The following is a 71,463-nucleotide window of genomic DNA, read 5'->3' on the forward strand; positions in this document are numbered from 1 at the left end:
CTGCGCTCAAGACAGCTCTGAGTGGCTAGGGAAATAAGGGCACATTTAGGCAAAACTTACTGAGAGAGAGAGAGAGAGAGAGAGAGGGAGAGAGAGAGAGAGAGAGAGAGAGAGAGAGAGAGAGAGAGTGATGCAAACTGAATGCGAGCTGTGTGAGAATTTCCAACAGCAGTCTGTTACGCATTTTGAAACCTCGCTCATTTAAGGCCTTCCACACAATGCCTCCTTTCTCTCGGCGACAGTGGTGATTTAATACCAATGCATTTATTGTAGTGTTATGGAATTAAGGGAGGGGCCGATAGACTCACAACAAAAGGATTGTATCCATTATTTGACGTGGCCAACAGAAGCCAGGCTCGCTGACAATCGCTGCTTTGGTATGGGCCTACCATGATGACAAAATAACACAGATTAGCCCGACAGGGCTCGACAAGAGTTAAGTGTTGAGCGGCGAAGTGATGTAAAGCCCGTTTGATCCAGGAGGATTCCGGGGTGTAAAGCGTTTGAGGATGGCAATCCCTTTGTGATGAGAACACATGTTTTTCTTTTTTCCCCGCTCGGCGCTTTATCCCTATCCACTTCTGAGCCTATTGTATTTATCCTCTCCAGCGGCAGCTGTTCGCATTGTAATAGCCCCGGTAATCTGCAACAATATCTTTATCTGGCGGGTTTATGACCAGCTGTTCATATTGTCGCAGCGATTTTATTTTAATCTGATTCAGGATCTCTCAGACCGTCAATTGTGACTTTGATCCTAGTCCATTATGCAGCATATTGTGTAGAATCTGTCTTTGCCAGGATGCAATAAGGCCTCAAATGGAAGAGAGAATTTGGCAAAGCGGGTGGGGGGAAATGTAACATCTGGCTGCTGACAGATGTTTTTTTTCTTCTATCTCATCTTTGATTCAAAAGAATCCCCGCCATTCGCAGGCGGCAAAGCAAGCCAGCAGACATCCCAGGAGAAACAAAAAAAATAGGCAAGTGGTTTTCATCATACACTCTTCATTTGTGTGCTTTGATGCATCTCGACCAAAGGCCTGACCATATTCCCACCGTCCAAGTATTGACACTTACAGATTAATTCAGGGCTGGTGCAATGGGTAGAGAGTTGCGCTAAGGCCTACACCAAACACCAACAACTCTACAAAATCTTATTGTTCACCCATGTTGTTGCAATAGCCCACGCGTTATATTGTCATTAAGCCAAGGCTATTTAATTTGGCACATCCTGTGTCTGTCTGGTTAAAACACTGTATAAAATGCGTCCTCTCAGCAATTATGCTGGCAGGAACGTTCAGGTCATAATGTTAGTCATCAGCTCCAACGCATGTTTTAAAAGATGTTCTTTGACGGCGGCGATAGACAATTAGCACTAACAAGTCTTTCGACAAAACAATGGAGAAGCATAATGAGGTTACCGCGAGACGGAAAGTGGAGCGCTTGCAAGCTGTGTACAATTACCCAAAAATATAAATATCCCACCACGCTTTAAACAGCCATTAATCAGATAAAAATAGAGTGAAGGAGCCTTTTTGTGATTAACGAGGTGAAACTTGTGCTAATTACTGTTTCCTCCGCTAGTAATTAGGTTGGCACATTTAATCAAGATAAATGAACGCTCTGACCCGCTTCCTCTCTCTCTCTGCTAACGGCATTGTTATCTGCTTTCAGGCTTATTTTGCTCGCCTTTAAGATGGCACTACTATCGTCAATGTAATCCAGCGGCACTGTGTCAGTATGTATAACGGTGATACGCTCCATTGCCCTAAGAGCTAATCCATTTGTCACAGTCAGCTTCGTCCCACGAGTCTCACAGGTTTTGGAAAAAATCGTTGTAATAATAGTGCGTGCGCGCCCCCTTACGGTATCATATTTGGTGGAAATGTCAACATTAACATAAGCAAACAGTTATGGACCATGGAATCAGACAGATAATATGGTTCAACTACGTTAGTGTATGCTCAGTCTTTCCAGACAAATTTCCCAGGTACCTTACCTTAGCTAGGTAGGGGATATCCCACAGCAGCCAATCAACAACTAAGCCTATTTACCATCAAAAACAAAATCACAAAGCAACCTTTGTGGGCAAAAAAGCCATCAACAACAGAAAAAAACACAACTTCTATCTTGTTTAATAGGAACACCCAATTACTAATGAACAAATGGCATGACACAATACACTGTAGGACACAATATTGTCTGTGTGCATACTTCAAAACAGGTGTGATGTTTACTGAATAAACTGGTGTAATACTTAACCACTAATGAACAACCTAGTACCCTGAAAGCCATATAGTAGCCTGTTTTTGTGTATGTGAGGTCAGTTTCGCACAGCATTGCGCAGTGAGCGTTTCAGCTGAGAATTCAATTGTGACCCTAAGTCAGTGGTTCTCAAACTTTTTCTTTCATTCCCCACTTTGATCAAGGGGGCATTCTCGAGCCCCACCTGTCCCTCATCGCTCTAAGAAAGTAGGTCAAGCTTAAAATTGTCAAATTTATTGAAATAATGACAAGTTCTAAATATATCCTCTTCAACAGAGTTAAAATCAGCTGGTGCTGCAGATATAATAATAAATAAATACATAACACACATATTTCTGTTTTCCAGCAACATATTAGGAAGCATAGGCCATTTTACAGCATTGTACAATATATTCAATGAAATACCAACATGCTGCATTAAATGGATCCATAATCCAGTCATACTGAGCACTGCTGGTTGGGAAATATCTTTGAAATAAACTTTGCAGGGATGTGATGTAGGCCTACTGTTTAATACATGGGATCACAAGAGTGCCTCCCAATCAGACGTTTCAGCGATTTCGCTCAGAATAATACTGGCATAATACTGTCGCGATCAAGGCGCCTGTCCCATACTCAAGTTTTTTTGGTGAATGCAGTAATCTTATTTGCTAGGTGAGGTAGGTGCTTGTCTTTGCCTTGTAACTGGACATTTAACTCAAATGTATCGCTAAGATATATCAAATATATCGCTAAGATAGGCCAGCTTCGTCAAGAAATGTGCATTACGTGCTTGCAGATTCAAACATGCGCTCTTCCTCCAAGAAGAGGCGACTCGGAGCTCAAACACGCGCGACAGCACTTTACCTCGGGAAAGCCACCTCGCTGTGAAACAGTACAGCCTTTTGGTCAGCTACCATCTCTTCGCAAAGTGCGGAGAATAGAAGCGCTTTTAAGGGCCAGGTTTTGATGAAATTCACCACTCTCACAACAACGTTCAAAATCTCATGTAGGTCGGGACTAACTAAGCTGCCTTGACACGCCTTCCCTGTGAATAACACAGTGCGTCCATTGCGCATCGGGTGCTAACCGGGCCCAGGCTACAGATAAAAAAATAAATTAAAAAAACTCCTGTTTTTCACGTCAGTTCGCGCCCCACCTGGCATGTCTCCGCGACCCAGTAGTGGTTTGAGAAACGCTGCCCTAAGTGAAATGAAAATTAGCTATCGCGTCGACAGACAATATTGAATCTCATAATTAAGACAGAAACCCTTGGGGGTGAGGGTGTGTGTGTGAGTAAGAGAGAGGGGGATGGGGGTGGGGTGGTGTAATTCAATTACTGACTGAGAGAACTGCAAGGCTGTTGTAATTATTACATTCCACCAAATAAATAAAGAAAAACTTCACACACATTATAAGACAAACGAGATACAGAATTATCTGCTAATTCAGTTTGGATGTATTGTTATACTTTGCCTCTCGCATGGATGAAATGCAGAAAAGTGTGTGTGTGTTTGTAAGAGAGAGGGGAGGAAGAGAGAAAAGTTTTGATTAGAGAAACTCTCTTTTACTGTATTTCTGTATTGTGTACTTTCACGCCATACCTCTTTAATAAGAATTGCTGACAGCTAGTTCAATTTCTGCTGCATCTTTTTTCATTTATGACAAATTAAACAGAAAATAGAACAATGCAAAGATTGGGTAGTTATTTTTTATTTTCATTCCAAGCACTTGTATACAGAAAAATCAAATGATACATACTTCACAGTCTCCGTTACTTTTCATCACTAGTTTAAAATTCCCGATTATTTCACTTGATAGCATAGGCTACTTAAAAAAAAAGCATGAAACTTTTCTATATACACTTCTTACAGTTTTTCACATTCATCACAAGTCAAGCCAAATAAGATATTCATTCTGTACATATCCACATAAGCTATACATGCCATAGAGTAATTTCTTAGGGCCTTTTTTGACAAAGAGAAAAGCTCAACAGAGATGCTTTTGAACAAGTTTGGCTGAACAAGTTTGCCTTTACAATGGATGAGGGTCAGATATTATGGTCCAAACATATAATGAAGAAGGTATTTGGATTCTTAATGACAGAAAGCGTGTATTCCTCTGTGTGTGTGTGTGTGTGTATGTGTACTGTCTGTGTGTGTGTGTACGTGTGTCAAAGAGTGTGAGAGATAAGGGGGACAAGCCCTTTCAACATTCCAGGTGGAATGTTTGCTACAGAGAAGAGGTTTGAACAGGGCTAGCAGTCAGGTGCTTGGAATGATTTCAAAGCACCACTCAAATGGAAGTCATACACTCATTTTGGTAGAAAAACAAGATGTTGTCATAAAGAGAGAAAGGAAGGCGTTAGAATAAGCGCAATGTGGAAATCTGAGTCATGAATCTCATTCTAGGTCCATAACAGAAACAAGGAAAAAACATGAACACAAAGAAATACAAAGATTCTCCAGTACAAACATGAGAAGCGAGAGAGGTGAATCGTTAGATACTCATTAGAGCACTCACTACCTCATCACACACACACACACACATGTGTGTACTTGTGTGTGTGTGTGTGTGTGTGTGTGTGTGTGTGTATGTGATCAGTCATCAGCTTCAAAGTGCATTCTCTAAAAATAACTACCTGGTCGTCATGGCATCATGTCACATATGACGTCGTACAGGAGTCATGGGGTGGCACTTGTGCTTTTGACACTGTGATGTTATTGTGTCCAGTAAGGGTCGAGGTGAGGGTCAAAAAACACACTCTGACGTGTTCATAATATCACTCACCACAAGACCTCACAGTGAGATGTGCCACCCTTCCTCCAGTCACCATAACGACCGTCATCTACCGAACTGCAAATGTTGTTGGGCATTAAAATTAACAATGGTCTTTTCAATAAGGCAACCAAACTGTACACAACATCCAGTACAGACACACGCCTACACACCTGCAAAAGTCCTCTCAAAACACAGTTTCATTTAAATAGGTATAAAAAAACTGCCTCTTCCACTTTGTCACTTTAAAAAGTCAATATACATTGTTAATTCTAGGTGGAAAAATACAATGTGCAGTATGTACAAGCAAAATCAGTTCAGCACTTTGGTGTAGGTTTCCTGGTCCTCATGGCAGTAACCACTGGAACAAATCTAGCCCAGATCAGAACCAGAACTGAGCCAGACTCAGACGGCCATGAGGGCTCAGACTAAGTCTAACTAACTTCTAAGAGGGAGCTTTTCTCTCTGTAAAAGTACAGTGCAAGATGGCAAGGATACACAGGGCAACATTTTGGCAGGGTTTCTGGGTCACATTTGTTTTTCAATCTGAGGATCCTTAATTGTCAGTGGGGCAACTTGTCTCTGCCATCCAATCGGAACACTAGGAACCGGTCATGTGACTGTCCAGTAACATTGTTCAAAATGTCTCCCCAGGTACCATCACCTTAACTCTTTACCCCAGCACAGTGAAAACAAGGAAGCAAGTGAAAAGAAAGGAGGTGGGTGGGGAAGATGAAAAAGGTGACAAAAAAACTATAAAACCCAAAACCGTTTAGTTTCTGAGGATCACAGTGATTCGTCAACATGAAATGACAAAAATACCTTTCTCAAAGAAAGAGAAATAAAAACAGAAATATTATCTTCTGCAAGCCATTGGTCCCTGATTAATGCATGACACCTTGACTCCATTTAAACATACAGCACAGTAAGACAAAACAAAACACACAACCTCAACCGAAACAAATAACACATATCCCATCACCGCAGTAACAGATAACTATAGCGTTTCACAATCTCCATGTCTTTCTGTGAACGCAGATGCGTAAGCCACTGCAGCTGTATCTGCCCTTTCCACTTACAGTAACACACATTATCATCGCTAACACTCACACCGCTAACAGATAGCCGCTTGCTGGACGCCAAATCCCTTCTCACAGACGCGTGTAAACATACTAAGGTGGATTTCGTTCACAAAACTCACAAAACTAGTGGTCATTGGCCCAAACCCCAAGTCTTGTTATTTATCAACTCATCAGTGTAGAAGTACATAGGATTAGAAAAGGCCTTATGTGGACCGGTCAAACAAAGTGAGAAACAGGTGTAGCTGTTTCATAGAGGGGAGGGGGAGGGAGTCCAGTTGGTCCAGTTGGCTTGGCTAAGTATCGTGGTCCGGTGAGAGCGTATTCGAGGTTGGTCCGGTGCCAGGCGTTGGGGCGTGACAGAACCGGAAGCAAAGGTGTGAGGGAGGTCTGTAGGGGCCGGTCCTCTCTGTTCCCTTTATAACGGGAGGTGTGCTGGTCAATCCTTTAAACTGTGTGTGTGTGTGTGTGTGTGTGTGCGTGTGTGTGTGTGTGTGTGTGTGTGTGTGCATGTGCGTGTGTGTGTGTGCGTGTGTGCGTGTGTGTGCGTGTGTGTGTGCGTGTGCGTGTGCGTGTGTGTGTGCGTGTGTGCGTGTGTGTGCGTGTGCGTGTGTGCGTGTGCGTGTGCGTGTGCGTGTGTGTGTGTGCGTGTGTGTGCGTGTGTGCGTGTGTGTGTGCGTGTGTGCGTGTGCGTGTGCGTGTGCGTGTGTGTGTGTGCGTGTGTGTGTGTGTGCGTGTGTGTGTGTGTGCGTTTGTGTTAGTTCAGTTTAGTGGTTCTGTACAGTGTGTTTATAATCTGAGAAATGTCTGGAGTGTGTGTCTGTGAGAGGGAGAACAAAAGAGCTTTATAATGGTGTAAACATTTACACTAACTTCCTCCACTCGCCTCACGGGTTTCCATTTCTCTTTTTTGTGGTGATGTTATGGGTGTGTGTTGAGACCAGTAGTAGGGTAATGATGCAGTTGGCCATGGTGTCCACTAGGGGAAGCTGTTCTTCAGAGGGCACAGCACTCTGGGGAGAGGCCACGGTGGCCTTCTGGGTTTATTCAGGAAAGTTCAGGGCCATCACTTCGGGCTTCATCTTAAAGTACTGGCTGAAGCGAAGAATGGCATATCTGAGGTGGATGAGAGGGTGAGAAAGAGACAGACGAGAGAGAGAGAGACAGAGAGAGAGAGAGAGAGAGAGAGAGATCAGCCCTATTACCAGAAAACCGTTACTGAACCACAACATAAAACCGAAGATTACGTAGATACAGTGAATGATGGTAAAGGCCTTTGTTAGGAACTCACCCCAGGAAGTCAAAGTCAATGGTGGAGTACTGGGCTTGAATGAGGGCCCAGAGGCCCCAGAAGAAATGTGACGCCTACAGGAGAGGAGACACAAGAGGGAAAACAATGAACTGGGGCTCCGCCATACTTGTCCATGGCATGCTAGTCACCATACAGCCCATGGCAAATCAAAAACAGCACTGGAGACATTTCCTTAAACATCATATTGATGTCATGCTGCTACCATGCATGCTGGGAGAGCTTACAAAAGCACATCATAGTCATCTCTTCACTCAGTGCAATCACTTTCTCTCTCTCTCTCTCTCTCTCTCTCGCTCTCAATTCAATTCAAAGGAGCTTTATTAGCACGACTGTTTAGATACAGTGTTGCCAAAGCCAGTGTTACAGATAACACAGTAGAGTCACAAAAGAAAGAAAATAGACATACAGCAATGCAGGTAAACATGTGAAGACAGAATCAACAATAGCACATGAGTGAGTGTGTGTGTGTGTGTGTGTGTGTGTGTGTGTCCGCGTGCGTGTGTGGGTCCATGAGTACATATATATATGTATATATTTGTGCACAGGAACATGTATGTGTCTGTTAACACAGACAGGTCTTTTTTTTCTTTTCTATACCATGTCCCTCATGTTGTGACATTTTAAGACATGTTGTGCTGCCAGGGCAGCATAGGGCCCTTCTCCAAGAAGTATGGCCATCTCTCTCTCTGGTACTACTGCTACAATGATAATGATTACAATTCTGAAGTGGAGGCATACAGAAAAACATGGCATTTCTGAGAATATAAGCGCAGTACTTTTATATCTAATAGTAAAGTCTTCGGTTACATTTTACTTAAAAGGTATCTACATAAGAGTGACATGACACTGTCACGAACAGGTCATAAACATTATAAACAAGTCATAAATGTTTATGACATAACGCTTCTGTTTAAAGCGTCATTCGTTTTTTGTCATGACAAGTTAGGGGTAGGGTTAGTGTTAGGGTTATGACAGTGTAGATACCTTCAAGTAAAGTGTTACCAAGTCTTCTTTAGAATACTACAAAGAGTCATTATAGTATCTATCTGGAGTCACTCTAGATCAGGTCAAGGTAAAATTCCTACTTACTTAATACACAGTTATTTTACCAACTCAGGAAAGTCCAGATTCAATTAAAAAAAATCAAGCTCAAAGACCTAGACTCTGGCTCCTAACATCAACAAAACTGCATTCTTGATCTTTTTAGGATCAAGGACAAAATTAAATTGAGCACACACCATATTATCCCTACCTAATCCTTAGAATCAATTGTTTAGTCAGTTGAACATTCAGCATGGTAGTGAATGAACTAAGCGACAAGGCATGCAGCACTTTACTTGCCATATAAAATAATTGAATTTGGTTAAAAAATATTTCAGTGATAGAATCAATCACCCTTTATGGAAATTCAGCAAGTCAGTCTAAATCGATGGAAAAAGCGTGAGTACTGAGCTTTGTTTGTTTTTCCAGACAGACCTACCAGGTTTGCTACTTGCGTAGGTTGGGTGTCACAACCTTTTGAAAGCCCTGCTACATGTAGAATGTGGCACATGTTTCACAAAACCCCCAGAATCCTTTGCACTCACAGATATGGCAAATGTCAGGTCGGGATCATTAGAAGAGAGCAACACGCTCTCCACGTCTCGTTTCCCTTTTGGGGATTTCGTATTAAATAACGATGACCAGGCAGTTTCTCATATTATTTTTTCCTTCTTTTCTTCTCTCCTCTCGCACTCTCGGGCTTTTCCTCTGTTGTGGAACAAGCAAATTCTGCGCGCCAGAGAACTCAACTTCCTCAAACAGGCCTTAAAGGTCAGAGCACGTGTTTTATATCAACAAAACCCCACTACCTTTCCCAAAACAGCCGAGGCATTCGTGAGCTCTCAAGAAATTGTGTGCACTATCCAACCAGCCACGTCAGGGGGCACTCAGCTTGAGCCACCAACCTCACGGAAAAATTAAATAAACCTTTAAAATACCACAGAGTGAGTACTGACCTTTCACAAAGTAAAGACACATTTTTTTCCAATTATGAGCAAACAAAAAATGCTGTTATTCAATTCGTCATAACTCCACTTGTTGAAGGACTCACGCGTGCCTGCGTACTAACTGCACTTCCAATTACAGGATGAGGCCTTGGTGCTCTTCAAAGAAGAACAATACTGAGGGGATCTCGGCTAAGGAGTTAACCACCAAGTCATTTTGTCCTCCATGTCCTTTGTAGTCAAGGTCGAATAACTCAGCTGGAGGAGAGGAGGAGGAGTGGCGGAAGGAAGGGGGTTAGTTTGACTATTCTCTCAAACGCATTCTCTCATCACAGTAGTTGATGAGGCTGAGGCAATCTAGCTGGCACTGTCTTCATGGAATGTTAACAAAATAGGGGGAAAATTGAAAAATCTTTTCCAAACAATTGCTTGCCCTCTCAGTCCTGTTGATTGAACGGAAAGGCTGTTTGTCTATTGTCTATTTAATTTTGAACGTATGAAAGTTTGAGGGAGGAAAATTACATCTTTTAATGATGTTTTGCTCGTTTGAAGGGGCAATCTCGTTTCGTAGACTTGAAAGAGCATAGATGGAATTCTTGGAAGAATAAAAGAGACAGTCGACACGTGAGTGTGAACAAACACATACACACATACACCTAATTAAGAGTTTCCTGTAAAGCAGGAAGTGACCTTTGTGGTGACTTTGTAAAGATAGGCGTAATAAGTTCCACTGACTTCAGTAATCAGAGACATGCTTTTCGTTTTCTGACAAGTTATAGTGCAAGTTGTAACGACATGGTGTTTTAGAAGAATTTCCTGTTAGCTCAATAAATCTTCAGTAGATAACAACCAAAAACTGACTGTCAGTGGTGGAATGTAACGAATGTAATAAAGTACAAATACTTCGTTACTGTACTTAAGTACATTTTCCACGTATTTGTACTTTACTTAAGTAGAATCTATAGTGCATACTTTTGACTTTTACTTCGTTACATTTTGCAGCAATTATTTGTACTTTTACTCCGCTACATTTCTACAACACCATCGTTCCTTTTTACGTTAGGCTACATTTTATGATCAGTTTTTTTGTCTCTGACAAATACGTTTGTTTTACCAGGGGGCTGGGTTGAGATTCTAAAGCACTACGTGCCCCGCTTCTACAGCTTTGAAACATAGACTTCTAGTCTATACCAGGCAAAGCGTGAGCTTGTAGCCATCTGCATTCGGTAGGCTACAGTATATTCACCAGACCCATGGCTACACTGGACATGCAAATGTGTTCTGTGCCCCGAGCATAATGCTTGCCTTTCTCTCTATTATCTGCAGCGTTAAGGCCTCCTCCCCGATGAGATTGCTAGTCCGCGGAGCAGCGAAGTTACAGGCTATGGTCATGCGTCTGTCACATGTCTGATCATTTGAGGCACAAATGAATGGTAGACTATTATAGAACCGCTGGCCGAAAAAAACTAAACATTTTCCAGATTAGGAAATATTTCCTAATTGTGTGTAATCAAATAAAGAGGCTAAAATTGGGGGGTAGTAATGTGCGCACTCGTTCTATGTCTATGCGCGTCTGTGCAAGTGAAACTGAACCTCATCATGAAGACATCTTTCTCAACAACTTTTCTGTTCAATCGGGACCAGCAGAATTGGCATTAGGATCCATCGGACGTTTCCCTTGTCTACCCCGTTAAACTTAAGGCTCTCGTGTTTTGCTGAATGATATTAAATTAACTTAGCAGATCACCCTAGTAGATAACCAGAATTACATTCTCCAGAATTGTAAGTCAGAATGTAAACTGGGCCACAGATGGTAAGCACAGTTACTGTACATTAGCTTAAAACTATCTAGCCTAGTATAACCTAAAACTAGCTTAATTAAAATGTCACACAGCCCATAATATTTTTTTTATTAGAATATAGATATTAAAAGAATAAATCATTATGCAAATACTTTTACTTTTAATACTTAAAGTACATTTAAAAGCAGGTACTTTTTACTTTTACTTAAGTAGGGTTGTCATTGTGGTACTTTTACTTTTGCTAAAGTAAATATTTCTTTGCTTATTTGTACTTTTACTTAAGTACTGAGTTTCAGTACTTCCTCCACCACTGCTGACTGTGTTCCAACAGATTATACAGAGAAAATAAAAGACAACAGTCTAAATTTAGACTTTTGAAGTGTGTAGTGTAGTGGTTAAGGAGCTGGGCTAGCGTGCAGTAGCCTGAAAGTTGTCGGTTCAATCCACGGCTTCCACCGTTGTGCCCTTGAGCAAGGCACTTAACCCCAAATTGCTCTGGGGACAATGTGATCCCTTGTAATATAGCTGACATATGTAAGTCACTTTGGTCAAGAAGTGTCTGCTAAATGTAATGTAATGTTTTCTGGTCCTAACTGCTGTGGTCAACACTGCAGTGGTGTGTCTTCCACTGCTCACTCCCTGACTTAATCATCCGGTAGAAATACTTCCTCTTGTCATGAAGGTAATTGCATTATTTTGGTAAACTAGTGTCAGTAAAAACAGATTCAGTTTTTTTATGCAAAAAGAAGGTACTAGCAGTAGTTAGCTGAAGTGTGACCTCATACACCAACATTAGTACTCCACCTGTTTCCCTCGGTTAAGCCATCACTGTGGTAACCAGACTTCAAAGCTAATGTTTAATCCCAAAAAAATGGATAAGCAATTAGAAAGGTCAGGGTGATTTAAAATGACGGCCTTCCTTGGCTGATCAAACACTTAATCCCTCACTGGAACTGTGGGCTGTGTGTGTTGGGGGGTGGGTGGGGGGGGGGGGGTGGTGCTTCAACATTGCTGTGTGGACATTATAAACAGGGTAGCACTGGCCTTCACTAACAGATTTTCCCCTTGGAGAGAGACAGTTCTGTGACATTAAATGGTAGGCCTACCCTCTAATATGGAATTCGATGATTGTGGTATGTGCATTGTAGCGGTAAAGTCATAGTTGGTATGATACTATTGAGCGGTTGATGTAAAATATTAACTGTGTTAATAAGTTAGATAGAGGTCATAATTTAGTTACTAAGGAATTTATCCAGGCCACTGAGTCTTTTAAAAAAGCTGTTTTTTCACATACTTTGTTGCATTTAGCATGTTAACTCTAACAATAATTCATAAAGGCATCACCAATAAATTATTCATTGTATTCTGACGGTACATTAACTTATAACTGGTGTCGAGCAGAGTGAAAAGCCTTTCATCTGTGGGCTGTATGCATACACTGGAGAGAGAGTGTACGTGTGTGTGTGAGTGTGTGGTGGCTGGGTGGGGTCAAAGGTTGGGGTCATGGAGAGTGTCATATTGTGTGTACTCACCAGAGCGAAGCGGTTGACCTGCACATAGAGCACCTCCACCTCGGTATCGGTCACCAGGCCACCCTGCCCCTTGTGCTCCTTGTAAGCCTCCAGGTAGGCCCGGAGCCACTGCAGCTGCAGACATCGCCCAGGGTACAGGCTGTAGTCCACATCACTCAGACCTGTCAATCACACAGGAAACCCACCCATTTAGCCATACCACAAATGCTTTTTTTTTGTTTGTTTGTTTTATTTTTAAGACTGGTCTTGATTGTGTAGTCACAAATACAACTACAATAGACATCAATATTACATTATTTTAGTAGTAGTTTTCTTTTACCTCTTGTATTTCTATATAACAAGTTATTCATCAACAGGATTTCAAAGATTAGCAATATGAATGCAGTACCACCACAGTGTCAGCAGATGGCAGTAGCAAGGAGAGACCAGTAACATTCACACTGGGGAAGGGCCCTACTTTCAGCTATAATTTAAACAGTATATATGTGTATATAATATGCATTATATTTCTATTACAGATATCCAGTTATCATCATACATGTATGCACTTATATTTGTTGTGTCATGGTTAATATATTAATCTATTAGCTATCACTAATATCTTTACAAGGCGCACTACCTGCAAATTCGTTGAAGTGATTTCCGATGTCGTAGGCCTGGTAGTTGTAGCCTGCATACTCGTAGTCAATGAACTTGACATTTCCTGTGAAAAGAGGCAGAGTGTTTAGAAAGAGAGGCACTGGAGTCTCAGACACACATTGGCTCTGCCCTGGCATGTGGTACATGGGAGAGCTCTAGCAATCATGTCAGCTAAACTCAGGGAGTGGAGGCAAGGTGACCTCCATGTTGGTGAGTGAGAGAGGCCTTTTTGTCTGGTGAGGACGGAGTAAGGGTTTGCATGCTGGAAAGAGGAGGCAGGTGTCGTTAAGAGTGGCATTTGATATGCAAAATTCACACCCATGCACACGCACACACACAATCACACACACACACACACACACACACACACACACACACACACACACACACACACACACACGAACACACACACACACAGAGTGCATACATGCTGAATACAGGAGGCAGATGCAGTTAGAGAGGCATTTCAGACACACAGCTTTGCAAACACACACAGACAGATAGAAAGACAGACAAGCACAAACTTGTTGGCACAACTGCAGTCATGCGAAGTTAGGCCAGAAGGGGTCTTTCTGGAAAATGTTAAAGAACTGTGCAATAATACACAGAGATTGTTGGAAAGGGCATGTTTGCTGTATCTAAGCCACAAGGGGATGAATAACTTTTGTCATGAGTTGGTCATGGGAAAAGTAGAGAAAGACTGACTTAAAGGTTGAGGGAGATATTGTAAGTTGGCCAACTTTTCTAAAAGACCACTCTATGGCCACAGATAGCACACCACAGAGTCTCTTTCACTCTCTCTCTCTCTCTCTCTCTCTCTCTCTCTCTCTCTCTCTTACACACACACACACACACACACACACACACACACACACACACACACACACACACACACACACACACACACACACAGACACACACACACACACGTCAAGTCAATAACGGTGGTCACAGCAGATGAGGGAAGAAGAAGAAAAAAAAATGAAATCATCACTAAACAGCTAGAGAGTTGAAATGAGGTAGTCCTTCTACTGTTGACATGAGAGACACATCAGACACAAGACAGGAAAAGGCAACATAGCAAAAGCTGAGTGATGAGCAATTCTATTAATAAACAAAAATGCCATGCAGAATGAGAGAGAGAAAAAAAAAAGACTTGTGGGCAACAGTGCCCTCTACAGGTGAGAAGCTCACAGTGCAAAGCAGATCACGAGTTCATTCCTGAGATGTTGCCAGAGATGATGTCACAATACAAAGCCTTACTCTTGTCACCTGCATTAAATGTTCACTTATAGCCAGATTTCATACTGATGTCCTGATCATTATTACCCAGAAGCTAATCAACACTTGTGATTTAACTTATATATCGTACTTTCCCAGTGCAGTCTTTAGTGTGTTGGTGAATAAGTGAAGAGTTTTATGGCTTACAGTAAACATGTGTGTATGAGTGTGTATGAGTGTGTTTGGGTCAGCAGAGAGAGACACGTGAGGTTGTTACCGGGCGTAGAGTGGTCCTAGCGGAACGCCACTGAACACCTCCAGCCAGTGGCTATGCCCCTGTGCAGCAGACGGAGGAGACCGTTTTGGGGGCAACACACTTACATCTGTCACAGAACACACACAGCCTTCACTGTACAGACCCCCCTCCCACCCCCACTCCCCGTCAACCCAAGCCCAGCCCTGTCCACCCCCCCCCCCCTCTCCATCCTCCTCCACGTTCACGGCCACCAAACAATTCTCCGGTTTTTTTTCGTCTTTCTCTCCCCTCCCTTCTCCACCTCCTGTTCGCACACCTACTGAAACCAGGCTTCCCCATTGGTCAGTGTAGCACCCAATCAGAGGGCGTCACGGCGGCCACTATGCAAATAGAACTCTTGGTGGTTTCCTGTGCATTGCCAGTGGTGAGAGGATCTTAACTTTTGTTCTCACTCTCTCTCTCTCTCTCTCTCTGAAACTTTGTTGACATGATGCTTCACGGCGCACATTGCTTTTGGTTTGTTTTGACTGTGTGTAGGGGCCTGTAATTCGAGCTGATAGTGATGGGGAAGAGAACTGAGTCTCAGGAAGTGCTCAAGGCCCAGAATCAGCAAGGCTGCTGCTGCTGCCTAACATGTTAACATTCTTTAGCCAGGGGGAGGAAAGCTTTTAGATGTTTTTTTTATTTTTTTTATTCTTCCAGATAAAAAAGAAGAAGAAAAAAACAGACTGAAGCACCTCCCTCTTTTTCTCTCTGACTGAAGAAGCTTTGTGGGCTCAAACATTTTGCAGAGGAAGTAGCTCTCTCTCTCTCTCCCTCCCTTTCTCTCTCTCTCACTCACACTCTCTTTTTCTCTCTCTCTCTCTCTGGGTCTCTGGCTCTTGTGATTTCTAGGTTGCCGTTCTCATACAGTGAGAGTTCTCCTGAGGCCAGGACTGTGTTTGTCTTAGTTGTGATGTTCTATATGCTGCGGTGTCATAGTGTTCTACATTGTGTACTTCTACTGTGGATTTTGAGTGGCGGGGGGGGGGGGGGGGGGGGGGGGGGCGCAAAACGATGAACGGGGTCCCCGTGTGTGTGCTCCCCCAGGCCTGGGCTGCTGACACACCCCCCTAGGAAAGAGAATCAAGGATCTGTGAGATTGAACCCCCCCCCCCCACCAACCCCATTCCCACACTTATTGCCCCCCCCCTCCCTTCAAAAGTACCCTGGTCCCCCTCCTAGACTGGGGTCTCTGGTGCAGACCCTCTGCATCTTTTTTCCAACCTCACATACAAACATCATCCGGCGGCTTGTGTTAATGAGTACTAATGAAAGCATTCCCAACAAAAAACATCAAGTGTAAAAAGTAAAAATAAAAAATATATATGAAAGCATCACCATGAAAACAAACACACACACACACACACACACTTGTGTGCAAGCATACACACAAACCCCTTCTGCATTCTATTACATGTAGCAGTGACTGTTTTCAACATTCCCCACACAGTGCAGCCTTCCCCAAATACACTTGGAAATCCTCCCTCTTAAGGAGGCCCTGTGATTGGCTGGACAGGGAGGAGGCTGTTCAAACTCAAGCTGTGATTGGCTGGAAAACTCATAAGAAGCCAAGCCTACCTGAGAGGCCAGGTACACAGGCACGGGGAGAGCAGTGGAGGGGTTTTTGGGGTGGGGTCGAGGGAGTTTGGAAGTGTTGAGGGGGTATTGGAGTGAGGTGGGGTGGGACACTGGGCACGACGGAAGGGGGAAGGGGTGGGGTACTCACCTCCTGTCTGGCTGTAGATGATGTTCTTACAGAGCAGGTCGTTGTGGCAGAGGACCACAGGAGAGCCCAGCCCAGAGAGACTCTGCTTCAGCCACAGCATCTCCTCCTGCAGGCAGCGTGCACTCGGTACCTCACGGCTCAACCTGGAGCACACGTGCACAAACACACACACATACACACAGACACAGACACACACACACAGGTGCACATATTATTAACAAGTCAGGATTAGCGATTAAGATTTTAAAAATGAGATCCAAAGCAAGTTCCTTGGTAAGATCCAAATAATGTTGGAGACATTAAGCAACTCCAAATTCTCTCTCTCTCTCTCTCTCTCACACACACACACACACACACACACACGCATCACGTGAAATCATGACTTCCCACCTGGACTTTGAGCATCAAGGCCCATTTCGATGATTATCATGTGCTTCTTATTCATTTTCATAATTACATAACTACAGCAATAGCCACAGGCGATAACTCACATTCTACACAAAGCCCTTCCAACCGTCCAGCCATCAGTGGAAAGGCATGGCATCATTCAGCCTTCGCCTCCACCTCATTCTGACCATTTAAACAAGCTCAAGCACGGGCGTTACAAGCATTTATTCCACTGCTTGGTTGAATTTCCCATTGTCCTACGTAATTTAGAACGACCATTAACCGTATGTTATCTGCACACCTATGAAGTAGATCCATTTTTTTGGCCGTATCACACTTGTATATTAATTCGCCGAACTCGTTGTGAAGTTTAAAATGAACTGTCACGTTGCATCCGAGCTGTAAAATGCAGACGTTCAGAACATTGCAACATTGTAGCATATGACGGAGGTGGCTTTTAGCTAGATGGATGACAGCAGGCTAAGTAAAATTGATGTTTCAAAGCTAAAGTTCATCAGAATCTTGGGATACGCCCGCTTGACAACGGGAGAGATAGAACTAACGACTGGCCTTTGGCCGTAGCAACCATCCATTTACAACTAGTAACGGCAGTTTGTCCTGTGAGTTGAGAAATTAGTTGATATGTGTCGGAAGAAATTAGTTCTACAAACAAGACAGTTTTAGCGATTAAAACGTTTAAATTGTAACAGGAAATGAACACAACGCAAGTGGCAACAGTGGAATAAGCGGGATAATGGACTCCACGGTGGTCTGTTCACAGAAGTTAATGCACTTACGAGGTTTAAACGGCCCTCCGCTTCGCGTCGGGGCCGTTTTACAACCTCGACCGTGCATTAACTTCTGTGAACAGACCACCGTGTCGTCCATTATCCCTCACGCATTTCCTCTGTTTCACTATGTTGTGGTCAGTGCTGCTCCTACAGGACCTATGTTTGGCCAGATCCGTGTACTGGACACTGGTATATGGACCCGTGTGGCACATTCTGGAGAGTGACCTTGGGATGACCCTGCATTGGAATGTGTTAGTGTGGTGGCTGTGGTGGCCCACAACCGCCATCCTGGTATGTTTTTTCAGCAACTGGTAGTTTCATCTGGCAGCCCTTCTGTGAGACTCAGTTTAAACATATTTTGAGGGCCAGAGCAGGGTGTTTGAGGACAACGGCGCTGCTCGGGCCAAAATCATACGCACAAGGAAACTGCCTATGTGCTGAGTGTGCACGACTCTTACACAATCTTGTTCCAGGCCAGAGTCATTCATTTGATTTATCACACAGCTTCTCAGAATGCTGCAGAAAATTCCATTGAATTGAATAGGCCATTCTAATGCTCAGAGGTCTGATATTATTGAATAATGCTGCAAAAAAAAGGTTTGCAGTTACAGTTGCAGTCATTGGGTTTACACTTCTGATTTACATCTTTTAAATTACTCTGCAAGTAGTTCTTTCACTATAATCTGCTTGTGGAGCAGAGTCATTTAATCAATACAATGTAGTTATTTTACTCAAAATAAATGCTCCAAACTCATTTTGCTGATAGTCTGGTATGTAACCTTGTTGTGGCAGGTAGCATGACCCTTTTCAGGTACTCCCTTAGCATGCTTCAGCCTTTAAAGTGTAACTGTTGCCAAAATGCATCCTATGGTGTTTTTGTGAATGTACCCGAGTCAAACTTTCGTTTAAAAGCATAAGTACGTCTGAAGCACCACTTTTAAGCTTGTACACGTTGTCGTTTTCGGGTGAAATGGCCTTTTGAATGGGAATCCTAGGGGCACTACTATTTTGATACATGATAGCGTCAAAATCGCTATTTTTCAAACACTAAGAAGGCTTGACACAACATGAAACTTTGATCGAAGTATCATCAGTGTCTCTACACATGAACTCGAGCATTGAGAACATAGTTGGTGTACACAGTTTAATAAAAGAAAGGTTTTGAACAACAGGATGCATTTTATTGCTTTCATGTGGATGTTAAAATTTAGATCACTGTCATTTAATACACCAATATTTTTAACAGTATCATTTGATTTGAACCCTTTTGTGTCAAGGAGAAAGGTAACCCTAAGTGTTTCTTCCTTTTTACCAAATATAATTATTTCAGTATTTTCTTTGTTCAACTGAGGAATATTTTGAGACATCCAGTTGCTGACTTGGTCAATACACTGACAAAGAAAATCAAGGGGACCATAGTCATTTGGTGACAGAGCTAAATAAATGTAGGTGTCATCTGCATAGCTATGATATGAAATCAAATTATTTTTGATGATTTGTCCAAGTGGGAGCATATAGAGTTTGAATAATAGTGGCCCCAGGATTGACCCCTGAGGAACACCACAGGTCAAGGACATTTGTGTGAAGGTACAGTTGCCGATGGCAACAAAGAAGCTCCTTTCTTGTAGATAACTATACCTGTAAATCCAACCCAGTGTTCTAATCTGTGTAATAATATGTTGTGATCAATGTGTCAAATGCTGTACTAAGGTCCAGTAGCACTAGGACTGATGTTTTGCCTGCATCTGTTTTGAGGCATATGTCATTTAAAACTTTAATAACAGCTGTTTTAGTGCTGTGATTTGCCCGAAAACCAGATTGAAAGAAATCAAAATACCCATTTGATGTTAGGAAGGTGGTTAGGAAGGTGTCAATGTTTGTATACATAATGCAGGGGCACACCACGTAAGAAAGAAGGAAAACAAATAAAGAGAAGACTGGAAATAAACAAAAAGTAAGAGACAAAAACTTAGAAATGAAGAGTTATAAAGAAAAAAAAAGACTCAATTGAACAAATGTCCAAAAGAAAGAATATTGGCAAAAAGATGAGAAGGGCAAAAAAGCAGGCAAGCAAGACATGTAAAAGAGAAAAAATATTTTAAAAAGTGCCCTCGGCCCGTCTCCCTCCCGGTACATACCTAAGGTTCTGGGCTGGGTCCTGGAAGTGGGTGGGCACCAAGGAGAAGTATTTGCCCATCCTAAACCAGAGGTCAGACTGCGGCACCCAGCCATTGTGTGCATGGATGGCGTGGTACTTCGCTAGCTGCCGTGCTATTAGCCTGAAAAGGACACAGAGACATAAGACACATTTGACACTCTAGAGCAGTGGTCTCCAACACGGTGCCCGCGGGCACCAGGTAGCCCGCGGGACGGCTATGAGGCGCCCCCAGCGCACTTTCTAAAAATAGCCAACAGGTCGCCTGCAGATCACGCTCTAAAAACACGCTCCATTGTGAAGTTTTCAATAGATATTTAAGTCTAGACCAGAACCATTTTAAGAATGTATGTAGCCATACAGCTGTAACATTACATTTATATTGGTGATACCTTACAAATTGTAGCTGCGTTAAATTTTAGCCTTTGGCTCCAAATCCGTTTCCCATTCAATCTTTAAACAACAACGGAAGCGGAGCGCATACACGCTGCTCGCACGCATAGACGGTAAAGTAGAAAAACTTGCTTGTCTGGTGTAGCCAATGGAAGCATATCTTTGCAAAAGTTCTGTGGCCATTCAATGTTCGTCAAATACGGTTCTTGCATGATTGTTCAAGGACTGAAAAACAATTGCTTTAGCTCACAGGCCTTTTCTCCTCCGTAGGCAACTGCCGTATAATAGCGCTGAAAATGTTATAGCATGCATGACTGAGCAGGACTGTGCATTACCCTTTTTTGTCAGATCATGGATCATTTCAGGTGTGCAATAACTTTAAAAAGGAGTTTTCATATGTTAGGGTGGTGTGGGCGATTACTATTGAAATGTTAAAACCGAATTGTCCACTGAAATCAGAACTTAAACAACCCCTGAATTCATAATAGTGGGTGGGTATAAATTGGGTACAAATTGTAACCCAAATTATTAATTGCACAAAAAGATAGTTTTTTTTGTAAAAAAAAAAAAAAATAGATTAGATTCCCCATGCAAACTTTGAAATGAACAAACTGAACAAAAATGTTGGTAGTGTTGCATAGGTTATTGATATTAAATGTGAAAATACAGTTGCTTAATATATAAAGACGTATAGGCCTGCACAATATTGATAATTTAAAAGTAAAAATCACATAGGCCTATTATTTAGGAAGACTACCCTCGCAAAAAAGGGGTGAGGGTATGTTTGTTTTAAATGAGTAGCCCTCCATATGATTTCGGGTCTTCAGGTAGCCCTCATTCCCAAAAAGGTTGGAGACCCCTGCTCTAGAGCATTACAAACATTTATCAATTTAACCACTCATAAATCAATCTAAAAATATACCGGTATTTGGTACATTTTTTTCCACTGAGAGGCACTTGAAATTACATTCTGGCAGTGGTTGGGGAGAGGAAGTTTGGAAGTGATGCGTGACAACTTGTTGCCGCTATCATTAAGCATTATGGCTAATCATTACACTCATAGACTGTATATAACTATACTATATATAGAGTCTATGATTACACGTCATCACTCAAAAATAATAATATCAAGGCATGCCTAATCCAGGAAACATCATTCTTGTTCCTTCCTTCATTTATTCCTTCATTCAGGCTCTCAGCCAATCACATATTACTTGATTTGTTATTACCAGCATAACATACATTCTACCAGCTTCTCACACTGTTCGCCAGCAAGTTTCCCTGCCACAAGCCCAAAGCCTGTTGAATACTCAAGAGAATGTTCTAGTGTCTTAGGCCTAGGGAGATAAAAAGCCAAGATAATCCTCTCAAATTAGCTCAATTGACTAATGAACAGGGTTTCGCTAAGTAAATGTAAATATAGAAGCATTGTGTAAAACGGGCTCAGAACTGGACATGAGATAGCAGTGAGAGGCAGGGGGTTATGAATGACACCCTGTGCACTGGCAGCTATACACAAAGGAAATGGCATGGCAAGAATGTGTGTGTGTGTGTGTGTGTGTGTGTGTGTGTGTGTGTGTGTGTGGATGGGAAGCAACTGGTTAGTTGAAACTGTAATCTGAGGAGACAATGGTGTGGTGTGTCTGGTGGTGTCAATGAAGAGAAAATACAGTCTACTTGTGTGTTTGTGTGTGTATGTGTGTAGGTGAGTGTGTGTGTATGTGTTTGGGTGTTTGTGAAAGAGAGAGTGTGAGGGAGGGGGTGGTCTGTATTTGATAGTATCTATGTTTTGAATAACTAGAGATCTATGTGACTTGTATTAGTTGGTACTGGGGCTGTCACTTTACGTTCGAAAATCGATTGCACAATCGATTGGACCAAACAACACAAGTTTCGAAAACTAAAATAGGGAATCGATTTTAACCAAATATTTACACTATTAATTTTAAACGAAATAAACAAATAAAAAAGATAGATGTAACAAAATTCACAAACAAGAATATAAGAATATAAAAGAATTCCGAAGTGCAGTAAGCATTGCAAAAGCTAAAAAGAAAATTCCCACCAAGTTTACGCACCGGGAACAGTTGTTTCAATCAGCTGCTGTGCTGCTCGTGTTTTGCCAAAAAATGGAGGACAACGCGATCAACCTGTGCGACATGTAGAGAGACGAGTGATAGGCCCTAATAACTTGAGGAGTTCGATGTGGAAGTACTTTTTTGGATTTTTGGTATATTAAACTATGGCGGTAGCGGTAGGCTACGCAAACTGTGCAATCGAGTTCTACGTAGGCGAAATTTGTTTGACATTTATAATCGTAAACACAGACACAGCTACGTTAAAGCCTGCAGTCATGTCACTGATGTAATGGCAGTCCACTCGGTTCTCGGTTTTCGAGAATGTTTCACTTCTGTTTGTCATTGTGCACAAAACTTCACGCCAATAAATCATCAGAAATATAGTGTGTGTGTGTGTGTGTGTGTGCAACATTGATAAACATCGCTGAGAAAACTGACACAATTGACAAAATGATACACTGTTCTGAAAAGAAATATTCCTCCAGGGTTTTCTGATCATTCTCCTGTGGTCTAGTTGGTTAGTCACAATCACATCCCTGAGAAACTTCTGGAAGTTTTGTCTAGTAAATATCCTTCCCCTTTTAGTCATGAGACTTTTGAGAGCTAGGCTGCGTGTAATCCATGTTTGGTGAAAGGTCTTTTTTATCTCATGCAGGTTCAATTTTGAAATACAACTGCATACCTTCGATAGCATGGGCCCACCTCCAGTGTGCATATTTTAAAGCCAACTAAATAACACAGTTAACTTCAGCTCCTGCCATTCACATGTATGTTGGGGCTATTCTTTAACTGCCTAAATACCATTGAACAGGATTCAAGCATTTACCTTACCATAACATAACCTCCTCTATGACCGTGGGCTGTCCGTGTACTCATTTTTTGTGCGTTTGCTTAAGGCATTCATATAACTCTTGGCATATGTTCTGTGCATATTTTAACCATATGGAAAAAAAAAGTATCCCCCTAAAAAAAAGATCTCATAGCTTGCATGACAGGGTGTTGTATGGTTTAAAAGAAGATAATGATGCACTAAATGAGTTTAATGTTCTGACAAGCCTCCAGGTCTAGATTGTGCTATTTCCATATTCAAATCAGTGTTTCTGTGCACTTGAATAGGTGTTTGTCACTTGTAGCATGCCTGAGTGCATGCTCTTACAATGTTGGTGTATTGTTTACGGTCATTGTTTATTTTTATTATGATGCAAGTTGCTTTGGATACAAGGGTCTGCTAAGTATCCCTAAGTATAACCATAACTTACCGGAATAACCCTGGACTGCGTATGTGTTCGGGTTCTAGTGCGGTTCCTTCTAAGAACTCGTAGCAGAGGCCGTTGTTGAAGGTGCAGTAGAGCTGGGGAGCACACCGGTTCGCCTGCAGTACCCGGAAGCTCTTCACCTCGTTCTCGCGGTCCACAAACAGTTCGGTCTTGTTGCCATAGATGCGCACCAGCACTACATCCTTCATCGCCCCGCCCAAGTAGCAACCAATCAGCTTGTTGGTTATTCCATCGGTGAAAGACTGGAGAGAGAAAGAGAGAGAGAGGATGGAGAGAAATCAGGGAGTGCAAGAGTTGAGTGAGACAAGAGGGGAAAGAAAGAAAGAGGAAAGAGAGAAAAAGAAGGAAGAGAAACAGAAAGTGGGAAGAGAGAGGGAGCAGAGAGAGGGATAAGATGAGAGATGGAAGAAAAGACAAACAAAGGAAAAGAGAGGGAAAGAGATGTTGGAGAGAGACAGGCTATTAATTGTACTACTATTGAATGTACTACTGTTCTTTCTGTATTCACATTACAGCACACTCACATTGCTGTATTTTACCTTCTTTTATTTTTCTTCAAATGCCTTTGTTTCCTTACTTTGTGGTTGCTTTGGCAACACTGTACTCTAATGCTAATAAAGTACCTTTGAATTAAGAGAGAGAGAGAGAGAGAGAGAAAGAGAGAGAGAGAGAGACTCAGGTACTTTCACACGTGTGGACTGTGCAGCTCAGGCCTTTGGCTGGTCCTCAGCTTGGCTGCACCCCTGAGCTCACACTATAAGCCTGCCTCCGCCTCACGCCTCTGCTTCTCTGCCAACGCCTGAGTCCGATGCTGATCCAATTACCATGACGCCGACATTCACAGCCCACCATATCCCCACCTCGTCTGGGGAGAAGTTAGGCACACCCCCCTCCAGCCCCGCTGCCTCCCAAATCATGACCTAACTTCACACCAGTTGCTGCAGCACTAAACTGACCCATGTTCCAAATCACCTGATTTCAATGCACTCTCCAGCCCTGTCCTGCATAAGTCGTACCCTTGATACAAATAAGCAAAGCTTTACTTTTTTAATCCTTAAGTGGATAGCTAACCAACTGCCCCGAAATCAAATTGCAATTGCTAATAGCTATTGATACAAACAAAATTAACTACATCCTGGGACCCGTTGGTGTTATCCTCGGCCCTAGAGAACAATAACTACGTAGTGTGCCTTTAATTCGCAACGGTCAGGAAAAACAGTGTCTGGCTGGTGTTTGGGTCTGCACTGACCCGTTCCCTTTCCCGCCACGTGGATCACATGAGGAGGTATTAGACCCAGACACAAAGAGGGGGCAGACAGTGATTTCCCCCTCCCATGGACCATGATTCATTGTTTTCCTCTTGTAAACAGCACCCACATTTCTGAGAGGCCTGACATTCCGCCCCTAATTGTGTACACCATCAGGGATTCAGTGGAAAAGACGGGAATGTCCGGAATTTTATTTTTCGGCGGAAGTCTGTCTGCGATAGCTGGCATGTGCTGAGTACACAATTTTTTGAACATCACTGATGAACTGCACAACACACACACTTTGTTTTTCCATATCCCACCCCCCTACCACACCCACCAACTCAATCTTTTGGCCTCTAACTCATTATCCAACACACACACGCACGCGCACGCACACACGCACGCACGCACGCAGGCAGGCATGCATGCACACACACTCGCGTGCGCAAGTGCGCACATAATCCCAACACTCTTTTGGCCTCTCACTGTCCAAACTACTCTATTTGAAGTGTAACACACCCCTTCTGTGTTTACACAAGGTCACTCATCTGTGCATCTTGCAATAACACTGAAACAGACGTGTACAAATGTGTTATACACAAGGATTATAGTATTATAACCTTTTATCATACACTTTAGAATGACCATTCTCACTGCATTTCATAGCATCTTTATTGATCTATACGTAGCCTATCCTAAGTGTATTGAAAACTTTTCAGGAATTGGGTCACAACTCACATCTTGGATTTTGGTAGGATCAGTGAGACCTGCACAGTGTTTCCCACATAATTGAATTGTATTTGTGGTGCTAGGTGACGGAGGTGCGGGAGTGTTGATCAAACATTCTGTCGGAGTCAATAAAATGAATAGCCTATATACTTGCCTTGCACGAGAAGTCGATATTGACAAGTAGCTGTAACGTTATAGTGTGCTAACCTCGACAACCCAACAGTATTCTAACGTTAGCGTAGGGATACTGCTTCTTATATGCTTGCACATAACCTAATAAGAGAGAGTGAGAGATGAAATGAAAGGATTTCATCCCATATAAATTAGTACAACATAGAAAATCATTGTGTGGTGGTCAATGATGATACTGTGGTGGGCCACTACAGACTACAATGTATGGGAAACACTGCTGCACCTCTGTTGATAGGTATACAAACCTGCCCGTATGTGAATAAGGGAGATATGTGTGTATTCCCTTGGGAAAAACTATTGTGACTGTGGACCTGCGCTTAAGGTTAGGCCATAAATAAACAAACAGAAAAACTTACTGAAAGCTGAAGTATATGCAAATTTCTACTAATCTCCATTCAAATATCACGCCTTAGCATGGCATGACATTTCAGGGGACTAGGTAAACATATTTTGTGTACAAAAAAAAAAAGAGTTCTAAGGACTCAGTGCACATGAATTACTTGGGTACATTGGGTAAATGAAAAGAGAGTGAAACTGTCTTGCGGAAAACATGAGTAACTGGTCCTGCTTTCTGCTGCTATGAAACATTCATGGAGCCATCTCTTACGTAACAAAGTCGTTTTCAGGGACCATAACAAAGTGGGGTGCAGTGTAGCCCACGGAATAATTTTAACAACTGCATTGTTATGTAACTACACTCTCTGTGGCATCTGCCATACACCCCTTGTTATGATGTTAATTAAAGGTAGGCTATATTTCCTGAAACAATTATGTGCTGTTCCCTAGTTGGAACCCATTTTAAAACTTCATGTGGAAACTTACTGCACGCAAACATGTGGGATTTATTAAAAAATTAAAACTGGTCATCTATGTGAAAATAACAACTCAATGGAAAATCTGAATTCATCCATAATAATTAATTCTTCGAATAAGAAAAAGGCTAGGCTATGTGTGGTATGAGCTACCACAAGTTACAAAGTAGTCCATTCTAACTGCAGCTGCAACTTGTATGTGACACATTGTAATGTTCATACATTGGACTTAGCAAAGCAAACCTCACTGACAAGCCAGTTCACAAGACATTTCGTGGAAGGCCCTAGAAATTCTTGCGACAAACGCATTACTGGGGTTGAATTTAGTTATCTCCCTGACAGTGGGGAAAACTCTAAATTAAACTGAACTGCTAACACACAAGCCTATCCGTTAAACATGACTATCCAAGCGCAATGACTTCTCGAATAACGCGAGGTGGCTGTGAGGTTAGAAACATTGATTAGCTAGCAACGGTCTTGGAAACCAAGCGAGCAAACGAAACCTTGGCGGTAAGCTCGCTTGCCACTTTGTCAGCCGCTGGTGACGCAGCTTCGCTTCGCAGAAAAGGCGCAACCCCGGGAGTCTGGTTTCTGCCTTATATAACAACCAAATAGCAGGCAAATCGTCCCTCGACCCTCGTAGTTCATTGATAGTGAAATGGCGGCACGTCAGGGTTAAATCTATTGAAAATTGTTATTAATATTACCTTCATTTTGACCTCTGATGGTTTCCAGTTGGGTCTCAGCTCCTTTATGAGTTTCAGCGCCCCAGTTCTGAAATCGTGTTCGTCTACTGTGACATCTAATTTGTGTACAGCGGGAGCACCCTCTGGTACATGAATATAGTTAGCCATAATCGGTTCGGGTAGAATTTTCACGGGAAGATACTGTAAGCGTCGGCTATGCACTTTTCAATGAATGCAAGCTGGCTTGGGTGTGGATTTAAACCAGGTCAATCTTGATGCGGCGTGACGTGACCACGCCTCTCTTCGAACAGCTCTCAGGAATATGAGCGCAGTGCATGCTGGTTGAATATGACTCACCGCCTACAGCGCCAGTCGTCTCTTCTGCAGTGAGCGGTCTGTCCAATGGCTCCTTTTCAATGACCAACGTATGACAACGCATCACTTCTACTATGCTTGGATGAAAATAGCACCTCTTCATTAATCGCGTCAGTAGGCCTAGGATAAAAGTAGAATTGGTCATGCTACTAAACACTAAACGAATCTATGTTAAAACAGTATTTGTCTGACCAAAGACATTTCTTCAATTTGCCATAACCTGACATTGCTTGAAAATTGGATTTATTGTGTTTAATCCTTTCGAGAGTACCAAGGTCTAAAGAAATACATTTATTAAAAAAAAACGTATTCACCATAAATTATGTTTAGGTCTAGGCAATTGGCATATTGCACTGTAGAGAAAGAACACAGGTGAATCAAATTAAAATAAAGCATAGACAAATGCAGATATCAAATGCAGATATCATTATTGTTTATTATTGCTATTTTCCTGAATGGACCCCCCCCCCCCCCTCCACCACACACACACACAAACACAAACACACACACACACACAACAAAGATCTTTAAGTCTAGCCTACTTTATGTACTTATTAATAATGTATTTGACACTCTACTTAGTTACTAATTTATTTAATCAATGATTTATTTTGCCCAGACACTTTTGTGGTTAACTTTTTTCTCAGGACATTAATAAGAATACACGATTATTAACAACAGATTTATCTGAAAACTATGCGGATTTGTTTTTATCCCTGTGTCGACTTCGGAACAAAATCAATAAAGTAACGAGAACAACACGGACTTCTTTATCCTCGAGTGCATTTCCGACGGACCATAAAACCGTTTCCTGTCCCCGATGCCTGGAGAGCCTGCCCACCTCACAGTTGGTGTGAGAGCTGCACCCACACGAGTTATCTACACACTGTAGCTGGTGGCACAGCATTTTTGCCGGGTGTGCAGCTCTTTGTACTGTAGCAGATAGCATCGGCCTCAAATCCTACACATTTGGTTCAGCCGTAAGCTTTGTCTGCTTTGGTCTCTGACACTTGTTCGCGGAAGGTAGGTAGCTAGCTAGCAGTTCACGTTACCGTTATTGTTTGCTAGCCAATGCTAGTGACGTTATATGTAAAAGCCGTTAACTTTAGCTTTCCTGGTTTTCTGGGAAAAGATGACACCGACATGTTAATCACATAGATGATGGCTTGCTTTGTTCAAACAGTTTTTAAGTTAGACCATAAGCCTTACGTCGCTTTCTAGTATGATTCAATGTTTTAGATACATAACGTTAGCCCTGATGGCGTTGTCGGGCTAACCAGCTAACATTAATCAGCTAATTTTAGGTGACGCTCCAGTTTATGATGTTATCCATTTCCAGCTTCCAGTGATGGCTATGAGACAGACTCCACTCACTTGCTCCGGCCACACAAGACCTGTTGTTGATCTGGCCTTCAGTGGGATAACTCCTTATGGATATTTCCTCATAAGTGCCTGCAAAGGTAACAATGACATTTTCATAGGTCATTTCAACAGCGAAAGTTAACAATAACTCATATTGATGTTGCTGTGTCTGGCTGGTATTTGGGATGTTGTTAATGTAATGTTAAGGTTTATTGATTTACCTGTCTGAACGATCCAAGGTGAGTTGTGCTTTGACCATCTTATGCTTACTTTAGATGGCAAACCTATGTTGCGCCAGGGAGACACAGGGGACTGGATCGGTACGTTCCTGGGTCACAAAGGCGCTGTTTGGGGAGCCACTTTGAACAAAGAGGCCACCAAGGCGGCTACTGCAGCAGCAGATTTTTCAGCGTGAGTACTAGCCAACATATGCACTGGGTACGGGTATGTTCATAGAAATAGGCAGCCACAGTATTACACTTCAATTGACAGATGACATTGTACCTTGTAGACAGATGACAGATGTAGTGGTGATCTACATTCATGCAGTGTCATCTACCACCACGATCGATATATTCCTGTTGGGTTAAATTGTTCTCACTGTCAGACATAGGAAGTCTCACACTGTTACAGCTCAAATTAACTGATCTAAACCACCTGTTGTTTTCCAGGGTGCTGTGAATTAAATTGATATTGTTTTGTTTCCGTTTGTTTGTTTTGGATGTGGTATCCAGTAAAGTGTGGGATGCAGTGACTGGGGAAGAAGTTCTCACACTGGCACACAAGCACATTGTCAAGACTGTGGATTTCACTCAGGTAAACACACACACACACCCACACACCTCTGTACTTACAACATACTGTATGTTTGGTTTTCAGTGGTTGATTAGTTGTGGTGATGTGGATAAGATGTTAACATGTAGTCTCTCATTTATCCCCTTATCTGCAGGACAGTAACAGTCTGCTAACTGGAGGGAATGATAAACTGTTGCGTATATATGATCTCAACAAGCCTGAAGCAGGTAAGTCAATATGAGTCATGTTTTCCAGGGGCCTATTCCAGAAAGTGGATTTTGTTAGAAATCTGAGTTTGTTAACCATGAGATGAGGGTAACTCTGGGTTTCCTATTCCAGTAACTTAACTCAAACTTTGGGTTAGTTACCACAGTAACTGGCTCTGTGAACATAGCCTGCTCCCTAGCTGGTTTTCTTTAACAAACCCAGTGTTTCTCCATATCTCCACCCTCCTAATGAGCTGTTATTGGGCACATGGGTTGTCATTTTCTTCTCTATCGGTCCTACACAAGGGCGAATTAATTTGCATAGGCCCAGGGAGGATTTTGAGATCCCTAATAATAACCTTAGTCAAATAATAGCATTTTGAAAGCCTATTAGCCTATGGAGTCACTTTTTCCACCTAGGCTATACGGTAATAGCTCATTAAAAGTAATTTAAAATGAATATAGGCTACTGTATTAAAGTCATTGCCAGGTGCAGCAACATACAGTGCTGGCCAAAAGTATTGGCACCCATGCTAAAGTTGACTGAAAAGAGGAATATAAAATCATCTTTTGGAAATTGATCTTAATGCCTTAAGTGAAAAATGAGGAAATATCTAACCTTTAAGGACACCAATTTTCTTAGTGAATGAATAATGTATCATAAATAAATAAATGTTCTTCCTTAAAATACAGGGGTCATAAGTATTGGCACCCCTATGTTAAATTCCCATAGAGACAGGCAGATTTGTATTTTTAAAGGCCAGTTATTTCATGGATCCAGAATACTGTGCATCCTGATAAAGTTACCTTGGCCTTTGGAATTAAAATAGCCCCACATCATCACATACCCTTTACCATACCTAGAGATTGGCATGGGTGTTATTTCAGTTAGCCTATTAGCTGGTTTGATGCTCATTGAGCTCAATGCAGGTTAGATATTTCCTCATTTTTCACTTAAGGCATTAAGATCAATTTCCAAAAGATGATTTTATATTCCTCTTTTCAGTCAACTTTAGCATGGGTGCCAATACTTTTGGCCAGCACTGTAGTAGGTTAAAAATATAGGCTAATCTTAGTAGGCTAAAGTTTTTGATGGCTTGTGCCATAAAAAAAAAAGTAATTTTTAAGTCACTGGTCAGGAAATATAGCGCTCATAAAACAAACTATTGTGCTATATGTGCAACCACCAGTTTAACATAATCTATGACTGTGTTGCATTTTCCTTTGAAAATTTGCACACTGTGCTTGTAGGGATATCTTCATTAAGTGACATAGGGGTGAGGTAAGTTTTCTAACTAGTTGCCATGGTGACTCGTCATTTCTGAGCTCCGTTGATGATGGCTTTTCAAAGCCATTGGGTACGCACTGTACTCGGAGTGAACAAACAAACTCTGTGTAGATTTAACTAACCCATACCCGCTGTGATAGAACCAAAAAATCGGAGTTTCCCATCTCAAGGTTGATCAACCCAGAGATCAGGGTTAGACAAAGAGTTTGTTAAACCTCCTTTCTGGAATACCCCCCTGGATTTTTTTTAGACACAAAGGAAATGGTAAGCTTTCTAACAGAAAAGTCCCTATGACTTAACTAAATAATAATTGTAACTAAATAAAGCCAATTAGCTCTGCTTTTAGGAGGTTTACCATTTACTGTGAGTTAATTTACGCAGGTTTAAGCCCTATTCAGACAGGATTAGTTTTACGTGGAGACGTGGGGTAAAGTATTTTTATCACAGGACGTCTGTAATATAAATGGGCAATTTGCACAGGATTAAATATTACAGATGTGTTGTGGTACAATTACTTTACCCCACATCTCCATGTAAAACTAATCCTGTCCGAATAAGGCTTTAAGCGTCTCCATGCTCAAAAAAACGCAGAAACTATGTTTAAACAGGATATGATGGAATATCTACATACATTTTTACAGAGGGTATTCGCACATGATTAATATTACCTGAGGTTTTTTTTTAGGACCGTTTTTATTATCCGTAATAATCACTGACATGGCGCATTCGGTCAGGACTAAACCCCCTGGTAATAATTACTTTACCCCACGTCTCCATGTAAAAATAATCCTGTCCGAATAGGGCTTTAGTTGAAATAACCCCGGGTTATTTCCTAATGGGTGAATTTATGATATAATCTATACTTGGTTGGTACATTTCTCCTTTTGAGTGGTGACCATCTTAAACCTCTGCATCCTCACTTCCTTTTCTCAGAACCTCAGGAGATTTCAGGTCACACATCAGCCATTAAGAAAGCCCTCTGGTGCAACAACGACCAGCAGATCCTTTCTGGTGGCGATGACAAAACTATACGGTAAGATCTGTTTATGACCTGTTTACTCTGTGTGTTTCGTTTCGCTTTCTTTCTTCCCCCCAAAAAACTCTGTGTTTGTTTAAACAAAGAGTAATGACCAATGAAAACAGGACTGAGAGATAACTGTTTGGAACTTAATGGCAGTGTTCTAATTTAGAATTTTGTTGTTTCATGAATTTCACATAATAGGAGTGTCTATGTGACTTAGATATAAACTAATTAGCCCATCTAGCTTACATTGTTCTGGTTTATTTGCACAGCTTTTAAGAGGAAACCTCTATGATCTTGGTGTGTCTCTGAATATAAAAACATGCACACAAGTGACCCTGGTGTACCTCTCCCTGTCTAGCCTTTGGGATAAGACCTCCGGTGAGGCCGTGAAAACCCTGACATTCGACGTGGCTGTCAGTAGCATGGAGTACATTCCCGACGGAGAGATACTCGTCATCACCTACGGAAAGACGGTGGCTTTCTACAACGCCCACAGGTGCAACAATCTTTACCTTTTTTGAATGATCAGATGCTGTCAAAGAGTAAATAACTAGATGTACCGCAGAGCGGTACAAAATATGACCGCCGCCCAGTCCAGCACATTTTTTCCACAAAAAGAAATCACGCTGAAAGGCCTATATGATTCTAACTGTCTCACTAAATTGCATTATCCACACTCAATTCTCACTGGTATCTGCTAGACAACAAGTACCAAAACATGATTAGTTCATAGATTTCACATGTAAAATTAATTTTATACAACCCCACCTCCATCTTGCCTGTTCATAATTCTGAGAAATTCTTGATTGTTTGTGTTATGTTTATGTTATGTGTGTGAGTGTGTGGGGGTGTGTGTGTGTGCGTGCTTGTGTGTGTGCCTGCGTATGTGCCTGTGCATGCAAGCGTGCATATGTCTACTGTGTGAGTATGTGTCATACGTATGATTACTGTGAATGTATGTGTGTGTGTGTGTGTGTATCTGTTTGTGCACATGTGTGCACATGAAATGGGTTAACATGACCCCTGGAGGCAAACATACGGAAAAAAATGGTCATCCTAGGCCCTACAGTTCTCGAGATATTCACAGAAAACTGTGTCTGCCCTACCCTCCTTTCGGGGGGTCCAGTCCAGCGGGGGGGCTACAGATCAAAACGAAAAACGATGGTTCCATGCTATCCATGTAGGGTTACATGCCCACCAAGTTTCGTGCAACCCGGTCTTTCAGTGTCCCGGGACTCATTGACGGAAATTTGGGCATGCGACAAAAAAAAAAAAAAAAAAAATTCTGGCTAAACCTATATGACCGCCGCTTCGATGCGCGGCGGTCATAATAAGGTCACTTTGCAAATATAAACATACAAATATAATTAATAAGATATTAGAATAACAGAAATATAATATTTGCAACTAATGCAGTCATAAGTGATATTTTTGTTATTCAGTGATATTTAAGTTATTCAATGATAATTATTTTGTATAGGCATAGTGAATGTAATGGGAGATTTTCAATTTCAAATGTTACTATTGGATTTTCAAGTCTAATAGTAACACTCACAGATGTTAGAGTGACACTGTAGCTACCCCTGAATCTGCTGGTACTGTACGTCTACATAGTAGCATATGTCTTGACCACAAGTTCTCGCCATGATGGACTGCTTATAATGGCCATGCTGTCAAGAAGGAGTATGTTTTGTGAAGATACTGTTACATTCAGGGCAAGTCCTTAGTGAGATAGCAGACTATGTGTTGCATAGTTGCTGCATAGAAAGAGATGAAGGTGCAACAGGTGGTGCTTCATTCTGAACCCTTAATACTAACAGGCAGACACCACTACTATGGTTGGATAGATTCTCATCTTAATCAGCTCCTCCATACCCTACCATTTAATTCTAAAGTAGACCTCACACCAGTCTACACCTTTCCACATTTATGTGAGACATTGATTTGCACTTGTAATGTTCAAAGGACTTCCCATATTGACACATTGACTTGTGTGTATCCCAATAGGATTACAGTCCAGGTCATGGAAATGTGGATATCTTATTTTATGGATGTGTTTTTCTCTGATTGCTCTCGGTAGCCTGGAGCTTATTAAGACGGTAGATGCTCCGACCTCTATCCACTCCGCCTCCCTGCACCCTGACAAGGACTTCTTTGTGGCAGGTGGCGATGACTTTAAGCTCTACAAGTACGACTATACCACAAAGGAGGAGATGGGTGAGTACTGCAAAGACCTCAAGGGGACACGGGGTTTAAACCGAGTTCCCACGGGTCATGGAACTTCTGGAATATCATGGAATTTCAGAAAGTCTATAGTAAAATGGGCATCAAAAGTCAGGGAATTTTGTCATTTTTGGAGCAAAGTCCCATCAGGGAATTTTGTTGAAGCAGTTTAAAATGTACTTGCCAAAATACAGTAATACAAATACATTTCCACGCAGAATTGGTGTATGTCTGGTTATTAGCTTTACGGCTTGCTTAAATAGCCCAACTGTGTTTATTCAATGATTTTTGTATTCATCTCCCGCTCTAAAAAGGATTATTGACCGCTATGCGGGTGCTCTGAAATCATTGGTCAGTATATTGTACTATTCATTATATAGTAAGTTATGGATATTCAGGTTTTTTGTCAGGGAAAATCTGCAAAGTCATGGAATTTTACATTTGACTTGGAGTGGGAACCCTGTTTAAAGCAAGGAAAACACCTCTGCCTGAAGCTAGTAGAAACTTTCAAATAGGGATGAATGATTTTAGGAAAATAGTTGTTGTTTACTTACTTTTGTCTTATTGGGCAAGACCAGGACTATTTTTGCGAGCCTTCGTTTGCAGTACATTTGTACTGTTGCGTGTGGTGCTTGTTCAAATATTGAAAAATCTTTGTTGTGTTGCCTGGGGAGGTAGCAAACAATGCTTAACAATAGGTTTTGCATAGTACCTTTGCTTACAAGCAACATGACTTCTGATCAACCCAAAACACTTCCAAATAATCAGAGCTGTGAGCTACACGATTAGTTGCAGCTTGGCAACTCTTCCTCTGGGAGTTATAAGGCTCTATTTGCATTCTGAGTAGTTCTTAGATATTGAGCTTCAAAGTTTTAGAATCCCATAGAGTTTTATTGATAAGTGGAACAAGCATCTTGAATATAATGCCAAAAAATGCATACAACTTCAAAAAAAACACCTCACCTTCTGAAGTTGTCACAGAATAAGAATATGTCAATAACTCAATTTTGACAGAAATGTCAGATAGAACCTTACAATTCTAAGGGGACGAATGTGCCAATTCAAATTGTGATTTTGATTAGAAATCGATTCATCTTTCAGCCCTACTTTTCAAATCTTATACTGGCCTTCACCAAAATTCAAGCACAGTGTCTTAAAGGACTTTAAGCCCTTCAGCAGATCTAAGTGTTTCTACTCTGGTCCTGATCATAGGAATAAAGTCTGATGGCCATTTACAGACACTACTCATTGCAAACTGATCATTGATAAACAAAGTAAATTGTCATATCTTACTTATTGTCATATCGGTCTGTGGCACAGTATGACCTTGAATGTCCTTTCCTGTTGACCCTGTAAAGTACACTTTGGATCTGTTAAAGCTGAATTCTGTGTTTAGATGTAAGGAAATGTTTCACAGGATGGTATTGTGAATTATATCACTAAAAGATAACAGTTAGCATGCTAGCAAGGTTTTTCTAATATGTGCTGCTGTTTGTCTTTGCAAAGTTTTTGCATGTGTTTTAGGTAGTTAGTGCAACTTGAATTGAACTACATTTAGTTGTGTACCAAAACTCCACACTGCTACTGAACTGAACAAGCTGGTTGTAGAATGTAGATGGATACTTATTGCTGAGAACGTGTGTATATGTTGGTGAATGCTTTCCTCTTCTCCTCTTCCTCTACCATGCTACGTGTAGAGTCCTACAAGGGCCACTTTGGGCCGGTGCACTGTGTGCGGTTCAGCCCAGACGGGGAGCTCTACGCCAGCGGATCTGAGGACGGCACCCTCCGCCTGTGGCAGACTGCTGTGGGCAAGACATACGGCCTCTGGAAGTGTGTCCTGCCTGGTGAGTTTGGGCCCTAGCCTCCCTTCATAAGAGTGTTCAGCTCAAACATACTCATGTTGAAGGTGCTATGTAGTTTACAACATTTAGAATGACCTAGTAATGACAACAGAATGTGAAGCCATAATCTTTTTGACATGTGAAATACAATGTACATCCAGTTGGGTGAGCTGGGGGCTTCAGTCCTCCAAGGTCGAGGGAGGCTTACTCCCTGTTTAGAGGTGTTTTACCCCAAATACATTGAACGATTAGAATGGTCAATTTGTATTGGAATGCGGGTTGTTCAGCTTTGACCATAATCTTGAGCTTTGGAATTAAGCTAAGAGTTTCGGATCTTACAATGATATGCAGCACCTTCATCATTTTATGTGATATGAATTTATATATAGAGTAGCCTACAGCCGTGCCTCACAAAGTGACATTTTTGCCTTGAGTTTGGGTGCGGATTTTTATTTATTTTTTATTTACCCCAGTTTTTCCAGAGCCAAACAAAACCAGTGTGGGTTTCTGGTAACAGGAGCATTTTGAGAAAATGACCTGGTTTTTCCAGACAGGTGTGGGAGATTTGGAAGGGTTACAAATCTCTAAACACAGAGACACAGACACACAATCCTCCTCAATTACAAGGATGTATTTAGCTTAATGCTGATTATTGTCAGAGCCACAATACCAAAACGAACCGATGTTAAAGATGGACAGAAATTTACAAATAGACAGGCGTTTCACCAGAATGTGAGAACATGAAATGGCACTTAGTCAGATCGTTAAGCTATGTTCTCTGAGTGTTGCCAAAGCAACACATAATATCTTGCACCGTCCATTGATTTAGACACTGCCGTGCAAAATGGATAGTGTGACAGTTAGACTGAGCTTGGTCTGGTGATAGCGAGACTATGATACAGTGTTTGTGTTGAGTTAAAATCTGCTGTAAAAAGGGACACTTATTTGAATAAGTAACTTCAGCTTTAGGGTTTCAGCACAGCACATGGATTATAATCGCCAGTATAAGCATTGTACCCTGGAACGTGCTGTGCGTCTGCATGACTTAAGAGGTCAGGAGACTCACTAGAAAAAATGCAGACTGAAATTCAAGGCCTGTGGTTGTGTGTTTAGTTGACTTGATTTTAGTTTAATTGTTTTAGCATTTGAGTTTCTAAATCGCTCTGGGTAATCTTGCTAGATGGCTGCTTGTGTGCATATAATAGTATAACAGTTCAGTCGTAACAAATGTGTTTTTTTATATTTAGCTTTCTTGGTGTTGCAGAATTGTTTCTAATTGTTCAAATTATTTCCTAAAATGAATGAGAAATCAGATCATAAAGCATCCATATTGTATGTACCGGTATCCCATACATGGATTAAGCTGAGTCCTAGATGAAAAGGTCAATTAAAAAAATATATAAATAAATAAATAATGTGCGGGATAATGGCTGCATATAACCCATCTCTCTGCTCACTTTCAACCTTATTCTTTGTGTATAGATCGACTGTGCAGAAGTGAATTATTGTCGTTTTGTTTTTGGTGTGTTTTGCTTGTGCAACAGAGGAGCTGGTGTCGGAGAACTCCGACACTCTCTACTGCCCACCCGAAATCAAGGCCTGATGAAGACCACTTGCCGGCACAGATGGACGAATGAAGGAAGGAATAAAGCGAGGGAAGGATGGATGGATGGAGAGAGGGAGGGAAAGAGCAAGACTGAGAGGATGGGAACAAATGGGTGGATTGAGGAGGCCAGGGTTCCATTTTCAGGGCCAGATTGTGCCCACCACCCCTTTACAATCCCCTGCAAAGGTGCTGTGCCACCCGGCTACACCAGGGGCTGACCTAGGTGCAGTGGAGGCTATGTGGGAATGTGTCTACTGATTACACACACACACTAACACACACACACACACACACACACACACACACACACACACACGCACACACGCAGGAGAGAAGCAGTAGACCTGTGAGCGTGGTAAACTCACAGCTGACAGTCACACTCCATCCTTTAGCCAAGTCCCATTCATTCATAGCTATCGCCCTGCTCCCCTGGTAGCACTGTGATCACTTTGGGTTCTCTAATTTGTGGTTTCAGGGAAAAAAAGAAGGAAAAAAAACATTAAAATTTTCATTTGTGTGTTCAGTAAAGGGAATTAACTCATGGAATTAGACACACGCGCACATACACGTTGTCTTTGAGAAAATGGTGGGAAAACCCCCCCCCCCCCCCCCCCCCCCCCCCCCAAAAAAAAATAAATAGATAAATAAAATTGGCTGGGCGTTTAATTAAATTGGAGAGGTCACTGGTGCGTACTTCTCTCACTAAGATGTGTTGGGATTTACGAACTATAAAAAATGTCACAGGTTACTCAAGTTCTTTACTGTTGTTTATATGTCTTACGTTGAAACACATGCTTGTTATTTTGGTGGATGAAATAAACTGATGGTGACTTGCCTTGAGTGTTCTGTTTTTGACCTATTCTAGTGACGTGACAAGAACGTGCGTGCTATCAGTAGGCTACCTGACTTTCTCCACTACGGGGCGGTATAAGACCGTGGTTAGCTTAAACTCTATTGTGCAGTGTTTTTTTTCTGTATATGATATGTTTATCAGGGCCAATTCTTCTGGTTTATTCATCAGTGTTAGATATATATGTTTATTGTTGCACAGTAGTTAGATGGCGTGTTTGTATGCCCCGTCCGATTTTATAAGACTAGAGTTTTAATTGTTACCATATACATGCAGATTTTAAATCATGCTTTAAGTACGACCTGCACACAACTGTAAAGCATCCGCAGTGAAATCTTGAATTTGTGTAACTATAACCTGCCAATTAATTATAAACCTGCGCTAGATACAAGTAAAAGTTAATACATTTTAAATAACTTTTTTACGTGCGTAATTATGTAGGGAGCGAATCTGAAATCAGTTCCACTCGCTCTTTGTCATCTTATGCAATTGTAGTTCCTATTTTAACATGTAGCAATATTGAAACAGCAGATTGTCTGCTATTGTAACATTGTAGTCAATGCAAGTTCAAGGCGCCGAAATTTGCATATCGGGTTACCCAATGGTAAACGCCTATCTTAAGTCAGCTGTCCAATAGGGCTCCAGGATAGAGAGTGGTAGTTGACAGAATACAAATAGAATGTTCTTTTTCAGACACCGTAATACGACGCACAAACGCTGGCTGGGGCGAAGCAAACAAACATGTCGGAATTCTTAGACGACCCGTCTGTTCTCACTAAAGAAAAACTAAAGAGTGCACTTCTGGCTAATAATGTCTCTCTTCCTAATGGCGAACAGAAAAAGGACGTTTATGTTCAACTGTATCTGAAAAATCTGACGGCGCAAAACAAGAAAAAAAGCGCCCCTCCAGAAGCTTTCTCCAGCGACGAGGAATTGCCAGCCCCCGTGGTCTCTAACAGAAGCCGATCAGGCAGGGTAAGTTATGCGAGTCTTTTTTGATCTCTGTGCGCAGTTAATTTGGGGACAAACATAGTCTGACTTGTTTCACCCATTTTCTTTAAGCAGTCTGAACAGATTGGTTTGACTCGTTGAAGTCGCGCGTGGTTGGCGGGTTGCCCATTGACCATTGCATACTGTGTAGCCTAGGCTAAATGCTAAAAGTATAAGCCCATTACTGAAAGTTTGAGTACCAAATTGGACCAAAACAGGACGCCAGACCCACATCATTAGTAAGGGACAATTCCCTGTTTACTTATCAGTGATTAATGTGTCATTGACAACGACGCGCAATATTAACAGCTGTTTTTAATCAGCCTACTGTTGAGCTATGGTGGTACCTTGGCTATGTTCAACACATTTAATCAGATGCTGTTGGTTATCCCGTTTTTTTTTTAGTTTGACGTTTGCTAGTGTTTGTATCCTGCATGTGATCTAATGAAAACAAACCGGCATGTTGACTGAGGCTATGGCTGACTGTTTCCCGCTTAAATACTTCCTGTCGGTGCCAGTCGCGCCTAATGGCCTATTTAAATTCCCAAACATTTTGTTAATTTTTCCCACGTTTTTAAAATATTATTTTTAATTGTTACGGGTTTTTTATCCATCGACTGGATTTAGGAGTTTGTGTTGGGTAGGGTTTTACAATATAGGCTATTATAGTGATGATAACTGATAACGTTGCTGCTGCTGATGATAATAGTCATAATAATTCAGTTTGATTATCTGCACTGGTAAAAGCTTTTCTTAAGCATCTGATATTTTTCCTTGACAGTTGTGTTTGTACTTTAGCCTACACGTTGAAGTTGTGCGTTTTGGAGGGGGTTAGCTTAATGAATGGAACAGCTGCAAACAGTTGTTACGCTTCCGTGATCTGTCGTGTTGCACAGATGTGGTATGGTCTTAGATTTCGTGGGTGCAGTTGTGTGTTACAGAATAGATTAGTTGTTGTTGTCAAACAATGGACTCTCAACGTGTGCACACGACCTAAGAGATTTTGCCAAACATGAATGGAGGCTTTACCTATTAGGGGCAGCCGTGGCCTACTGGTTAGCGCTTCAGACTTGTTACCGGAGGGTTGTCAGTTCGAATCCCGACCAGTAGGAACGGCTGAAGTGCCCTTGAGCAAGCACCTAACCCCCCACTGCTCCCCGAGCGCCACTGTTGTTGCAGGCAGCTCACTGCGCCGGGATTAGTGTGTGCTTCACCTCACTGTGTGCTGAGTGTGTTTCACTAATTCATTGGGATAAATGCAGAGACCAAATTTCCCTCACGGGATCAAAAGAGTATATATATACTTATACTATTAAGTTCATGGCAAAGCCATTGCATAGCCTATCCTACTTGAAGCAACACAATGGCCTGCAAAACAGCTGTTTAACTGTGGGCTTTTTTTATTTATTTGAAATAAGTGATTATGTTTCCCGCCATCATGCATCATTAGTGTTCAGGCACAACCATTCCTGGAGAAAAAAAAAAACTAAACAAGAGAAAATAAACTTTAGAAGACTTCTGGTTTGTTGGTCTGTCCTTTCCTGCTCTCTCTCTCACTCTCTGCCCTCCTACCTTGATAGTAAGTGGAGTGGTTGCCCATGGGCTGTGTGTAGTGGGTCGTTCATGTGCGTCTGGCTGTTTCTGCAAGCAACGCTCAGTCTCCCTTTATTGAGGAAATAGTTCTGCCCCAGGAATGTGAATCCAGCTGCCAGATGTGTCTCTTCCCTCCCCTTCCCCCTCCCATCTCCTCGCCTTCATCAAAGGGGCTCCAAGTCCCAGTAAAGTTCTCTAAACATTCGTCTAAACTTCAGTAATCAAATACACTGTCATGCCAGATTATAGTTTGTCTGCTAAGGAAGGGGGTGGTGGTTAACACCCACATGTGTGTGATCAGAGCCCTAATGTCAACATTGACACATATGGATGAACTTTTGTCTCTGTAATTGGCTGTCTCTCTCACATACTCACTCTCTCATTCTCCTGTTGCTCAACCTGTTTTGTTTTTGGTTCTTTTCAATTCCTTTATGAATAGCTCCTATAGTTTAAGAAGAGTGATAAAGTACAGTTGGTGTTTTTCTTATGTGTTCTCTGAGGAAAAAACAAAACAAAAACTCACTTTCATATTTCGCTCACTGCGTAGCTCTGTCAAGCCAAAAGTCTCTGGGTCTGTGTTGAAAATGCAGTGAGCCAAAACCCACTAAGCAATGGACGGCCTAGACCGTGGTTAACCACACTTGCACCACTTAACTCTTCGGGAATGTTTCACGCTTGCGGGCGAGGATTGTTTTCATTCCGCTGCGAGATGTGCATACGTTCAGCAGGGCAGCAATGATGATGTCACTAATGCGTGACACTGAGGGACAGGTGCGAACTTGGAGGTGTGAGGTGCATGCCAGAAATTTTTCCATACAGGCTTTGTACAGGTGCAACCTATAAATCTGTTCTCCATCATCTCATACAGCTACCTAGGGCTATGAAAGTGTGCGTGTGTGTGTTTGTGTGATGGATGGTGAAGGTGAACTCCAACTGCCTAAAATGAACTTTTAAGTACAGTAAATGAACTGAGAGCACAGTGTACCCCTATTAGGCAAAACTCTCAGCCAACTGCAAGGGTGTGGTTTTGACAAACTGACTGCTTTTCTTTGCAATTGGAATGCTAAGATTTTAAAACTTTTTTTTTTCTCTTTTTCTGTGTGCTCTTACAGCTGTCTCTCTCTCTCACACACACACACACACACACACACACACACACACACACACACACACACACACACACACACACACACACACACACACACTGTGGGCATCCCTCCAGATCTGCCCCATTGTAAGCCCCAATTGAGGAACTTCAGTCCAAGTGGGTAGGAACTGAAACTCTTCTCCTCCTCCTCCTCCACCTCCTACTCTCTTTGCGCTCCCTTGTTCCCTCCCCTCTTTTACCCGCAATCTAACTCCTTATTTCTCTCTTTCTTTTTCTTTCTTTCTTTCTTTCTTTCTTTCTTTCTTTCTTTCTTTCTTTCTTTCTCTCTCCCTCTTTTCTCTCTCTCTTTCTCTTTCTCTCTTGCTCTCTCTTTCTTGCACTCATCCTTTCCCCATCCCCCTCTCCTGTTTTTTCTATTCCCTCACCTCTTTCCCTTCCTCCCTTTCTTTCTCCTAATCTCCCCTTCTGTCGTTCCTTAGGCATCCCCGCAGTCACATGTTTTTAGTTTTTCTGGGTTTGTAGCCGTGCTCCAGGCGGATTGTGGTGGCGGCTGCACCACACTCTCGCCCTCACCCCACCAATGTCTGTCACATTGTTAGCACTGAATCATGACTGGTGGATGTGGTGTTAACCCAGCCATAAACAGGGCTTGACTGTGTGTGTGGACGTACGTTTGTTTGTTTGCCCAAGACTGAACTTGGCATAGACTGAATGGAGACTGGAGTGTGTGTTTATAAAGTAGTCGTGTAGGCTATGCACTGATCTGGTGGTTTCAGGACTTCCTGAGTGCATTTTAGCATTCTGCAAGCACACTCTGTGAGATGTGCCTGAATTCAGAGGGAGCCAAGGTTTGGTGTGTGTGAGAGAGTGAGGGCGAAGGGTCTGTATCTTCTGTCAAGTGTTCTCTGTTGTGCTGCTCACTTTGCTCGGGATGCTGAAAAGGGCTCTTGGACACTGCCGGCCACTGCCGAGGCAGTGAAAGTGAAACTAAATTTGTAGACCCACACTGTGATTCGGATCTGGTCCAAAATTGGATGAGTTCTTCTTTGGTGCATGCTACAGAAAATTAGACTGGTATTTGTTTGCACAGGAAACAATCCACACAGAAAACATAACCTCACTGGTAGAAATGATGGCAATCTCCCTCATTTAAGATGCATATAACCTAGTATTCACACATAGTCAGTCTCTCTCATGCACAATGCACATGCATGTCTGATTCTCTCTGATTGAGATTGATTTAAAATGGTGATAAGAAATCAGTTCAGGAATTATAGCCAAACTTGGGCTTGTGCCTGGAAACAGCTAAAATATGCTGTTGTATATCAGGCAGAAGGCTAAAACTTCCCCAGTGTTTTGACATGTCTTTGTTGACTAAATATAAACCCCTGAGCTTTTGGCTATTTACTGGACATCTACTGTGTCCCCCTGACTTGTGCATCAGACATTAAGACTCACTGAAACCTGAAAGTTTTGTGCTTTGTAGTCCTAACTGTCTGAATGTAAATGACTGTAGTGGTACTGTGGAATTTAGAACGATTGGCTGGTTTCCTCTTGTGGTAGCTATGGGGAAGTCGGTGTCCAAGGCAACGTAAACATAAGAGGGCCTGTGGGGATGCCGCTACCTCTCTGTGATAAGTGTGTTCAGGACACCTGAAGATACAACGCGAGTGTCCATCTCTCTTCAACGGAAAAACCCTCAGTGCAAATATGTATGTAATTCAGAGAATGAGCGATCAGATCAGACTATGGCTGGCTAAACCAACGCAGCTGTGTGTCTGTCTGTGTCTGTGTTTCCGTTTGTGAAATCTAGTGCTTCCAAGTTCTCTGTAGTGTGAGGAATTGAATTATGATCTCTTTTTTTACATTGTGTGTATGTGTGTTACCCCCCAAAGTTTGGTCCTATCTGATATGATCAGATGCTTTTTTAAAGAAGCCTTATGCAGGTCTGGTTATTCCTTTGCTGTTTCTGGGTTTTCGCCTGATTTGGGCTCGCATTTTTCACGACATAGCTCCCCCTGCAGCTTCGGTAGCAAGTGACTGCTACGCTAAACCCCCACTAGCTAGCGAGTTAGCCATCAATAAACCAAGCTAAACACATAGGGCTCACAATAAAACGGTTGAGCAAACACATTGTTCAAGAGACTATCAAATCACATTACAAAAACGAAGTTCACAAGGGTAGGCTACTTACAATTTCAACAGCAACAAAGCCAAGTCGGAGTCCATTTTGCAGTCTTCTTAGAAACTACAATCTGACTACATTTTCGAGTATTTCCGCCGAATTACATCCGGATTTGTTCGGACCGCGACCAGAAAGTTGCATATTCGTTTTTTCCGCGGAGAAGCACTAGGGGGAGACGAAGCACCCACCAAACGATCCAAAAAGTGTTGTAGAACCATCAGAATGACTCTCAACCTGCATAAGTAAGGTCATTTTTGCTAAAATGGTTGCATAGGGCCTCTTTAACTTTAGCAAAGTGTATCTGAGAACTTTTCCGCACCAGACACACTGTGGCCCTATACACTACACCTCTCTACAGAATATTTATCATGTGTAGTGTGCATTGAAACAAACAGACTATTACCTGCAGTGCATAGTGGCTGTGTTCTCATCAATATGGTGGCAATAATTTAATTCTTTTACACTAGCGTCAATATGGAAGCAGAAAAACACTACTATGGCACTGCTTGTAATATCCCTCTACTCTAGTGTTGCAATCTATAGCAGCTGCGTGCGGGAAGTTCTGCAACAACATCCACATCCACATGCACACAAGGCTTCACTCCATGCGTATTTTAGCCTAAAGTGACTAATGCCTATTTCTGCACAGTTTCATACACAAGCCCCTGTCTTTTTTCGGTTCCCGCTTATTTGAATTTCAAAGCAAAATGGTCAGGTCACTATTTCTATATGTTCCCACCATGTAAATAAATGGGTCTCTAGCCTCTATCTTATCTCCCTGCAATACTAGTCTGGCTCTTTTCAATGTGCCTACATTGCAATGGTAAATGGAAGTGGCAACGCCTACGAACATAAAAATATTGTAGTTGGAAGAATGTGTAAATGTATACAGCAATGGTAAATGCATTGTTCCCTGACTGCCGATGTGCTTTATTATCAGTTTGTAAAGTTTAGGTGAAGTAGGAAGTAACGTTAGGAATCCCTGATCAATGTTCTTGGATAGGCTGGAACAAGGATTTCTAGTTAGCACAAAGTCTACATCCATTACGATGCTAGGGTTCCCTTTGGAGAGTGACCAGACATCTCTCCATAATGTGAGTGAGGAAAGTGATATCAGGCTATTGAGGCGCTGTGAGTAATTTAGGGGTAGAAAATAAAATAAAAAATATTTTTTTTTCTGCGTCTCGCTCTGTTAATGTTTGGGATGTTTTGCTGTGCCTCTAACAGAAAAGCCACTCTGTCCAGTCAATAGCAACTGATTTGCAAATCAGGTCAGGTCACTTTTTCCCCATTCATGTTCTCATAGTTTAAGTGTAGTGTAAATGGAAGTGATAGGATGAGGCTAATGCTTAGTGTCTATAATCATAACATAACCGTAACCATAATATGACCTCTTGTTGTTGTTGTTGTTGTCTTGACAGAAAGCCACGAGGAAAACGGACAAGCCTCGGCCAGACGAGGTGGACGTGCTGGAGCTGAGTGATGAAGACCTGAGGGAGCAGCTGCAAAAGTACGGCATCAGCGTCGGCCCAATCGTGGGTGAGTATATACGCCAGGCCCTCCCTCCACAGGGCAACACTTCCTGTTCTTCCCATGCTCTTATTGGGTCATTTCCTATTGGATGTTAATGCTTACACCTCAGACATTTAGAGAACTGTCCTTTAAGCAAACATGTGTGTTTATTATCAACAGATGATCAGTAGCAGTTAATCAATGGGATGGAACAATAATTGTGTGTGATTAGTGTGAGTGTGGTCGATTGTAGGCCATTCTAATCTCTCTCTCTCTCTCTCTCTGTCTCTCTCTCTCTCTCATTCACACAGCCTCCACCCGTAAGCTGTATGAGAAGAAACTGCAGAAGCTGCTTGACGAGGGGCCTCCTGAGGCTGTAGCGCCCCCTGTGGCCATCACAGAGACAGACGGAAACCACAACGGAAGCACAGAGTTCGACCATTACAGTGACAAAGAGGAAGGTAACCACATCACACTCACCCCAGTGCTGGGGCACACGGTGTGTCCCAGCTTGTTTCTATTTTTATATGTTAATTTCAGAGCAAACACCAAGGCTGTGTCCTAATCAGAACAAAAAAAGTCATGCCTTTTTGCATTCGGTTTCTAACATTTTTGCAACGATGCTTTGTTTTGTAGATTTTCGATTGTCGATATCCCTCTTGCTGCCTTTAATCAAAGATTGTTTAGCTTTAACTCCCACTGATATCTCCACTGGGATCCTGGCAACAGTGTTCTGTGTTACTATCTTGCTAGGCCATTCGTAACAAAGTTCATAGCTGGTACATTGATGCCTGCTACAGCAAGTGACTCGTTAAACAGGCTTGCTCCTGAATTGACTGATTGGCTGCCTCTGTGTCATTTTTAATGAATTATATACATTATATACAGTAAATTAGACTGCTAGAAGATAATGGGGAGAAACTTAGATAGATAGATAGATACTTCAGTGATCCCAAGGGGAAACTTTATACTTTATTTATAATATATAAATATTTATTTATATATTTATTTATTTATTTATTAAACTTAGCTACATTTATATTGGATTAGAAGCATACTGGCACTTTAACTCTTAGAACAGATGAGAACATACAGTACCAACTGACATGTTGTCTGTGGTTCTGTCAGAGACGGCAGCACCGGAACCAGAACCCGAGCCGGAACCTGCCCCGGTGGTGGTGGAGAGGCCATTGAGGAGCAGAGGCAAGACCCCAGTCACAACTCGCACCAGGAGCAGCCAGCACAACAGAGTAAGAAAACATGCACGCACACACACACTTAAAGGGGTCATGTCGCAGGATATCTTATTTCAAAGCCAATAAGAAAAATGCTATGTCGATGTGACCGAGACATACAGCGCTTTTACAATTTGACTGTTCCCTTCTCTGCCTGTAGAAAATAGTCATAGAGCACAGGCAAATTAGAAAAGTGTAGTTTCTACATCACAACTGCTCTCATTCGTTATGCTCCCTCCCCTGTTACAAATCTAGTAAGTCCCTTGGGAGATGAAGATGTTGGCCAATCAGATTGATGCCAACTATGCATGTACAATTTAATATCAAAGTAAAAGCTCAGCTACAATAACAGCCTCTCTTTCTTATAGGGATTTCATAGCATGCTAGAATATCATGAGAAAATTACTCAAAGCATTTTTTAAATAAAAAAAAAAGTCAGACATTACAAAAGTATCTCAAGGAATGTTATAAAAGAATTGATAAGTTTATGTCATTGCTCCTTCAAGAACGCATGCACACACACACACACAGGATCTCTCTTATGAACGTGCACATACGTGCGCACAGACAGACATGCATACACATACACTTATGGACACAAGCACACAAATACAGATGTGCGTACAAGGATGCACAACATGATACTTTACCGTTGGTACTAAACAGTGCTATGCCTCATTTAATCTATTGGTACTTTGAGATTGACCGCATTTTTAAAAAAAGCCACAGTTTCTGTAAGTTGCATCGAGTTAAGATTTCCTGTGAATTGTGTCAAAGTGTGACAGCGGTGCAGTGTGTGTGTGTGTGTGTGTGTGTGTGTGTGTTTGCAGCTCTCTGCAGCTCTCTGCTTGCACTTCCTGACAGTCGTTTTTCTTCGCTCTTTCGCTGTCCTATGCACGCTTTGCAAGGCTTTGGGTATTATAACGGCTGTTTGTTGATATTTGAAACCTACATTGTTTTTAAAAAAAGGGAGCAAACATGTCCAAAGCATTTCACCCACTCACAGGCTGACCTGTTCGACAGGTTATCGAATGTGATGGATAGGGTTGGGCACCGAAACACGGTTCTAATATGGCACCGGTGCCAACGCAAACGGTAGTAACTGCATCGAATAACAACGTGGATTTCGGTGCTTAAATAGCGTTTTTTTTATTTCTTTTTTTTATACGAGGCATCACTGCATGTCATGCGCCATCTCTAACGTCTTGCTCTGATAGCAACACATCCAGATACAGTTAGCTAACATATGATAAACACTGGATGTATAAACCAGAGGGGTGCACCAGGCGAGTGGACAGTGTTTGACAGCTTGCGTGAGCCCAAAGTAGCTTACTTTAAAGCGATATCGCGAGCTCCTGTCAAAATCTAGCAGTGGGCCTAACTACACACAAGCAAAAGGCTATGAAACAACATCAACAGTAGGCTAGCCTATAGTTACACAATATCCTTGCTGATGCGCTAACTGACATTTATTTGAAATGTTATCAGCAAAGTTGTAAGGTGAAAACTTTCACGGTGTGTTATGGCATGATATTAATATTTCATGTGCACGAGGCCCATATAGCATCACAATGAATATAAAGATCATGTTAAAAGTTAGCTGGCAAAAACATAAATATGTAGGTTACATACCTGATGTCACTGAGCTGTCAAAGAGGCTACGAAACCATCTCCATACGTTATCGCTAATTAAACGCTGACTGGTGTTAGCCCATAGCCATAGTTGCTGTTAAAATGCCTAGGCTAGCGCTGGGAATCACTTCAACACCGACATGTAGCCTAACATGTTCAAAACTACTGCGTGTTATGGGTTAAGACATGAAATTTCAGCATTTGGGAACACACTGAATTAACTGGAAAGTAGAGTCCCTGTTAGATTAGCTTGCTTGCAAATGCCGTTGTCCATGACCTGGCAGTTTTATGGCAAGCGGTTTTAACATGCCTTATGGCAAACCGCCTACACTGGGTAAACTTGAAAGCAGAGCTTACCATTGTGTGTGCATGCATGGCAAGCGGTTTTAACATTTAAATATATTATTCATAGGAGCAATGAGATATTGATAGTAAATTGAATATAACAGTTCAATTTCAGGTTCAAATTTGTCTTATCAATAAAAAAAAAAGCCATTCATGCTTTAGACCATTTTAATTTAAAACATTTTCAAAACAAAGTACCGGTTCAGGCACCGTTTCGGCACCGGCACCGTTTTAAAAGTATCGATTTAGCACCGGTATCGGATAAAACCCAAACGATACCCAACCCTAGTGATGGATGACATGATTACGTCCATGTCCACGAATCCTAATTTGGTTCAGATCTGCACTTACAAACATGTATAACTGGGACTGACAGATATCCTCCCACAAGCAAGTAAAGCAGAGTTGAACTCACAAGCACATACACACACAGTAAATCCTGTGATCTCAAAAAGGATCACAAAAGAGTGATTATCATTGCACCCATTGAAATACGCACGCACGCACACACACACACACACACACACACACACACACACACACACACACACACACACAGTCTCCGCCTTCCTCCTCTTCTCATTGAGTGACGACGACGCCCCTTGCGCCTCCCCGTATTCTCACATGCTAACTGCAATCATGTGAAGCCCGTAAAATAACTGACTGGGACACACTCACACACTGGGGGCATTCATCCAGCTCAGGGTCTGTGTGCTTCAGACTGGCCGGTTCATGCATCCAATCCAAACTGGGATGTCCAGGACTCCAGGTGCTGGTTAAACGAAAAGCTAAACTTGCAAAAAAGGATTACGATCAATCTTAGAGTATACTGCCTTTTTTCCCCTTGCATCAGTTCCTCTGGTCAGGTGTTCACCACAAATAATAATAGTTTTGCATGAAGAATTCCTGAATGTTTAAATCATTGCAAAACCAGTTTAGCTGATGCCATGTTGCCCAGTTTCAGTCATTGGCTATTTAGTGTACCCTCCCAACCAATCAGAGGTCCGTGAGGTCAGGTCAATCCAGGGCCAATTAAATGATCAGATTAGCCCACCATCTTTGCTGTTTGGCCAATCTCCAACCGAAAACACTTTAAGCTGTTGCAAAGACTAATCTTCACAATATGTTGTAGGATTTTTAGAAAACATTTTCTTGTTTGATTGCTCATTAGATTTGTTTTCTGATGGTGTTAGTCGAAAGATGACTGATCTCATTCATTCAATCACCATTACAATACCAGGAACAAACCTTTTTAGTGGTCTATCATAATCTATAACTTCCTAGTTTGGTTTGATACTGCTTTCAAGCTATTTATTTCTCAACATACACATTTGCTGTGACAGGATAGTGATATGAGAAACTATGCTGAAAGCATGAATCCAGGTAAAACTTTAAAATGGCATCTTCTGGAATGCCAGACATTACAATATATCTAACCTTATATCTAACAGGCCCTTGCTCCTGACTTTTAAGTCTCTTTCGGACCAAGTTGTTACGCAAACTTAGTTATAGGAACAGTCCACTTCTAAATCAGTTCTACTAACTACTCTCCCCCAAAACCGGATTTTCATTTTGATTGAACACACTGTGTGCTGAGTGTGAGGTGAAGCACACACTAATCCCGGCGCAGTGAGCTGCCTGCTACAACAGCGGCGCTCGGGGAGCAGTGAGGGGTTAGGTGCCTTGCTCAAGGGCAATTCAGCCGCTCCTACTTGTCGGGGTTCGAACCGGCAAAAAACTCCGGTCCAAAGCGCTAACCAGTAGGCTATGGCTGCCCCTTAATAAAGTCTCTGACCGTAGTATATTTCCGTATATATTTTGCTTACACAGACAGCACGGATTTTAAAGAGGGTGCAATTTGACTGGGTTTGGCTTATGAGTTAGACCAATCACATAGACCTATGCAGAAAAGGGAAAAGACCCTGCCCTGAACTAGGAGCTGAAAGAGTTACAGGAACTGCAGTCAGAGGAACTTAATAATCCCCAAATCCGTCTGGTACGAAACCCCGAAAAAAGGGGTTCTAGGAACGTTATGTTCTAGGAACTGCAAAAATCCCTCTGGTGCGAAACCGGCTTTACACACATGGTATGCTGACTTCCCTCAGCCACCCTCCTCCTTTTCACTCACTTTTTAAGGTAATGAGATTCCATTTCCTGACCCATACCACATGATCGGGATTAGGAATTTCTCTCTCGAAGCCCTCCCTCGCTTGACTCCGTCTCCTGTCCAAACTGTCAGTGGTGATTTAACCGATGTAGCATTCATCAATTCCCTCCTGACTTCTCCCCACTGTTCATCCAACTATCATCCTGCTCTCAAACTTACAGTCTCCATATGTAGAATCACAGATCACATCTGTGTTTAATCATGTTCCAATTCTCTGAAGATATTCTTTCAGGTTGACGCACTGGTTAATTTTTCTGCACTCGGTCTTCTTGCACTGCACTGCTTTGAGATTGAAGCGATCTTCTTGGCATGTGGTTTCAGTCTGAGCCTCTCTCTCTCTCTCCCTCACCCCACCCTTTGGGTCTTCAACTTTCTTCTGTTCAGTGTCGGTGGGTGACACCCCCTGGTGGTCAAACAGTGTAGGACAGGTTGTGTTCTATAGGGCTGCACTGGTGGGGGGAGCAGGAGGGAGGGAGTGAGTGTGGGTGTATTTTAAGAAGGAGGGGGATTATGCATAGCAAGTATTTTCCGCCCTCTTCTCCCAGGGAGTGACTTGATTGCTTCTGCAGACCCTTCATGTCCGTTGGACGTGTGAAAGAACTTTGGTCGAGTGCAACTGGTGCAAAAACGTGTGTGTGTGTGTGTGTGTGTGTCAGGGTTGTGCACAATTCGAATTGCAATTCTGCTTCCTGTTTGCTACCTCAAATGAAATGCAAGTGAAATTCAAGAATTGAATTGGAATTTAAGAGCCAGTTTCAATTCAATTCTGGAATTTTGCACAAGCCTTGTGTGTGTGTGTGTGTGTGTGTGTGTGTGTGTGTGTAGCGTGTAGCGCCGGTAGAGGAAAAACCACAGTTGTTGGATGAGGAAGAGGATGAGGAAGAGCCGAGGCTGAATATTAAGAGGAGTTTCCGGCGTGCTTCCCCTCTGCTTGAACTGGCCATGATTGCCAGCGACGACATCGTAATTTTACTCTCTGTTCTCCTTCATGAACTCTTTCCCTCATGAGTTCTCTTCTGGGTTCCCACAGTTGAGCACTTGGGTTGGAGTAAAGGCAATAATAAGGATTCAGTGTCCAGCGATATTCCAGGACCTGAACAAAAATGTCTCTCTTGATCTAGCCCACGCACTGCTGTTGTGCTTGTCCCCATATCACTGAAAACACTTTTCATGAGCTGGGTGTGTGTAAGCCTGCGCACGTGCACATGCATGTACAATTAGCCAGTGGCTAGTGGGGTTTGGTCACTTAGCTTGTTTGGTGTTTCTGATGAGCATTTTTAGTGGTTTTAGTGGTGGTTAAGTGTCAGTTTGGGAGACTGTTTATCACCATGGATAACAAATTGATGGCATTCATTATCACTGATGATGAATGTTCACGTTACTGCTCTCTCTCCTCTAGGACTTCCCTGACTTCCCGCTATCTCCGGTAAAACCCCACGTTGGGGAATGGAGAACGGAACTAGGTGAAGTAGGTATATTTCACATGCAGGAGACCTAATTTAAATGATGGGCAAAGTCTATGTCTAACTAAAGCTAATTTAATAACTGGGCAGAATCTGGTAATTTAATAACTGGGCAGAATCTGCTGATTTAATGCTAAGAGCAAGATCTTAGGCACAAACATTGGTGGGCAAGCTCATTACTCCCTCATGCCACACGATGCCTTTAGTTTTATGCGTGACTTTTCCCATTGACTGACTTTGCACTTTGCCCAATCAATTTAATTTATGGCCCATAGACCAGATATTTTTCAGAAGCAACAGAAATGACAATTGACAATTGAGAAAGCAGTAAAAATGAAGCTAGAGCTGAAATATGTCAGTGTAAGGACATTGTGTATAGTTTGCAAGTACACAATGTTTATTTGTTGTTTTTATCCAATTCCTGTCTTTCTGTTTTTTTTTTTTTTACCTCATAGTTTTGTTTGTGATGTCCAGTAAATAATTCCCGCTAACAACCTTTTTGTAATTGGATGTCCTTGTGCATTTGACTCTAAGGTCCTATTGATGGACAAAACTTTCAAAAGTCCACCGGTTGAGTCCTACACCATGGTTTCTACTATGCCCTACAGGCCAGCTCAGGTATTCCTGGGTTCCGATCCAAGTGTTGGATCCGAGTCACAGTGCTCACAGGAATTAAGATGTGGTATAAAATATAAGGTGTTGTCACAGTGGTGCTTAAAGTAAGAGGTAGTGTGGAAATGTGTTAGATTGGATTTTGGATTATATTTGGGTTGATGCTTAGTTTATGTAACTTGGGTGTTTGTTTTTTTACTACAAAGTGAATATATTGCTGGTGGTTGGGTTGCAAGATGCCTTTAAGATCCTTGCTCAGTTCCACTCATTTTTTGCATGCAAAATCCCTGCTCTTTATCCTACCCCCACATCCTCTAACACACACACACACACACACACACACACCTCATGGTTTATCCCCAACGGATCTCAATCTTTGTCCAAGGAGAATGGGACTTCCCAGAAGGTGAGAGACCCCCAAACCGTCCAACCTTCTGCAAGAACTGGGAACAACCACCAGAACAGCTTGTCTTCACGGCAAAAAGACAAGGTTCTCCCTCTTTCCCCCGGGTTCTCCTTGAGATGCACTTTTGTGTATTTCTATTTAAGCAATTCCCCACCCTGACCCCCTCCACTCTCCTTCTCAGTGGACGTCCTGTGTCTAACGTTTGTGTACATTTCTTCTTCTTAGCGTGGAGGAACCTTCACTGGCTCCACTGACTCTCTGACCAAGGTTCCTGTTGTCTACCTTCATGATATTTCTCACACTAAGGTGACTCATTTTTCAATAGTTAACAGAGCAGTTAGAAAGGCTTCCCCAGACACTTAAGTAAATTAAGGTAGCAAAGTGATTTCTGTGGTAAAGATGGTAATGTCTCTGAGAAGAAGAATGCATATTCAAGGACATTCGTTTTTGATAACGGAAATCTTGGTAGCCATCTTGAAATCTTTGACTGTATAAATGAAGAATCTGCTTGTTTCCAAGATGGTAAAGTCTGAGAAAAGAAGAATGTACATTCAAGGACATTAGTTTAAAAAAACAACAAAAAAACAGAAATCTTGGTGGTTATCCCAAGATCTTTGTTGCACTGTATTAATCAGAGTTGCTGTCTGCTAAGTTTCATTCTTACATTAGGGATATCCCCTACTAAGTCATGATGATGAGGTCCATTACACTGGTGATTCTTTCTACCAAAGGACAAACTTCCGGATCCCAGACCGCCGGTGGTAATCAAACCATCTGAGCCCTCAGTCTTTGCTGATGCCATTGAAGGCTCTCAGCACTACACTGCAGGTCACCTCATCTCCTCCATTACCAGTGTAGGGTCATGTCACAAGGACTCCTCTGCTCCCCTGTCCACTAGACAGGGCTCAGCATCCGGGCAGCCAAGGCATCGCAAGACGCAAGTGTCCCAGACAATCGAACAGGTAACTATCGAGTAGATGGCGACAAGTTGGCACACTTTGTTATCGCCTTTGCTTGTATGTGTGCGTCTACATAAGAATGAGCGTCAGTCTGTTAGATCTGAATTTTGATCGGAGTCGTTCTTAAGACTTCATTAGCCAAACCCTGTGTAGTTTCCCAGCTATGTGAAGTATCCACGTGGACATTATTGTATGGACCTCCCTTTCCTAACCAGGTAAGCAAGGAGTCTACTACAGAGGTCCATAAAGTGGATGGCCAACAGCAGAAAATCACCCCCTTCCTCTTCCCCATGACCCCATTGAGGGGCCAGAGTGATAGTCCCTCAAAGACAGGGGTAGGAACCCTGTGTTATGAGAATGTGTTTGTGCGTGCGTGTGCTTGCACTGTAAGGGTGTTGTAGGTTGACAATAGCAGATGGCTTTAAGCGGCTCTGTTGCCTTCTCTTCCTCACTTGGTTGTGGTGATACGTGGGAGTCTGCACTTTTCTCAGACTGAGGCGTAAGAAGCAGATGGGGTGGAAACAATTGGCTGGCACTTTTTCTAAGAAGCATTTCCCTGTCTCTTTTGGCGCTGCCAAAGGCGTGGATAAGTAGAATAGGAACTGGGTGTCTGACTCTTCTCTCTGTATATGGCTACCTTGTGGTAAATACCATGCACACTGGTCTTCTCTGTCCACTTTGAAAGGGATCCATAGGATCAATATTTCACTTTTTTTTACTCTGCTGGGTCTGTGTGATAGTGTGGCCCAGGCTTTCTTAGTAAGTACACATCTTAGTAAGTACACATCTTAGTAAGTACACACACAGTGGTGCTTGGTGGGATACCTCACTTCACTCTATGGCCAATCACAACATGAGAGTACTCTCATACACACGCATAGTAAAGCACAAGTCCACATATTTATCTTCTGGTAGTCGCACTCTGCTATTGTTTCTTTCTCTCTCTCTGATACTCTGTCTCTCTGTCTCCTTCTTGCTCTTCCGTGAGTATAAACATGCGTCCGTGTCTCTGCACAGATAGAGAAGGTGTCCACAGTGGAAACCCCTAAAGCAGATGCCAGGGACATGCTGAAGGAGATGTTCCCCAATGATGTCAACACCCCAACTGGCATTAGGTAAGACCCTAATCTCTCACCATTCACAAGGTGTGTACTGCCCTGTGATATACTTTACTGCAGATAAGTGTTTAAATGTCATTACCTTACCCATCAGAATTGAATTACAAATGACTTAAGGCTTTTACACAAATAAAGACTACAGGCAAATGTTATATGTAAGATGTTGTTTTTTGTTGTTGTTCTGTGGTAGTTTTCAGTTGTCTCATTGGTTTTCTTGCTCATTTTTTCTTATCCAGCGCCACTTGCAGACGACCAATCCGTGGGGCCGCCGCACGGGCAGGAATATCGACCGACTCCTGGCTGGATGACTCGCGTCTTCGGCTGACAGAAACCAACTACTCCTCCTCCTCCTCTTCGTACGTGGAGTCCCGGCCGTCCACACGCCTCCTCTCGTCTCCACTGCCTGCGTCCACCTATTCCTCGGCCAGTACCCTGCGGCAGGCGCCCGCCTCCGTCCTCACCGCCAGGGCGCCCATCAGTGGTGTGCCAGCGCGTCGTCGCCGCTGGCTGCCCGTCTGGGCGCAGGTTCTGGTGTTTGGCGTGCTGGCTGGCTTCCTCTTCCTCGTCTACCAGGCCATGGAGACCAACGAGAGCAACCCGTTTGGCTTCCTCGCGCAGCAGGCCGAAGAAGCGCCTGCAGGGCAGACCAGCAAGTGAAGCCGTCGTCACGCACGCGCGCACACACACACACACAAACGAACACACACACAAACGAACACACACACACACACTCAGCCCGCCACAACCGCCTCCAAAATCCACCTGATGCACCCCAAACACAACTCCATTCCCACCCCATCCCAATCCCCACCCATTTCTCGTCCCACCGATCTTCATCTCAACTGTCCATCCTTCTTTCCTCATTCTTGACAGTGTCATTTCCTTCCACTCCTCCCCTCCGCATCCATCCAAACAAATGTCTTAGCCATCATTGGAAGATGCTGTTCTTCCCCAACTTGTCCTCAAAAAGTTTTTGTTTGTTTGTTGCCCCCCCACCCCCAACATCTCCCACTGGACTGAGACAGACTGAATCCTGACCCTCCAGCTCCCTCCCCTCTCCCTTCAGCTCCTGCTAGATCACAGATCTGACATGTACGCACACCTTAACTCGCACGTTTGTGTGTGTGTATATGTGGGAGTGTGCTTGAGTGCATATGACCAAGGGAGAGGGGGGGAGGAACAAATGCATTTCTCACCATCAGGGTCTCTATATTGGATCCTACTGTCTTTGGTGCTTCCCCCGTGAGACAAAGCTGTCAGTTACCATGTTCAGGACAAATTCAGCAAAAGCTGAAGGAATTGCAATTCGCTCTGTTTGTCTCTTGCCAGCACAGATAGTCTGCTGCATCTGTCGGACACTCCTTGATTATAATTCACTTGCGATACTTACAAAGGCCCAATTAAGTTTTTTCTGAAGGCCATGTATTTAAATAATATAAATATATACATTGTTGAAATAATAAAGTCTGTGTTTTCAGTAAAGTGTTTGTCATGTAACCAGGAAGGATCAGTTATTCATGTCTTCTGGCCCCACGAGTTGCCTCTTGATCACCTCATCATGTGAACACACAAAAAAAATTCAAACTGCACCAAGATTTCCGAAAGATAAACGCAGAGTTGATAATTGACTGACCTTTATACTGTATTTTCTGTTTAGTTTTTTTTTTTTTCCCCTGAAATTATTTTTATTTCTATTGATTGAGTCTTGTCAGAGTACTCTTGATATTAAACCAGGTGTACTCTCCACAAGTGTATTGGGTAACAATTATTTTGTAATGCTTTGGGGTTTGCTTTGTTTGTTTTGATATGTCAGCAGATTGCAATTTATGAATTTCTGCAATATTTTTATACAATGTTCAATTACAAATGCCAAGTTTTATTATGATTAATGGCTAACCACAGAATTGATGGATTTAGCTGCAACTGAAGCAGGGTCGTGGACCTCACTCATTGCCAGAAAAACATGAAAAAGCAAAAGTAAGCCATTGAATCATCTGACAAAATGTCAATTCAAACGTATTTATTTGGTGGTACACTAGCCCAAACCATGGGCAAGACGTGAGTGTGTGGTGGAATTTTTTTAAATGCTTGGTGGATTTTTTTTTTTTTCGTATTGTAGTCTGTCCTGTATAATTTGTAGAAATCATAATAAAATTGTTAATTTCATGATTTATACCCGTTCGCCTTGATTTTCCTTTTCACCGTTTGCTTCACAGATTGTTCATTATCATTCACAGCGATGTTCTTTCATATAGCTGGTTGCTTAGCTAGTGTATCTTCATTCACTAGTCATAGGACACGACCCCAAACGCTGAGATTTGAGTGAAAATTGAGTTGATTACATGTCTACGTAGAACAGCGGGAGGTCGATTCAATTGACTCCTATCCCAGAATAGTTGTCTGTAAATTGTAATCGTCTTAATACGTTCTTTGGCCAGGTACTTCGTGAACTTTCACTGAGGCGTAGTAATCCTCAGATAAACTGTGGCCCTTTAATTGGTGAAATTCCCAAGCGGCTGAACTGTTACAAACAATCTCGCAAAACTGCTGTCCAAAACGGCATATGGAGCTAAGTTGAGAAGTTGAGCTAAGTTTAGAGCTATGTTTGAACAATTTTGTGATGCGTGACCATAATATTATTGTGAAGTAGGCTAGTATAATGTGTAGGTCATTGGCAATTTAGCTAATTGACAGGGTTAAACAAGGACATCACACTTCCTGTAGGGTATAGTTTGCGCATTAAGACCCCAAAGTGGGTTGCATAGATAGACAACCTAATGTAAAACCCAAACTCCGTTATCTCCGTCTTCGCTTTAGACCCTGAGTTGGACGGGACTGGCTTTGTTTCCCCTACTTTTCACGTGACGTAGGGTAGTTAAGGACACATTAGCCAAAGAGAAGTCGCAACTCCTGATCCACTGTATACCAGCGAGGCACCGTGTGGCGACGACAGGATAATTACGGTAAAAAATATCTCTCATTTAACCTTACATTTTACGCGTAATGGTGGTGTGACCCTTTACGTGCAAATGTATCATGATACGATCTTGGTGTAGGACAGTCCCAAGTTACAAGCTGTTAGTGTTAATAGATAGCCTACAGGTGAAATGTGTTGCTTTTGTGCTACTCTGCACAGTATAGGCTAGACGGCAGATGGTTATGTATGTTTTTTGTCTATTTCGGTTAATAATCAGATGTGTCAAGCAACTTAGGTCGAATTAAATAGAAACAGATCAATAATCGTAGCTGTAGTTCAAAGGTTTGTTTTAGCCTGTCATTGTTTATCACTCTGATTACTGTAACATTTGTTCATGTTCCATATATTTTAATTTCCATTGCCTATATGGCATCACAATATCATCAATGGTTAATATATCTTCCTCTAGATCTCAGCTGCAAGTAAACATGTATCCACACACGCTGACGCAGTTGGACAGGTGGAATCCTTTCAGCGCTCCTTTTACCGACATGCATCAGAATGAGCAGCCGGCACCTGAAGAGGCGCAGCCGGCACCTGAAGAGGCGCATCCAAAGCGTAAACTCCCGTCGGTTGATGACGGTAACTATAGCCTAACACAGATATTACCCTAAGAAATCACCATGGCAGTATGCCCATAATCAGCGCAAAGTGGTATCCGATTTCTGGTAGTAACCCATTATGTTACCCATTCTGCTACCTATTCTGTTTATTCTGGCGTAATATTGTAGAATGTTAGTAGTTTTCAAAGTGTGTTTGGGGATAGGCCTATAGATTAAAATATCTACATGAAACTCAGACCAAGCGTAAAAGCAAGAACAAATGTTTTAATTTTAGCATGCTAAGTAGCATGTTCTTAAAGCTACCTGGCTGCCTGCCTCTGGATGTTCCGGAAGGGAATAGGGTCAAATCCTCACTGATTGGGCATCTCATAACATCATTAGTTTCATCTGGCATTAGAAAATATACACATGTAATCCAATTATTGAATGCATACCTCTTCCATTACTATTTATTTATCAGGCATTCAGAGTTAATTCATTGTTATTTTTTCATAAGCATTGACCTTTTTGACAACAAAACACAGCACTATTAACAGTTAAATACCAACATGTGTTGGTCTGTAGACTGCAGGTGTGCTAGGAAGAGGGCGTCTGTAAACTGTGCTGGCCTCATAGCTTGCCTTTCAGATGGAGAGTGTGGGGCGTTTGTACACTGGTCTGAGGAGGTGCAGTGGTTTGATGACCAGCACGAGGAAAAGGACGGCACAGTGTCCAATGGTGTCAAAGCTACATGGAACAACACCCGAATCCTCACCCGGGCGATGGTTGCCAACGGCAACGGCGTAAGCACATTCTGATCCTTGGCCTCATCTATCTGTCTGCTTGTCTGTCTGTTATCCTGTGGCATGCCAGATCAAGTCGGATCAAAGGTGTCTGTGCAGACTTTTATTTTGACAGAGGTGGCATGAACTGGGCAGTGGCACACACGCACGTGGCAGACTCACATGCGAGACAACTCCTAAACATGCCAGTCTAATCCCTGTCACTCTCTGTTATTCACCTGTCACCTCTCCCCTGTACCTCAGAATCTGGCATCTCTCCACATCTCTTCTCCTCTCTCTTCTCCCTTTGTCACAAGTTTTTTTTATTATTATTATTATTATTTATTCATTTATTTATTTTTGATCCTGTCTCTGCATATCCAATATGTGCAGCTATCTGCCAAGTTTGAGTCCATCCTGTTTTTTACAACAACAACAACTTGCATATATGTAGCTCTTTATCAAAACACCCAAAGTGCTTTACAGTGAAGGGGGGAACCTCACTAACCACCAATAATGATGCACGTCAGCCATTTTGTACCGCTCATATGCATTGCATATGACCAAGGGAGAGGGGGGGAGGAACAAATGCATTTCTCACCATCAGGGTCTCTTAATTGGATCCTACTGTCTTTGGTGCTTCCCCCGTGAGACAAAGCTTTCAGTTACCATGTTCAGGACAAATTCAGCAAAAGCTATCATAAAGAGGGGAAGAAGGATTTCTTTCTTTCGCATTCTGCCACTGTCTCTGTGTCTGTCTATCTCTCTGTCTGTGACTCTTCTCTGTTATCTTAAATGTGTGTGTGTGTGTGTGTGAGTGTGTGTCTGTGCATGTGGGTGTGTTTTGTTAGAACACCTACATTATATACCATGTAGGCCTACATTATAAACCATGTGCACTTTACAAATATACAAACAAATCCAGTCCTTTTCTGCATGGAAGTATTAATCATTGTATGTGTATGTGTGTGTGTGTGTGTGTGTGTGTGTGTGTGTGTGTGTGTGTATGTGTATGATGTACCTGAACAGATACATAAGGCGTTCGGACGGCAGAATATGGCGAAGGAGATGATGCCCAATGGGGTCCACATTCCAGCAAGCTTCAAGTACGTCAAGTAGTCAGAGTCACATAATCACCAGCCAATTGAATAGGCAGATAAGTAATGGGAAGGTCTGAAGTTGGTTATACTGGGGAGTGGAACAAAAACGTGTAGTTGTAACGTATGATTGACCGGAGAAGTTAGCTTCTGTTTGCTGTTGTCAACAGATTTGAAAATAATACTACTACTAATAAAGATAAAAAATATGAAATATTAAAAACAAAACATAACTAGATGTACCGCAGAGCGGTACAAAATATGACCGCCGCCCAGTCCAGCACATTTTTTCCACAAAAAGAAATCACGCTGAAAGGCCTATATGATTCTAACTGTCTAAATTGCATTATCCACACTCAATTCTCACTGGTATCTGCTAGACAACAAGTACCAAAACATGATTAGTTCATAGATTTCACATGTAAAATTCATTTTATACAACCCCACCTCCATCTTGCCTGTTCATAATTCTGAGAAATTCTTGATTGTTTGTGTTATGTTTATGTTATGTGTGTGGGTGTGTGTGTGTGTGAGTGTGTGTGTGCGTGCTTGTGTGTGTGCCTGCGTATGTGCCTGTGCATGCAAGCGTACATATGTCTACTGTGTGAGTATGTGTCATACGTATGATTACTGTGAATGTATGTGTGTGTGTGTGTATCTGTTGGTGCACATGTATGCACATGAAATGGGTTAACATGACCCCTGGAGGCAAACATACGGAAAAAAATGGTCATCCTAGGTCCTACAGTTCTCAAGATATTCACAGAGAACTGTGTCTGCCCTACCCTCCTTTCGGGGGGTCCAGTCCAGCGGGGGGGCTACAGATCAAAACGAAAAATGACGGTTCCATGCTATCCATGTGGGGGTACATGCCCACCAAGTTTTGTGTACCCCGGTCTTTCAGTGTCCCGGGAATCCTTGTTGGTGTACGTCATTAAATGTACACATAAATTATTTTATTGTAAGGCCCCCCATGAACGAAAGTACACAAAACTTGGCATGCATTCGGAGGGTGTCATAATGATCCTACACTTTTAATTTTGTGCAGTTTTGACCTTGTCAGCCAGAGATATTGTGATGAAAACACCTAATTTTTTGCTTTTTAATTTTTAACTAGGTGGCGCTATACATGAAATAAGTGGTAATGGGATGGGTTGACATGCCCCCTTAAGACCAACATACATAAAAAAGGTGGACCTCCTAGGCTCTACGGTTCTCGAGATATTCACAGAAAACTGTCTCCGGCCACCTACAGGCCAGTTAGTGTATAGTAACATAAATTAATTTATTGTGTGGCCCCCCATGAACGGAATTCCACAAATTTTGGCGTGCATACAGAGGGTGTCATAATGATCCTACACTTCCAATTTCGTGCAGTTTTGACTATGTTAGGTCACAGATACCTTCAATTACAACACCTCATTTTTACTTTTTTGTGTTTAACTAGGTGGCGCTATACATGAAATGAGTGGTTATGGAATGGGTTGACATGGCCCCTTGAGATCAACATACAAAAAAAAATGGTCCTCCTAAACCCTACGGTTTTCGAGATATTCACAGAAAACTGTGTCTGCCCTACCCTCCTTTCGGGGGGTCCAGATAAGCGGGGGGGCTACAGATCAAAACGAAAAACGATGGTTCCATGCTATCCATATGGGGTTACATGCCCACCAAGTTTCGTGTACCCCGGTCTTTCAAAAAAAAAAAGAAAAAAATAAATAAATAAAAAATCTGACTAAACCTATATGACCGCCGCTTCGCTGCGCGGCGGTCATAAATAACAAATATTTCTCATCTATTCTTAAATTCTTACCATCTATTGTTGCAAGCCCAATCCTAAACTGGAACATATGTACACGCACTAATATATTTTTTTGACATATACTAATATATCAAAATATGTCTTACATATTAGTGAATCAACCTTTCCAAAGGTACAGGGGGATATTCTAAGTACGTGGTTTAGTGACAAACCTGGGTAAGTTAACTCAGAGTAAGGGGTAAACCTCCTAATAGAAGAGCTGTATGGCTTCATTCTCCTTACAAAACAATGGCATAGAGCTCTTGTTGTAGGAGGTTTACCACTTACTCTTACTACTTGTCACTAAACCACGTACTTAGAATACCCCCCCCCCCCCCCCAGGTGCACAGTAGCTGTAACAGATCGAAGCGCGTCTCTGTAGTGAGGTAACTGATGGCTTTTCTGTGTCTGTAGACACTGGATCCCACTGTGGGCAAAGGTAGCTGCGTTCCTGTTCTTTGGCGTGCTGACCGGCTGCCTGCTCTACATCTTCCAGCCAGACGACTTCGTACCTCCGCCGCTTCAGGAAGAGGAGACAGAAGAGCTTGAGGACACCATCATGTTCACGTGGGAGTGGATTTCCATCATGGTGGCGGAAACTGTCGCCGAATTTGTCTTCATAACAAAATCGTTGTTCTCATTTTTTTAGTCTGGCCATGATTATATGATCGTATAAAGTGTTGATTGTACAGTGATCCGAAGTGGTGAAGACCCAGGAAATGGTCTCACTTTTACAATTGTGAATGCACAGGTGATGGTTTGCTGAATTTGACTTTTCAGGGTGTAATGGAGACGTTGTTTCTGAATGGTGGCAAAGTTTTTTGTAGAACTTTTGCAAAACAGACTTTTTCTGCAGATTTGATTTTTCTCTTTCACATTGTGTCTGGCTATGCACATACGTACACACACACACACACACACACACATACTCACATACACACACACACACACACATACACATGCATGTATATACACACACACACACACACACACACACACACACACACAGAAACCCCTTCATAACCCTTTCTCACACCCCAATTTTTAGGCTTTCTATTTGACCCATAAGCAACACCCGCTGCCTCTCTTCGAAACAAATGTATTTTTTATTTTTAGGCAAAAGATTTCATGTATGTGTCTGTTGGTCGTTTGGCCTGTTGTTTAACATGTTATTATGTTGTTTACACCCATGCAGTTAACCTGACTGATGCTCACACACACATTATTATCTATCAATATATCAATCTATATCTCTATCTATCTATCAATCGATCTATTTATCTATCTATCTATCTATCTATCTAGCTGTCTGTTAATCTATCTATCTATCTATCTATCTGTTTATCTGTCTCTTTCTATCTGTCTGTCTGTCTGTCAGTCTATCTATTTCTGTCTCTATCTGTCTCTCTGTCTGTCTGTCTGTCTGTCTATCTATCTATCTGACTCATCATAGCAATTTCACCATGACACCTTTGGGAAACATACACCAGATCTGCTGTTCTCTTCTTCATCTCTCTATCTTCTCCTGTCTGCCTTGCTCTCCACGCCGGACTAGAATACATAGAGTACGACGCCTGACCCATGCAGTCCATCACCATGACATACGTACCATGGGTTACTTGTAATTTCTCTTTTTTTACAGAGGTGAACTTCTTCTAAGCTGGGCAAGTCTCTTGTAGCCTGTGTGTATCATTTTGTGTGTGTGATGGTAATCATATTTATATTTTCAATAAAAATGTGTTTGTTATGTTAACAACAGATGTGAGTGCAGTTGCTTCTATGACTATACCTTGGCATGTGTAACATGTATTCAGTTGTCCCTAATTGTATGCCAGAACAATGGGCAGCAAGTCAATATTTACATCTGATATTATGATGGACTGATATACCTCAATGAACATATAGCAGATTTGTGATGGGTGGTGGAGGGTACTGTGTCTGTGCGATATTGAATGAATTGAATCAAAATAAGTCTTAATTGTGTTTTAATTATTCCAGTGACATCAGTCAGGTTCTGAGATGGTCCTTTACTGTAAAATAGATTTGACAGTGGATAACGTTTTTTTTTTAAGCTTTATGCTTTCAGTGCAGCACACGTCATCATTTATCAACAGTAACAGTAATGTAAATGTCAAATGTTTTTAATTAGTGCTTAATCTGCTGGCATAAAACTATGTGTTGCTTTGGCACGCATTGCCATGTTCATTTGGATCTATGTTTGGGCCACCAATTTCAGTCAATCATCTTCAATCCAGCATTTACGCACAGCGTTACGCAGAAATCTTGAGGAACATAGGGGGGAAGTATATAGCTGGGCGTTCTCTAGCGGCCGACTCACCTGACTCACAGCCGAGAATAGCCTGTCTGCCAGGCGTAATCTCTTTACTCATCCCTCTGTTATGGATCAACCGCACCCTGCCATTGAACCGTCTTGTAGTAGCTATTAAGTCTGATGTACTTTGTGATAGTCCATAGCCTAATGAAACGTGAAGTGCCTTTCCTGAAGGATAGTTAGGCAGTTTCTCTGTGGCCTAATGCAATAATCCTAGACTGGGATATTGTCTTACAAGTTCAAAGATACCCTTCATTATTTTATTGACACCGCAATTATTAGCCTGTAGTTTGTGTTTAAACGCATTCGGATGGGGGACAAAACAGGGGACAAAACATATATCTATAAATATTCTATGAATTCTATTAGTCTCCAACTAATTTTTAAAGAACATACTCTTACATACGGGTTGTTTCGTCCACGAGTTGAAAAGGATGCACCTTGTCTCCCTACTTTGTCGAGAGTGACGTAGATAACGGGAGGACAGATTGCTTTAGCAGAAGGTCAGTTGACGCCTGGGAGCTGCTGCACCAAGGAGGCGTCGTTTCGCGACCACAGTGAAGTCAGGGTAATGCAAAACTGCCAATTTGTTTACAATTATATTTACAAAAGCTTATATCAAGGTTGTAATCGATTAGTTCCTGGACTAGGCTTCTTTGTGTATTAGTTGTTGAGATCTTTGAGATTGTGTCTCCCATGAAATGCCTTACATGGGTTGTAGGCTATTTAGCTAATTAATCTGATTGCCCTAGCCCTAAGATAGCCCGGCTGGTTGTTTCCCAGAGGGCAATGAATTAATGTTGTTTCCCAGAGGGCCAACTTTATAATAGCTTTCTTTTAAATTCCCATAGCCCTCCGCTCCAGAAGATGTATCCGTACACGCTGACGCAGTTGACCCGGGCGAACCCCTTCTGCACCCCGTTCATGGTCTTGCATGAAGTCGCGGAGCCTGGACACGACGCACCTGTTGAGCCACACCTGAAACGGAGATTCGCAGCGGCCTCGATTGACGGTACCGAGATATGGGGAGAATAAATATCAATAGCCAACTGTTTGAAATTTACGGGTTCACAAATTATGTAAAAAGAAAAACCTTTGCGTCAACATTCATTAAGTTAATGTAAAAAATCAAACATCATAATAATAATCTTCACTAAATGAATGCTCACATTTATAGTTGAATTGCACAAATGTTTTAATTTTGGCCTGCTAAAGAGGACTATCCAGGATTAATAAAGGCTATCTGGCTGCAGCCTGTTAAAACTGCGGCTCACTTAGACTTTACAGACTAGAACATGAAGGACGAACTGTGCCTGACTGTGCTATGAAGGACACGGATAATTTAATGTCCCTGCATAATTAAATATATTTATTTGCAAGAATAGATGGAAACAAACGTTTCACAGCTCTCTGTCATAGGTTGTCATCAGCTCCTGAACTTGACCGTGACACCTTGGCCTTAAGCTCCTCACCGGCGTGCCTCGCACGAACTGGAAGTATGGCTTCTACAGACTTAGCTCCTTACCGGTGTAGCCATTAGTTTTTTCTTTACATGTGGATAAAACTCACGGTTGCACGTGTCTAAATTGTATAAAGAAATCTAGTAAAAAAAAAAACTCCATTACTGTCCTCTTCCAAAGCTTGCAGGGTACACCTCTGAGAATGAATTTTAGCCTACTGAGTGGCCTGGCTATGTTAGGCTAATAATATTGAATGCATTAGCTGACGAGGTCGTTCTTGTGTGACCATGTCACTCTGGGCTGAAGTTTTTAATTTTCTTTTTCTATATTTCAAACGTCACTATTATTTTTCCACAACTCTGTGTGGTCTGTGTATTTAAAATTAAGACTTCTAGACTTCTTCTCTCTAAATGAGTACCATAACTTCTAAAAGGCATATTATCTCTTGCATTATGCATATAATAACACCCTGCCATGTCAATTTCATGATATAGGATATACTGTAGTTATATAGGATGAAGTTATAATGTCATGTTTTATGTACAGTGGAGAATAAAATAATTGATGTACAGTGGAGAATAAATAACTCTTTTATTGTAAAGGAATAGTCATAAAAGTCGTGAAAAAAACAGTAGATAACTGTTTTCCTTGCTTGACCTTCTTTGCATGTGTCCCCTACAGACGCAGAAGTGAGCTGTGAGTATGGCTCCAATAAGTACTACGCTATCTGTGGCTTCGGGGGCATCCTGAGCTGTGGCCTCACGCACACAGCTGTTGTGCCCCTCGACCTCGTCAAATGCCGCATTCAGGTTTGTGCTGCCTCGACGACGCTTCAACGTCCAATCAATATTTCAAAATACATTTACTTTGATGAGACATGAATAGACACACGGACACTGTACGAGTTAAAATACAAGATCAATCACCCCAACAGAGGTGTAGTTTAATCATTCAAAAATATTAAGACAGTCCATGACATTCTCTACAGTGGGGAACATAACCCACATCACCCATAAGAATGCTTGAGTTAGAGTGCTGAAAATAAGCATGTTTAGCTTGGTTGCTGCCTGTGGTCCTATGGTGCCTATAGCAGAGATTGTGTATGGGCCCTGTGGATAAGGCGTAGTTTGAGTTAAACTACTAGAGAAAGGGAGGAGAATGGCGAGGATGCTTTGTAATACCAGTGTGTGACTGGTAATGAGGGTTTAAATCCCTCAGAAAACGGAAATGAGGTGAGTGATAGCTGTCAATTAGCCCTATGGGTTCCTCTTGAACTTTGGAAAACGTCATTGAATGATCGTGGTGGTGTTTGCCTTGCAGGTGGACCCAGACAAGTACAAGTCCATCTTCAATGGCTTCTCCGTGACCCTGCGGGAGGATGGCTTCCGGGGCCTGGGGAGGGGCTGGGCCCCCACCTTCATCGGCTACTCCATGCAGGGCCTGTGCAAATTTGGCTTCTACGAGCTGTTCAAGTCATTCTACAGTGACATGCTGGGCGAGGTGGGTTGGGAGTGGGACGGTAGGGTTGTCAGTCAGTCATTTACATGTGTGTAGGTAGGAAAGAACAAATTATGACTAGTACTTTAAGCGCTTTTGGCACTGAAGTATTCAATGTCCTGCTATAGTCTTACTGCATTTACTGTAATGCTAATTCTTCAGTGGTAATAGAGTCATTGGGAGAGTGGATACACAAGCAAAGGATAAAACATTTCATAACATTGTTAACAATTAAGTTACATTCATTTTTGTATTGCACAGCATAGGTATTTGGTGTCTGTAGATTTTTAGAGGTGTTTAGACAGAATTGTGTCGGTTAAAGATTAGTTTTCTTTGAGTGTGATCTTAAAGCAGCACTAAAGACATTTTTTGAGTTCAAAATTGACCTATACCACACCTGGCCCTGTATGAAATACAATGCAAGCAAATGGAGGAGTGGTGCATGGGTGTGTTCAATACCACTCAGATCCTACAGATTTGCACACAGCTCCTTTAACTCACGTGTGACCTGAGCAGGAGAACACCTACCTGTGGAGAACCTCCCTGTACCTGATGTCGTCGGCCAGCGCCGAGTTCTTTGCCGACATCGCTCTGGCGCCCATGGAGGCGTGTAAGGTGCGCATCCAGACGCAGCCGGGCTACGCCAGCACGCTCCGCGAGTGCGTCCCCAAGATGCACGCTGAGGAGGGCATCAAGGCGTGAGTACAGAGGGGAAAGGGATGGACCGTACACATACACACACACACACACACACAGACACACACGCATACTGACACACACGCATACACACATTTACGTGGTGTATTATTAATATATTCATGAATATATTCATATTTACCATTTAGACATATGTACACCTGAGAATACATGCTTGTATGCACACTCACACACTGAAGGACCATATTGTATGTTTCTTTTAATTAGTTTGCTGTGTTTTTGAGACACTTGTTCCTTTTTCACTTACTTTTTCCTTAGCCTTGATAGCCTGCAGTCATCGCCTTTTAAAGATGATTTGCCTAACAGTGTATCTCCCCCCTCTCCCTGCCATCCTCTGAGCCCTGTGTAGGTTCTATAAGGGTGTGTACCCACTCTGGCTGCGGCAGATCCCCTACACCATGATGAAGTTCGCCTGCTTCGAGCGCACCGTCGAGACGCTCTACAAGTACGTGGTGCCCAAGCCCCGCAGCGAGTGCACCAAGGCCGAGCAGCTGGTGGTCACCTTTGTGGCCGGATACATCGGTGAGTGACGCGAAGCGACACAGAGACACAGAGAAAGAGACACACACACACACACACACACACACACACACACACACACACACACATACAGACATACAAATGACTGTCCACAGTAACTAAAACAGATACAAATGTGTACAATGGTAAAAGATAGAGGGTGGAAGAGATATGTCAGTTTGCATTGTTTACATAGTTTACATATGTTGGGCATCGGAGCCATTATACGAGGGTATGTCTCCCACCCACTTTTTATAACTGTTAGTTTGGAACCCCCCCCCCCCTACACACACACACACACACACACACACACACACATGAGTGGTCAAATTCTAGCTACTGAGGTAGCTGTTGGAATATTACACACAGCTCGAAACACTTGCAAAAGCCTTTTCGCTTTGATTACAGTGGTGCTATGCGCTAGGTAACGTTAAATTTCGTAACCATTTAAACCACGTAAAGTTTTGCTTTGGACAAAGGCGTCTGCCAAATCCATAACCATAACTATAACCATAACCATAAATAATGTGTTTAAGTCAATTATATATAACATTAGTGAACAGTTTTTGTGAGTGCTATTTTGTTAATTTTGGGAAACTGCGAAGGCTGCTGAAGTGCCACAAGGGCGCAGCAAATGAACTTTAGAACTAAGCTCACAATATTCAGATGGGCCCACCGGAAATCCTCCTGAAGCTCCCGATTAGCCACTCCGGGCCTGCATTCAAAACATTAAAGAAATTAATTGAACAGATATTGCAACTGCATGCAAGGCTAACTAGGCCTATATCATGAGGTTATTAAAGCTGGTTCCGAATTAGTCATTGAATCAATAGTTTTACTTTGTTAGATAGAAGTAGCCTATCTAACAACCTGTTAAAATGTACCAGAATTCAGGAAATTCAGGAAATTGCATCTAGTTGCATCTAGTTACCCCCCCCCCCCCACCCCCCCTATCAAGTGTCCCACCCACTTTCAAAAAGCCTGTGCATAAGTTGTGCATTAGTCCGTGCATAAAACGCCCGTGCAAAAGTTGTACATTAGCATTATGGGGATGATATATTATCCATGTAGTCCATTCATTTGTTGATATGTTTTGTTAATTCGCACACTCACACACACACTCACTCATCTCTCCCTCCATCCATCCACATCCAATACAACCTTACTAAATTAAGTTCCCAAAACATGATTTAAATTGAAATACAATAGCATTATAGCATATGCTCTGAGCTTTGAATGGTTTTCAAGTTACAGATAGTCATAATAGGGTCATTACACTTGTGATCCATCTGTTATTATTCTGACACATGATTGTGTGTGTGTGTGTGTGTGTGTGTTTCTCTCTCTGCAGCTGGTGTATTCTGTGCAGTTGTCTCTCACCCAGCTGACTCTGTGGTGTCTGTGCTTAACAAGGACAGTGGGAGCACTGCTATCCAGGTAGTGAAACGCCTTGGGCCCAAAGGTGAGATATATACTTA

At 42.2% G+C, this 71,463-nt stretch overlaps 4 protein-coding genes across 11 annotated transcripts in view; 3 read left to right on the top strand and 1 right to left on the bottom strand.

The window, feature by feature from the left end:
• Window positions 1-6,728: 6,728 nt before the first annotated feature.
• etnk1 (ethanolamine kinase 1) lies at window positions 6,729-27,635 on the bottom strand. The gene is made up of 8 exons (XM_076296591.1): window positions 27,385-27,635; window positions 23,677-23,936; window positions 19,930-20,070; window positions 16,614-16,756; window positions 13,349-13,432; window positions 12,730-12,890; window positions 7,390-7,463; window positions 6,729-7,214 (listed from the first exon to the last, which is right to left on the bottom strand). The coding sequence occupies exons 1-8, from the start codon at window positions 27,529-27,531 to the stop codon at window positions 7,142-7,144; spliced, it is 1,083 nt and encodes a 360-aa protein (XP_076152706.1). The 5' UTR covers window positions 27,532-27,635; the 3' UTR covers window positions 6,729-7,141.
• A 907-nt stretch (window positions 27,636-28,542) lies between these two features.
• Window positions 28,543-38,699, top strand: strap (serine/threonine kinase receptor associated protein). 2 transcript variants are annotated; one of them, XM_076296593.1, is made up of 10 exons: window positions 28,543-28,761; window positions 29,078-29,198; window positions 29,376-29,511; window positions 29,835-29,916; window positions 30,050-30,122; window positions 32,323-32,422; window positions 32,772-32,909; window positions 34,494-34,630; window positions 36,334-36,483; window positions 38,025-38,699. In XM_076296593.1, the coding sequence occupies exons 2-10, from the start codon at window positions 29,087-29,089 to the stop codon at window positions 38,081-38,083; spliced, it is 987 nt and encodes a 328-aa protein (XP_076152708.1). In that variant the 5' UTR covers window positions 28,543-28,761; window positions 29,078-29,086; the 3' UTR covers window positions 38,084-38,699. The 2 variants fall into 2 exon arrangements, with proteins under 2 accessions (XP_076152708.1, XP_076152707.1); XM_076296592.1 differs by having other exon boundaries at window positions 36,334-36,481; window positions 38,011-38,699.
• Window positions 38,700-39,631: 932 nt separating this feature from the next.
• Window positions 39,632-58,436, top strand: tmpoa (thymopoietin a). Of its 7 annotated transcripts, XM_076296594.1 has the most exons (11): window positions 39,632-39,911; window positions 46,234-46,351; window positions 46,636-46,785; window positions 47,453-47,574; window positions 53,103-53,171; window positions 54,164-54,268; window positions 54,410-54,490; window positions 54,916-55,146; window positions 55,359-55,478; window positions 56,161-56,258; window positions 56,498-58,436. In XM_076296594.1, the coding sequence occupies exons 1-11, from the start codon at window positions 39,678-39,680 to the stop codon at window positions 56,916-56,918; spliced, it is 1,749 nt and encodes a 582-aa protein (XP_076152709.1). In that variant the 5' UTR covers window positions 39,632-39,677; the 3' UTR covers window positions 56,919-58,436. The 7 variants fall into 7 exon arrangements, with proteins under 7 accessions (XP_076152709.1, XP_076152711.1, XP_076152710.1 ...); XM_076296596.1 differs by lacking the exon at window positions 55,359-55,478; XM_076296595.1 differs by lacking the exon at window positions 54,164-54,268.
• Window positions 58,437-66,659: 8,223 nt separating this feature from the next.
• The window catches only part of slc25a3a (solute carrier family 25 member 3a), a 5,286-nt gene continuing 482 nt past the window's right edge, over window positions 66,660-71,463 (top strand). Inside the window, exons 1-6 of the mRNA XM_076297321.1 lie at window positions 66,660-66,804; window positions 67,934-68,061; window positions 68,573-68,752; window positions 69,266-69,447; window positions 69,816-69,988; window positions 71,337-71,447. Coding sequence (XP_076153436.1) covers window positions 66,660-66,804; window positions 67,934-68,061; window positions 68,573-68,752; window positions 69,266-69,447; window positions 69,816-69,988; window positions 71,337-71,447 — 919 coding nt within the window. The remainder of the gene's footprint in view (window positions 66,805-67,933; window positions 68,062-68,572; window positions 68,753-69,265; window positions 69,448-69,815; window positions 69,989-71,336; window positions 71,448-71,463) is intronic.

This window comes from Alosa pseudoharengus, unplaced genomic scaffold (assembly GCF_046254945.1).
Source record: "Alosa pseudoharengus isolate Yale_2024_CS ecotype anadromous, Long Island Sound unplaced genomic scaffold, YU_APseudo_1.1 YU_APseudo_1.1_scf_20, whole genome shotgun sequence".
NCBI lineage: Eukaryota > Metazoa > Chordata > Actinopteri > Clupeiformes > Clupeidae > Alosa > Alosa pseudoharengus.

Excerpts from the sequence above, each read along its gene's own strand:
- tmpoa (XM_076296594.1), top strand. The coding sequence starts at position 39,678 with ATGTCGGAATTCTTAGACGACCCGTCTGTTCTCACTAAAGAAAAACTA. Across the intron at positions 46,786-47,452 it reads TTACAGTGACAAAGAGGAAG|AGACGGCAGCACCGGAACCA; the intron begins GTAACCACATCA and ends TGGTTCTGTCAG. Across the intron at positions 53,172-54,163 it reads GGAGAACGGAACTAGGTGAA|GAGAATGGGACTTCCCAGAA; the intron begins GTAGGTATATTT and ends TCTTTGTCCAAG.
- strap (XM_076296592.1), top strand. The coding sequence starts at position 29,087 with ATGGCTATGAGACAGACTCCACTCACTTGCTCCGGCCACACAAGACCT. Across the intron at positions 30,123-32,322 it reads TCTCAACAAGCCTGAAGCAG|AACCTCAGGAGATTTCAGGT; the intron begins GTAAGTCAATAT and ends TCCTTTTCTCAG. Across the intron at positions 32,910-34,493 it reads GCTTTCTACAACGCCCACAG|CCTGGAGCTTATTAAGACGG; the intron begins GTGCAACAATCT and ends TGCTCTCGGTAG.
- etnk1 (XM_076296591.1), bottom strand. The coding sequence starts at position 27,531 with ATGGCTAACTATATTCATGTACCAGAGGGTGCTCCCGCTGTACACAAA. Across the intron at positions 13,433-16,613 it reads CATCTACAGCCAGACAGGAG|GAAATGTCAAGTTCATTGAC; the intron begins GTGAGTACCCCA and ends CTCTTTTCACAG. Across the intron at positions 7,464-12,729 it reads AGGTCAACCGCTTCGCTCTG|GCGTCACATTTCTTCTGGGG; the intron begins GTGAGTACACAC and ends CCTCTCCTGTAG.